The following is a 72,089-nucleotide window of genomic DNA, read 5'->3' as shown; positions in this document are numbered from 1 at the left end:
GAGAAGAACTCTCTGACAAACCTGGAAAGGGAAAGATCCAACATCACTGGATAAAAGACTACCTGGCAGAGTACGCAGAGAGCTTTCCACAAGTCTCAATTGTCCTGGAGGCCAATGTCCACCAATGCATCTATGGACAGAAAGGGTTCAAGTTCCATACCTTTCAGGAGATGTGGGAGCTCTACAGCCAGTATTCTGCCCAGAAGGACAGGCCAGAGGATTTTAGTATGATCCAAAAAGCATACAGCTCTGTAAGCCAGTGGCTCCACACGCCTGTGACCCATATTGCCTGCGTGCAGATGAAAAGGTTTAGGAAGTACATTTATGACAAGAAAGATGAAGTGAGTTGTGTGACCCACAAACCATCTTACCACAACTTTAATTGAATGTTTACAAGTTATTACCATTTCAGCATATTCTTTCTTTCATGATAAAAAAAAAATGTTAATCAGAATGTTATAAATTATGTTTGTTACAAAGATATCAAGCTCTTCCATCAGTGACCCCTCATGGCTGGATGACACTCACTTATTAGAAGGGATCAAAGCAGAGTCCAAAGCTTTCACAGCATCATCCACAGCCATCAACACACCAGCATCCTCATCCACGGCCATCTACACGCAAGCATCCTCATCCGCGGCCATCGACATGCCAGCATCCTCATCCACGGCCATCGACACGCCAGCATCCTCATCCGCGGCCATCGACACGCCAGCATCCTCATCTGCGGCCATCGACACGCCAGCATCCTCATCTACGGCCATCGACACGCCAGCATCCTCATCTACGGCCATCGACACGCCAGCATCCTCATCTGCGGCCATCGACACGCCAGCATCCTCATCTGTGGCCATCGACACGCCAGCATCCTCATCCACGGCCATCTACACGCCAGCATCCTCATCTGTGGCCATCGACACGCCAGCATCCTCATCCCCGGCCATCGACACGCCAGCATCCTCATGTACGGCCATCGACACGCCAGCATCCTCATCTGTGGCCATCGACACACCATCATCTTCATCCACGGCCATCGACATGCCAGCATCCTCATCCACGGCCATCGACACGCCAGCATCCTCATCCACGGCCATCGACACGCCAGCATCCTCATCCACGGCCATCTACACACAAGCATCCTCATCCACGGCCATCGACACGCCAGCATCCTCATCTTCGGCCATCGACACGCCAGCATCCTCATCTACGGCCATCTACACACAAGCATCCTCATCCACAGCCATCGACACGCCAGCATCCTCATCCACAGCCATCGACACGCCAGCATCCTCATCCACGGCCATCTACACGCCAGCATCCTCATCCACGGCAGCATCCTCATCCACGGCCATCGACACGCCAGCATCCTCATCCACAGCAGCATTCTTATCCACGACCATCGACACGCCAGCATCCTCATCCACAGCAGCATCCTCATCCACGGCCATCGACACGATAGCAGCCTCAACCATGCCAGCATCCTCATGTACGGCCATCGACACGCCAGCATCCTCAACTACGGCCATCTACACACCAGCATCCTCAACTACAGCCATCTACACACCAGCATCCACAACTACAGCCATCTACACACCAGCATCTTCATCCACAGCCATCTACACGCCAGCATCTTCATCCACAGCCATCTACACGCCAGCATCCTCATCCACGGCCATCGACACGCCAGCATCATCAACTATGGCCATCTACACGCCAGAGTCCTCATCGACGGCCATCGACACGCAAGCATCCTCATCCACGGCCATCTACACGCCAGCATCATCAACTATGGCCATCTACTCGCCAGAGTCCTCATCCTCGGCCATCGACACGCAAGCATTTTCATCCACGGCCATCTACACACAAGCATCCTCATCCACGGCCATCTACACGCAAGCATCCTCATCCACGGCCAACTACACGCAAGCATCCTCATCCATGGCCATCTACACGCCAACGTCCTCATCCTCGGCCATCGACACACAAGCATCCTCATCCTCGGCCATCGACACGCAAGCATTTTCATCCACGGCCATCTACACGCAAGCATCCTCATCCATGGCCATCTACACGCCAACATCCTTATCCACGGCCATCTACACGCCAGCATCCTCATCCACGGCCATCTACACACCACCGTCCTCATCCACGGCCATATACACACCACCGTCCTCATCCACGGCCATATACACACCAGTGTCCTCATCCACGGCCATCTACACGCCAGCGTCCTCATCCACGGCCATCTACACACCATCGTCCTCATCCACGGCCATATACACGCCAACATCTTCATCCACAGCCATCTACACGCCAGCAGCATCAGCCACATACACACAGGCATCAAAGAAGTCCTCATCCACAGCCATAAGTCACTATTCCTCTGCAGAACCATGTGACTCCCCAGTGAGTAATATTTACATATGCAAATGTATTAACCATAAGTTATTATAATTGGAATTAAATTATGCTTATGTATTATTTTGTAATTACGTTTTCTGTTTTGACATGTTTCAGGTCGAGCTGGAGGGTTGGGTGCAACTGTGGGAAAATTCCAACGGTATCCCACCAGCTGACCTCTCCTGGTTGAAGGACGACACCGAGCGAGGACTCTTTGGCCCCACTCAGGTGTATCGTGACAACACCGGTGTACTGAAGAGGAGTAGAGTACTAAAATCTGACCGGATGTGGTTTTACCCTCCAGAACCTCCAGGCTACATTAGTGGTCCTCTGCCAACTCCACATCTCTTTTTTCGAAGTCGCGTCTTTGTGTGGCAGCCTGTTGGAGTATGGAAATACTTACTGAAGTGTCCTCGGGATGCAGAATGTGTGGGTCAAGGAAAGGCTGTGTACCTCTACAAGTCGGGCTACCACACCAGGGTATTTTATATTTTTAATTAAATTTGTTAATAGTAAGTTTCCTTGCAACATAACAATTTAATGATTTGTTTTTATGCAAATACACCTGCAGATTAAATCAAACAATGCACTGCTGCTTTTAGATACCATATTAAACTTTTTTGTTTTTTAATATTGCAGGTTTGTCATATTTGTGATGTATCCAGCTGGTATTGTATGCTGACGGAGGTCCTGTGCTGTGGCCATTGCAGCAAAGCAGGTCGTGGCAGTGGCAACGTGGGGCATTGGTTGGCATGGGATCCTGCTATCCTGTGCCAACTCAGTGAGGCTCACCAAGCCATGTTCCCTGCTGTCCTCACAGACACGTGAGTACACTGAACATTGGTGTAAAACTAACATGCCTTGATTTAGTTGCATTAGCCACCATCGTACGGTGGCCGAGAGAGCTCAATGTGCTGCAAAAAAAAAAAAAAAAAAAACACAATTAAGAAAACATCTTCATCAAATTGACAATACGTGCTGCAAATACTCAAAACGGGAAAAAGTACAGAAATGTGCTGCAAATACTCAAAACAATACAAAATACAGAAATGCGCTTCAAATACTGACAATGCGACAAAATACAGAAACACACTGCAAATTTTTTTTGTAAATACAAAACAATTAAATACAGAAACAAGCTGCAAATACTCACAACCAAATACAGAACGCGGTGGAAATACACAACGAAACAACGAAACACAGAGACACACTGCAAATACTCACGACACAACCAGACACAGAGACACGCTGCAAATACTCACGACACAGACAAACACAAAAACACGCTGCAAATACTCACGACACAACCAAACACAGAGACACGCTGCAAATACTCACGACACAGACAAAAACACGCTGCAAATACTCACGACACAACCAAACACAGAGACACAGAGACACGCAGCAAATACTCACGACACAACCAAACACAGAGACACGCTGCAAATACTCACGACACAACCAAACACAGAGACACGCTGCAAATACTCACGACACAACCAAACACAGACACGCTGCAAATACTCACGACACAACCAAACACAGAGACACGTTGCAAATACTCACGACACAGACAAAAACACGCTGCAAATACTCACGACACAACCAGACACAGAGACACGCAGCAAATACTCACGACACAACCAAACACAGAGACACAGATACACGCTGCAAATACTCACGACACAACTAAACACAGAGACACAGAGACACGCAGCAAATACTCACGACACAACCAAACACAGAGACACAGATACACGCTGCAAATACTCACGACACAACCAAACACAGAGACATGCTGCAAATACTCATGACACAACCAAACACAGAGACACGCTGCAAATACTCACGACACAACCAAACACAGAGACACGCAGCAAATACTCACGACACAACCAAACACAGACACGCTACAAATACTCACGACACAGACAAACACAGAGACACGCTGCAAATACTCACGACACAGACAAAAACATGCTGCAAAAACTCAAGACACAAATAAACACAGAAATGTGCTGCAAATACTTACGACACAACCAAATACAGAAAATGCTGCAAATACTCACAATACAACCAAATACATAAACACGCTGCAAATACTTGCGACACAACCAAACACAGAGACATGTTGCAAATATGCACAACACGAACAAATATAGAAATACTGCAAATACTCACAGACCACATCGTAAATGTTTAAGGGAACTGCAACAAGTGATGAACCTGGGACATGCTTATCAATGTCTACTCTAAAAGGTGAGATTTTTTTGCTTATTTTAATATTCTGATTGTATGATTCCTTAGCTTTTTTGGATATTATTAGCCTAAATAAGCTTACAATATACACAATTACTGTAACTATGAAACATTTTGTAAACTTTATGTAACTTGGCTAACTTACATTTACAACTTCCCTTAAAAAAAGTAACCATGGTTTTACTATAAAAATATTTATTTATTTTATTTGCCTATTTTCTACTATTTGTATAACCACAGTTTTACTACAAATTAATTTGTGGTTACTATGCTATTGTGCTACTATGCTACTATGTGGTTACTATACTGTGCGTATTTGCAGCGCATTCCTGTATTTGGTTGTGTTGCAAGTATTTGCAGCGCGTTTCTGTTTTTGCAACACATTTCTATATTTGGTTGTATTTTGAGTATTTGTTGCACATTTCTCTTTTTGATGTACATTTTTGTATTCGGTTGTGTTGCGAGTATTTGCAGCAAGTTTTTTTTTTTTTTTGTATTTGGTTGTGTTGCGAGTATTTGCAGCATGATTTCGTATTTGGTTGTGTTGTATTTGTAGCGTGTTTCTGTTTTTGCTGCGTGTTTTTCTATTTGCTTTCCTCGGCCACCATACTGCCAGCTTATTAATCATAACACTTTACAGGCGTGGTGTGGACAAAAACGTGGTGTGCCTTCTGCGGGACTGGACTGAAGGGAACACCATGGTGAAGGTGTGGCAACAAATCCAGGAGAATCACTTTGAGGAGTATCTCCACAGGAAAGACCTGTACACCACACTCCTCATGACTATTACGAAGCCTGGGGGGATTGTGTCAGCCTTAGGACACAAGTTTGAGGCTCCACCCCCTCCAAGAGAACTGCCCTCTGCTCGTCTTCTTCGTCATGCCTCCCTGCTGGCAGAGGCCAACAACGTACAGGACTACAGGAACCAGATTCTCTCCACTTTTGGCACAGTGCTAAAAATGGACTCCACTAAAAAGGTATGTACAAAACAGCATAATGCATGCCCGATAAATACCATTTATCTTTATACTTGTATGTTATTTCAGACCTGTATTACTTTGTTTTTATCAGCTGAATACAAAAGAAGTGCATAGAGTGTATTAGTAGTACTCTGTAATAAATTGGGTAAATACCCAGTAACATGAACACTGTGGGGAAAAAATAGAGACCAGAAAGTCATACAAGTTTGAAGTTATATTAGGTAATATTAAGTTTGGGGTGTCTTTTTAATATAAGTTTAATCGACATGGCCATCCCCAATCTAAATCTCAGTCTGGAAATATCCGAGTCTCAGACTTGTTCCATTTTGCAGGTGGTGAAGAAGCTGTCTGGGGAGGGTAAAGGCTCAGCTGAGTGGTTTACCAGTATAGGCAATGAGAATTCCCATATTGTCTCGTTTGTTCTCACGTGTGAGGAGTCCATCGAGTGCCTGGAGCCCATGTGTCGTGGAGTAATGGACAGGTTCCAGCAGGCCAATCAACCTGTGCCTAAAATCCTGTACGTTGACCGTGGGTGTTGCTGTGCACAAGGCCGAGCTGCCATGGAGACCTTGTTCCTAGATTGGGTAGATAATGGTATGGTCGTGCGTCTGGACATATCTCATTGGATCCATCGTTTTGATGAGGCCATTTGCACTGACAGCCATTCTAAGTATGCGGTGTTCAAGTCTGCCCTAGCAGGAGCGGTGCTGGCATACAATCGCACTGACTTAGAGCTGCTCACCAAAGCTATCAAAGCAAAGGACCCAGGAACTTTTAACTCTGTCACTGATGAAGATATGGTGCGACTCTATGTGACAAAAGAACAACTGAAGCACCACGTCCGCAGAGTTACACTTGGGGCTCAGGAGACCTTTCGGCTAGTCCAGATAGCCATTGATGAGCTCAAAGGTCCTGCTGGGCTAGACGAAAGTGGAGTCAGCCTCTTCAAGTCACCAGGTATATAATTTGATGTAAACATAGAAAATGTTATACACTGCCGTTCAAAAGTTTGGAATCCGTAAGATTTTTTTATGTTTTTTAATGAGTCTCTTATGCTCATTAAGGCTGACTTTTTTTTTTTTTTGACGTGACATACAGCCAAGTATGGTGACCCATACTCAGAATTCGTGCTCTGCATTTAACCCATCCAAAGTGCACACACACAGCAGTGAACACACACACACCGTGAACACACACCCCGGAGCAGTGGGCAGCCATTTATGCTGCAGCGCCCGGGGAGCAGTTGGGGGTTCGGTACCTTGCTCAAGGGCACCTCAGTCGTGGTATTGCCGGCCCGAGACCCGAACCCACAACCTTAGGGTTAGGAGACAAACTCTCTAACCACTAGGCCATGACTTCCCCCCAGGCTGTATTTATTGGATCAAAAATACAGAAAAAAAAAAAAAACACTAATATTGTGAAATAGGCTTTTATTGCAATTTCTAATATCGGTTTCCCACTTTAATGTACTTTAAAATATAATTTATTTCTGACGCAGTGCTGCATTTTCATCAGCCATTACTCCAGTCTTCAGTGTCACATGATCCTTCAGAAATCATTCTAATATGCTGATTTATAATCAGTTCAGTAAACAAACTTTCTTCATAATAAATATTTTTACCAACCATAAATACTTCATTTCTTTAATTCTTTGATGAATAAAACATTAAAAAGAACAGCATTTATTCAAAAGAGAAATCTTAAGAAGTTCTTACTTTCACTCACTTTTTATCCATTTAACACATCCTTGCTGAATAAAAGTATTAATTTCTTTAAAAAAAAGATTGAAAAAATTTACTGACCCCAAACGTTTGAATAGAAATTTATATGGTAACACAAAATTTTGAATAAACAGTGTTCTTTTTAACTTTTTATTTATCAAAGAATCCTGAAAGAAGTATCACAGGTCCCAAAAAATATTAAGCAGCACAACTGTTTCCAACACTGATAATAAATCAGCATATTAGAATGATTTCATCAGGGTTGATGTGCATAAGAAACTTTAAAAAACATTAAAGATCTTACTGATCCCAAACTTTTAAGGCAGCGTATATATATATATATATATATATATATATATATTAGGGCTGCACGATTATGAAAAAAAATCATGTTTATACCATTGTTTAAAGAAATGGCATGCAAAATGTTTATATGAAAATAAACAAGTGAAAAAAGTGTTGGGTTAAACATGTAACCATGAATCCCCGAGAGGGAACGAGAGGCTGCGCCCCCTAGGGGGGCATATTGGGGAATGCAGCCTGCATGACCGGTGTCTGAAGCAAGTGTGAAACAATGCTAATCTATTGGTCCACAAGCAGGGTGCCTGGAAGTATAAATGGACACCTGTTGAATACGTCATCCACATCGCTGTCTGAAGGAGACGTAAACAGGCATGCTGAAAGCATGGCAAGGGGGCACAGCGTCTCGTTCCCTCTCGGGGAACCATGGTTACATGTGTAACCGGAGACGTTCCCCTTCTAGGGAACTCCATGCTGCGCCCCCTAGGGGGGCACATGTGAGAACAAAATCCAACCAAGCCGTGCCGGGAGTATGCCTGTCCACCTGGTGGGTGAGCACCAAGGAAGCAACCTACATACACCAAGCCTTTCCTCAGAAAGGGGCCATGCCATTGATGCCACGGGCTGCTCATGCAACTTGGAAGGAATGGGGGGAACCCAAATTAATCAAGGGGAACATCCCACCCAAGTAGGAACACAGCTATCCTCAGATCGATATGCTATGTAAGCAAAACTAGCCTGGATACACAAGACCACTGAAAAGGCTAACCAGAAAGCCTCTAGAGGGGCTCAAGAGCTCGCCACTTAAATCCCAAGTAATGAGAGTAGCTGCTGAGCTAGAACACAGCTATCCTCAGATAGCTATGTCCTAAAGGTCGTATGAAGGCTTGTAGACCAGAGTAACATACACAGCTAGCCTAGATAGCCTTTCTGCAGACCTGCCCAGACCACAGAGAGTGGGCTATCTACTTACATCCCTAACAGTGGAGATAGCACTGTCTAGGCAAGGGCTCAAGGAGACCGCTACTTAAAACCCTAAGCAGGGGAGCAATCACTGAGCTAGCACACAGCTATTCTCTGATAGCTAGGCTCTAGGAAAGGGGGCCACTCCAGGGGACATGACGGATAGATCGTGTGTGTTCTCAAGTGTCAGAAACTTCAGACACACTTTCCTTTTATACTTCCAGGCACCCTGCTTATGACGTCATGGGCCATGTGGACCAATAGATTGGCGTTGTTTCGCACGTGGTTCAGACACCGGTCATGCAAACTGCATTCACCAATGTGCCCCCTAGAGGGTGCAGCATGGAGTTCCCTAGAAGGGGAACACTCTAACTTAAAAGCTTGTATTGGTTTTCTATTGGATTAAGCTTCAAATGTCAATTATACATTGGATTGGTTTCTTCTTTAAAGCTGCAGTCCGTAAATTTTGCTTCTGGATTGCCTGGAATTGCAGCTGTGTGCGGAATTATCTAGCTTGCGTGGGTTGTGAGTCGGCACGGCTCCAGCGCGGATGAATCTAATGTTCTGAAGAGTATGTTTGGCAGTCAGTCACTGCACCGGTGTGGATATTTTTATTATTATTGTTATACTTTATTCTCAAATGATTAATGTTAACAACATCAGCACTATGAGTATAGTGTGTATTATCATGTAGATTTAAATTTCTGCACAGTCTAATCTAATTGTCATACTCTTCGAATTTCATACCAAGAAATTATTTTAACCCAAAAAGCAAATTATGTTCCCTTCAAACTGGTTTTCTTTAAAATACAAATCTTTGTAATCCCAAGCCATCAGTAATCAGAAGCACATTTATAACTGGAATATAATTTAATTTCATTCACATGTGTTTCATAAACTCATAATCCTTTATGGATTACAATCCGCCATCAAAATGATACATTTAATTATTCTTGCTGCTAAACGATAATAAACGATCCGCCACCTGCAGGTTCCTCACATGCGATAGCCTACTAGCCGGGACAATTTCTTTATGCTTACAGACGTGACGTAATGATGCAGTGCCATGCTCGAATTTCCCCCAAAAACCTACCCTTACCACTCAAATTAGAAAACATTATTATAAGATAACCATTGTGAATTGGGCTAAAGTAAGGCGACAGTTTTGAACACTGGCTGGTTATGTACTTGCTCAAATACTGATTTCTGATCATTTTTAACCAAAAAAAGTTACAGACTGCAGCTTTAAATAAAAAAAGTTAAAATATGCATGGTATTATAATGTTATACTAAAACTTATCAAACCTGTTAAGGGTTTTTCCATTGTGTTCTTTTAGTTATATATGTTATATATATATAATTGTGAACAATGAACAATATATATATATATATATATATATATATATATATATATATATATAGAATATATATATATATATATATATGTATATATATATGTATATAATATAAAATACAGTACAGGTCAAAAGTTTGGAAACATTACTATTTTTAATGTTTTTGAAAGCAGCCTCTCTTCTGCTCATCAAGCCTGCATTTATTTGATGCAAAGCTGTTATGCAAAGCTGAATTTTCAGCATCATTACTCCAGCCTTCAGTGTCACATGTAACATCCAGTCTATCACATGATCATTTAGAAATCATTCTAATATTCTGATTTATTATGAGTGTTGGAAACAGTTCTGCTGTCTAATATATTTGATGAATAAAAGGTTAAAAAGAACTGCATTTATTCAAAATAAAAAAAAAATTCTAATAATATATATTCTAATAATATATTTTCTTTACTATCACTTTTTATCAATGTAACCACATCCTTGCTGAATAAAAGTATTGATTTTATTTAAAAAAAAGAAAGAAAAAAAAAATTACTGACCCCAAATTACTGACCAGTAGTATATATATATATAAAAAAATATACATATTTTAAAAACATAGCTTTTTTTTTTTTTTTTTTTTTTTTTTTTACTTTTTATTCATCAAATTATCCTAAAAAAGTATCACATGTTCTGAAAAAATATTAAGCAGCAGAACTGTTTCCAACTTTGATAATGAATCATCATATTAGAATGATTTCTAAAGGATCATGTGATAATGATCCTAAAAATTCAGCTTTGCATCACAGAAATAAATGATAATTTAAAGTATAATAAATTTAAAAACAATTATTTTAAATTGTAATAATATATCACATTATTACATTTTTTTTTCTGTATTTTTGATCAAATAAATGCAGGCTTGATGAGCAGAAGAAACTTCTTTCAAAAACATTAAAAATAGTAATGTTTCCAAACTTTTGACCTGTACTGTATATATATATATATAAATATATAAAAATGTGTTCATTGTTCATTATGGTTTATTTACAGAGGCCATAGACAATGTGTGGAAAAGCCAGCAGCGACACTTAGAGTGCATTCAGGATCCTCCGGACGTGAATATGTACAGATTGGCTCGAACCACTACCATCAATGGCATCGACGTCCCTTATTACAAATGTCTCCGTGGAAGCAACATCCTGGAGGGATTCCACAAGGCTTTGCCCAACATGATTCCAGGTACAAGTTGAATTTGCAGCAAGTTAATAAATGAGTTTCCATCATCTGCATATTGCTCATAAATGCTACATCTGTGATCGCACTTACTTTAGATATTATTATTTTGTATATCATTGTTATCTTTACTATATGGGTGAATTCAGATATTTGTAATCATGATTTTAATGTAATTGCATTTATTTATTTAGTTACAGGGTTAGTTCACCCAAAAAATAAAAATTCTGTCATTAATTACTCACCCTCATGTCATTCCAAACCTGTAAGACCTTCGATAGATATTTTTGATGGAATCTGAGACCTCTCTGACTTCTCTGGGAAGCAGTTCTTCTCCCCGTGTTACCGTCTTTTGGAGAGTACCCCAAAATGGAATCAGCATTGTTTAGGTTCAGCATGCACTCACTGTCTACTAAGCGTAAATAACGCTGATTGCGTTGATTACCTTTTGGCATTGTCTCCAAAAGACGGTAACTCGAGGAGAAGAATTGCTGAATAAATTAAGTTATTATTGTTTTCTTTGCGCACAAAAAGTATTCTCGTAGCTTCGTAAATTGTCACATGACCTATTTTACAGATGTACTTGCTACGTTTCTGTGCGTTGATTGTGGTAGTTCCCTTGTTGTCTATGGAGGGTCAGAGAGCTCTTGGATTTCATCAAAAATACAAAAAAAATATGTGTTCAGAAGATAAACATAGGTCTCACGAGTTTGGAACGACATGAGAGTGAAAAAAATTTATTTTCTTTTTGGGGTGAACTAACTCTTTAATTAATTTTTTTTAAAGGTTCCCACTGTGCAGCACGTCCATGTCAGGTTTACCTGATTAGCGGAATCGCTCGCTGGAATTCAGGTTGCAGTTCTGATTCTGTGTTTGGTGGCAAAGGTCGACGCCACAGAGCGTACTCGGCCCCTCTGATTGAGCGCCTCAAGACCCGATGTCAGCAGCTGTTTGGAGAGACTGTAGAGGAGAATATCCACACACCTGCTAATGTGACGTCCAATGAGTTGCTTGGTTTGGAATACCTCTTCAGCCAAAGAACAGGAGAATCTGGCCCTTTCTCCCTCAGGGATCTCTGCAAGGATGGACCCAGTCCAGAGGAAGAGGTGATCCAGCCTGGCCAGTCTGACCCAGATGAAGACGATGAGGTGTACCAGAGTGACCCAGAGGCGGATAACGACATAGTGTCTGTCATCCCAGCCCACATCAACCTTACTGCTGACGAGACCACTACAGCTCACTCTCCAGCCTTTGTAAGTAACAAGTGTTTACTAGGGGTGTAACTTAAGGAACTTAGATCTGACACTGCATCTGTAATATGGTTTGTTAAAAATAACAACACGTAAAATAGATTTCGGCTAATGTACAGTACAGACCAAAAGTTTGGAAACATTACTATTTTTAATGTTTTTGAAAGAAGTCTCTTCTGCTCATCAAGCCTGCATTTATTTGATCAAAAATACAGAAAAAACAGTAATATTGTGAAATATTATTACAACTTAAAATAATAGTTTTTCTATTTGAATATACTTTTAAAAAAAATAATGTATTCCTGTGATGCAAAGCTGAATTTTCAGCATCATTACTCCAGCCTTCAGTGTCACATAACATCCAGTCTATCACATGATCATTTAGAAATCATTCTAATATTCTGATTTATTATGAGTGTTGGAAAACAGTTCTGCTGTCTAATATATTTGATGAATAAAAGGTTCAAAAAGAACTGCATTTATTCATTAAAAAAAAAAAAAAAAAGTCTAATAATATATATTCTAATAATATATTTTCTTTACTATCATTTTTTATCAATTTAACACATCCTTGCTGAATAAAAGTATTGATTTTATTTAAAAAAAAGAAAGGAAAAAAAAATACCCCAAATTACTGACCAGTAGTGTATATTGTTATTACAAAATATTTTTTTTTTTAAAAAACATAGCTTCTTTTTTTTTATTTTATTTTTTACTTTTTATTCATCAGAGTATCTTAAAAAAGTATCACGTTCTGAAAAAATATTAAGCAGCAGAACTGTTTCCAACTTTGATAATGAATCATCATATTAGAATGATTTCTAAAGGATCATGTGTGATAATGATCCTAAAAATTCAGCTTTGCATCACAGAAATAAATGATAATTTAAAGTATAATACATTTAAAAACAATTATTTTATAATTTGTAATAATATCTCACAATATTACATTTTTTTCCTGTATTTTTGATCAAATAAATGCAGTCTTGATGAGCAGAAGAAACTTCTTTCAAAAACATTAAAAATAGTAATGTTTCCAAACTTTTGGTCTGTACTGTATGTTTTTGTTGATGGATATTCATTCTGGCTTCCCAATACATTAACATAAAACAAAAAACGTGGACAAACCAGTCACTCTTTGTTCAACGCGAGTGCCATGTGCTGGAATATGATTTATGCCGTCATCATCCAGGTGTTGATAGCATGCGTGCACAAGTGAGACCTGAACAGCACATGTTGCTATCTGTGTTTAAACTAAACTCATGTAATCCTTGCCACTTTAAACATTCAAGAGCAAGAAGACGTGACTGAGAACTTGTGTGCACAGTGAGAAGATTTCTGTGTGCGCTCATCTGAAGAGGGAAACCCGTGTCTCAGAACGTGTGCAGATATTGAGTCAGTTTTCAAGTCTTGAGCTTGAATGGACAAATTCACACAAAAATTATGTAAAAATGTCTGTCTTGGTGAGTGTCCTAGCAGACATAGTTGCTTGAACGCACAGTATCAGAGCATTATCTTAAAGTGACAGCACTTTTTTAATCTTAATAAAACAACAGAAGACAAGGAAATCATTCACTGCTCTTGAGTGAATAGCTTTAGTTACTTTAATAAGGAAATAACCTTTAATTCATAACTAAATATGCAATGTTATTTGACATTTGATTACTTAATTCAATTTCTGTAACTAAAAACTAATGTTAGTGGTGTAGCTTGTAGTTAGATTATTTGTTCTTATTTTTATAAGAAAAACACAGAACACGGAACATACCGAAACCATTATGAAACTTGAGCATCCCTAGTGTTTACTTCTACTAGAATGAACACGGAACATACCGAAACCATTATGAAACAGTGACTCTAAAACAATGATACAAAATAAACCGAGATAAATTATAAAAAATCCATACATATAGTATATACTTACAATAGAAATAGTATGAGGCAACACCGTTTATATTGATATACAGTATTTTGACACGAGTGCATAATATATATATATATATCTAATATATAATATATAGGCAACACCGTTTATATTGATATACAGTATTTTGACACGAGTGCATAAAAAAAATAAACCAATTTTTACAAGTGATATGGTATGAGGCAACACCGTTTATATTGATATACAGTATTTTGACACGAGTGCATCTGAAAAATGAAGCAGAGGACACAGTGAGCTGCAGGATAGAAAATGCATAACCCAATTTGTTCTAAACGTGACAAACTTTATAAGAAGGGCTTTAAAAACTTGTAAGATATAGTATAGTTTATCCACATTTTTCCTAAGCAACATGACGCTTTGTGCAAATTATAGGAGTAAGTTCCATTTACACTGTAAACAATCAGCAAAAGGTTCGCTCTATGAACGCAATAAGCATTTTCAAAAACTGGGTACCGAAGTTATTATAGTTTTGCATTTTTTAACATTTGTTTTACTTTAATATCGTTTTAAAATTTGCAATAAAATTCAGTTTAGTTTTTGGTAGTTTCATTAATAATTTTGTTAGTTTTAGTTTAGTTTTGTTTTTTGTGAACACATTTCTGTTTAGTTTTTATATAGTTTAGTTTGAGTTTTAGATTTAGTTTTGATTAAAATTTAGCAGAATTAACAGAATATTATTATCAGAAAGACTCTTCAGCAATTGGGGCAGTAGAAAGTCAATTACTGTTAAATTTTAAATAAATAAAACCGTTACATCTGATTTCATTTGTAGACAGGGCTTTCCTGATAAGTTTCCGTGATGCCGCCATCTTTATTGTACCAACTTACTGCAGGCTTAAGGTGACCCAGCTGACTTCGCCAGAAAAAAACTCAACAGCTCCATCTAGTGGATTGTAAAGAAATGTATTTTATTATTCTACCAAATAGAAGAATAAAAAGTCGATATTTGGCGTCCGTGTATCGATACAGTATTGCTGCGGAAAATATCGTGATACTATGCGGTATCGATTTTTAAACTGCTTAGCGTCTCTTCGTCAGATAACTTCTCGTGCATTATTCACCATTTACAGGTTTTTCGACCACACAGCTCAAATATTTTTTCCGCCATGGGGAAACGATTTTTTATTTTTGATAACTATTATTTTATGTCAGTTAGCTCTTCATATAACCGTTATTAGTTTCGTTTCGTTTTTAATTTTCAGTTTACGAAAATGTTTTTTGATCAATCGTTTTCGTCTCAGTTTTAGTTTTCGTTTACGAAAATAACCTTGCTGGGTACAATGAGATGACCTTATTTTACTCGTCCTTAGTCGATCATTAAAAGTAGTGATGCATGATAATAATAATTATCGGAACGGTGTATCAGAAATGAGAACAATATGTAGAAATGACTAAGATACATACTAGATACCAATAAAAAAAAAAATGGCAAACTTGCACAGCCCTAGAAGAAAATATGATCATTTTTATTTTCTTTTTAAGTAAGCATTTTAGCTTAATATACAATTTTTTGTATATACTTTTCAACAGGAGGATGGTTGTAGTTCCAACCCCCTTCCTGGCTTCCGACAGCTGGAAGACTTCTGTTCCCTGCTGGTGGAGGTTGGTCTGACTGAGGACAAGCCGAGCCTAACTACAGAACAGAGGAACAGGCTCATCGAAGCATGGAGTGCTGTAGAGGAACACGACAAACAACCTCCGAAGTTTCACCAGCTCTACAAAACACACTGGGGTAATGCGCTTTATTGTCGCACAAAGAGAGACGATCTTGCACTGGCCCAGCAAGACATCAGTTCTCAGCACGGCAGGCTGATGTACACACTAGTGAAACTTCTCTGGTTGGGGTCACTGCACAGTACTCCGGCAAGCCCTGTGAAAACAACCATCGCGAAAGCATATGAGAGACTTCAGCATCGCGTATTAGTAGAGGACCCAGTTCTGAGCAAACTGGGAATACCTTTGCCAAAAATCGACACCAAGACAGTCTGTGATTTTATCCGGCGTCAAGAGAGACTCGTCAACCTACGGTCGACTAAACTGCCATCTGCTACCGTGCTGAAGACCATGTTACTCTCTTCAAAAGAGCTGCCTCTAGCTCCATGCCAGCCGTCCGTTCTCCCTCCACCTGACCTCCCACAGATAAAGTTTGAACACAAAGCAGGGACCAAGGTTTTAAAAGAAAGGACAGACACTGCGATGCCAGTTCCAAGGGCTCTGCTGCCATTACAACACAGTGAGTCTGTGCCAATTCCCCACTTACTACTGCCGGTCAGAGTATCTCGTGTGGCTGAAAGGAAAACGCCAGTCACTTCCAAAATCGTCAGACCTCTAGCTAAAATCGCTTCATCTGCCACACGAGTGATCCCAGCTACTTCAACCCACACAACACCAGTGACCGTGTCCACCAGCCAAACCGACACATCACAGAGTATTGACAGCCGTTCAGCCTGGGCCAGGGCTACATGGTATAAACGGAAACATACAGACAATCTTACAAATGTTGAAATCAAGAAGTCACGTGTGCAAAAATTGCCTGTTTGCACTCTATGCAGCCAACCGACTCAGGGACACAAAAAATACAAGAAGAAGACTTTTTGCCCTGTGAAAATGATGTCGACCTCAAAAGGACTTTGCAGCAGAGTGTACTCCAGTTTCGAACATTTTACCTCAGTTGTAGACTCACGCCAGAAAACTTAAGTATTTTATTTTATTTTTTAAAAAAAGGAAGTTACAGTGTTTACACTGAAAATAGTTTTTTTTATTGATTACTGCATTTATACTCTTATCTGATATGTTCCATTTTTGGTAACTACATAGTGATCTGTTGTAGTGACATACAGTACATTTAAAACTATTTCTGTTTTAACAAATGACTGTGATTTGGTCCACACTCACCAGCGCTGAGAAAAGTAACTTGTGCCATGTGACATCCCGCTATATCTTCAAAAACTTTGAATTGCTGATGAACTATTTCTAACTGTGCTGAGTTCTTATTTAACTATTAAAGGGGTCAAGAACTGAGAAACCAAAGAGAAACCAAAGTCAGACCATCGAGAGAGCAACAGTACACAAGTGCTGTGATAAGTCTCAGTTAGTCTCACACAGGACAGAAAATAGCTTATTACTTCTAAATTGTTTTTTTGCTATAAAAACATTAAAACATTTTAGTAAACAACTATTTTAGATGATTAAATGGATTCTAAATAATATGGTCTATGAAGAAAAATTTGTACTAAATTATGACAAAATTACGAAAATATATAATGCATGAATATTTTGGACCGTACACCACTGGGTGGTGCTATAGAATGAGTCCACTTCTGTGAAGTAGTAGGTGAAGTTTGGGAAATTAGTATTGGGTTGGTGTCTTTTTCAAAATTACTTGGGCTTTGTATATTAAAGACACATTTCTGCATTTTAGTTTTACAAAGATGTCTTTTATTTAGAGACAGGACTAGATATACATGTCAAACATTTAAGCCAAAGTACAGCAATAACACCACCACTGAGGCTTTTTTGCAGCAGTATATTAATAGTCAGCTAGTATAAAGTCACAGATCTGTATCAACCAGCTTCTTAAAATCAAGCTTTTATTAGAAATGATGCTGTCAGAGGCAGAACAGTACTTGACTTTACTGTGACCTGAGCTATAGGGACTAACTGGGAAGACCGAGACAATTCCCTGATATCACATGGTTAAAAAACCCCCTATATAAAAAAACCAACAACCACACCAATTAAAAAAAAAAATCCTCACAAAAAAAAACATCAATTTAAACCTAAAAAAACAAACAACAACAACAAAAACCAATACTTTATGCATACATTTGCTCAATCAGCAAATATTACAGGACAAAAAAAAAAAGAAATCTTGGGAACACTGTGAACTTGACTATGGATTATAATGACACTTGATTTTTACTCTGAAGTGAATTTCATTCATCCATGCCATAACACTTCATACAGTTTCTTACAATTTGGATCTAAGGCACTAGAAGAGACAAATCAGAATAGCATACTACGTATTGTATACTGCAGAAATAGTATCCATATGACCACTACATTTGCGATTTACACCAGCACACTGTGTTTCCAGTGTGACTACAGTAGGATTCGTTATGTAGTAAGCTACTGAACTCAAGTGTACTAACAAGTGACCGAGACAGAGGATGAATTCAGTACAAAGTACAGCAAAAACAAATTTTTTGCTACATATTTACACATCAAACCACATTAATGTAAGCATCTGAACTTGTGAAAATAATAGTTGGAAACACAAAACAAGAATGTAAATTGCAGCATGCAAATGTATTTACTAATTTCTGAAAATGACAGTATGAAACAGGGAGTGCATTTTACAACAGCAATGGAGAGAGAAAATCTCGCTGGTTTTACAAACCATTTGGCTTGACTTGTGTCACAGACAGTTGTCGATGATCGATATCATCAGTACCTCTATTCTTTACCTGAGACCTCATGGAGCACAGTACAGTAAGCAGGAGAGGATCCCAAACACCCCGAGACGAGACGGTGATCAAAAACTGATTTTATGGCAAAAATATGAAATCTTGTTTCAACCATGAAAAAAAAAAAAAAAAAAAAAAGATAATTGCATTTTTTTTTCTCACAATTTTGACTATTTTTTTCAGATTCAGATTTTTAGGTCTTTTATTTTTTTAACGAGCTTGTCATAATTATGACATCCTTTTGCCTTTACATCTAGTAATTTTGACTTTTTGTCTCAGAATTCTGAGTATATATCTTGCAACGTTTGAAGACCAAAGGTTGGTGGTCTGTTAAGAACATGTACTGTACTTAAAAAAATATTTCCCCAATATTTTGAAATCTAAAATTGCTATAACGTCAAAGACATATGTCTTTCTATGTTATGTTCCAAATTTTAAGTTGATATCACAAAAATCAAGATTCCTGTGAGATTTTGAGCATCATACCAAAAATAGCCACTGGGTGACACTCAAATACTTCACTTTACTTTTTGATGCAGTTTCCGGTTTTTAATGGGGGGAAAAAGGCAGTAAAAAAAAATAAAAAATAGCATGCCAAGTGTCCCACTAATTCTTTAGAATTGTTGCAATTAGCCTTTTTTTATACCATGACAGAAACAAACTTCAATAAAAAAATGATCACTTATGTCATACGAGGGTCAAGAGAAAACAGTCGGGATGAAGTAAAAAATGACGAATCACACGTTAGTAAACTCATACGACATGATGAAATCTTCAGGATTACAAGCACCGGTCATTGCAAACGACATTCACAATGTGCCCCCTAGAGGTCAGCGGGTGGAGGTTCACTAGAAGGGGAACCTCGAACTTAAAGCTGTATTCTTGTGTATTGGATTAGCTTACAAATGTCAGTTTACATTGGAGTGTGTTTCTTCTTTAAAGATGCAGTCCGTAATTTTAGCCTCTTGTCGCATTATTGTTTGAAAACCTGGAATTTGCAGTGGTGTGTGGAATGTATCTAGCTTGCGTCGGTTGTGAGTCGGCATCGGCTCCAGCGCCGGATGAATCTAATGTTCTGAAGAGTTATGTTTGGCAGTCAGTCACTGTCAACGGTGGTGTATATTTTCTCATTATTCATTGTTATACTTTTATTCTTAAGTGCTTAATGTTAACAACCATCAGCACATGATGTATAGTGTGTATAGTAGCGTTGTAGATTTAAATTTCTGCACACAGTCTCAATCTAATTGTCATACTCTTTCTCTCGAATTTCATACCAAGAAATTCTTTGAACCCAAAAAAGCAAAATTATGGTTACCTTTCTAAACTGGTTTTCTTTAAAATACAAATCTTTGTAATCCCAAGCCATCAGTAATCAGAAGCAACATTTATAACTGGAATATAATTTAATTTCATCTCACATGTAAGCCATATAAACTCATAATCCTTTATGGATTACAATCCGCCATCAAAATGATATACATTTAATTATTCTTGCTGCTAAACGATAAAAAACGATCCGCCACTGCAGGTTCTCCATGCGTAGCACTTACTAGCCGGGACAATTTCTTATGCGTACAGACGTGAAGTACTGATGCCGGCCATGCTCGAATTTCCTAGAAAAAACTACCTGTAACATCTCAAATTAGAAAAATTATTATAAGGAACCATTGGAATGGGCTAAAGTAAGGCGACAGTTTTGAACACTGGCTGGTTTGGTTATTTTTCGTCCCCCCCCTTTTTTTTTTGTTTGTGGCCTTCTGGCCCCTGCTCATTGGGGGGGGGGGGGGTCATTTTTACCAAAAAAGTTACAGACTGCAGCTTTAAATAAAAACAGTTAAATATTGCATGGTATGATAATGTTATACTAAAACTTATCAAACTGGTGAAGGGTGTGTGACCATGTTGTCTTTTAGTTATATATGTTTATATAATTTAATTGTGAACAATGAACAAATATATATATATATATATCTATATATTATATATAGAATGATATATAATATATATATATATTTTATATATATAAAACAGTACAGGTCAAAAGTTTGGAAAAACATTACTATTTTAATGTTGGAAAAGAAGTCCTCTGAAGCATCAAGCCTGCATTTATTTGATGCAAAGCTGTTATAGCAAAGCTGAATTTTCAGCATCATACATCCACCTTCAGTGAAAAATGTAAACATCAGTCTATCACATGCTCATTTAGAAATCATTCTAAATAATTCTGATTATATGAGTGTTGGAAAACAGTTCTGCTGTTCTAATATATTTTGATGAATAAAAGGTTAAAAAGAACTGCATTTATTTCAAAAGGAAATAAAATAAAAAAATTCTAATAATAATATAATTTCTAATAATATAATTTTTCTTTACTATCACTTTTTATCAGAGTTTAACACATCCTTGACTGAATAAGAGTATTGATTTTATTTAAAAAAGAAAGAAAAAAAATTATGCCCCAATTACTGCCCAGTAGTGTATATTGTTATTACAAACTATTATATTTTAAAAACAGAGCTTTGTTTTTTTTTTTTTTTTTACATTTTTATTCATCAAAGTATCCTCTAAAAAAAGTATTCACATGTTCTGAAAAAATATTAAGCAGCAGAACCCGGGGTGTTTCCAACTTTGATAATGAATCATCATATTAGTTCAAAAACATTAAAAATAGTAATGTTTCCAAACTTTTGACCTGTACTGGAATCACAGAAATAAACTGATAATGTAACGAAGTATAATAATATTTAAAAACAATTATTTTTAATGGTGTAACAATATATCATCATTATTACATTTTTTTTTTTCTGTATTTTGATCAAATAAATGCAGGCTTGATGTGGGAGCAGAAGAAATCTTTCAAAAAACACTAAAAAATACAGTAAATGTTTCCAAACTTCTTGGACCTTATACTGTGTGTATATATATATATATAAATATATATAAAAAATGTCTACTGTTCATTATGGTTTATTTACCAGAGGCCATAGACAATGTGTGTGGGAAAAAGCCAGCATGCGACATACTCGAGTGCATCTGCAGGGATCCTCCGGAAGTGAATATGTAGATTTTGGCTCGAACCACTACCATCAATGGCATCGACGTCCCTTATTACAAATAATCTCCGTGGGAAGCAACATCCTGGAGGGATTCCGCAAGGCTTTGCCTTAACATGATTCCCCCAGGTACAAGTTCGCAATTTGCAGCAAGTTAATAAATGAGTTTCCATCATCTGCATATTGCTCATAAATGCTTACATCTGGGATCGCACTTACGTTAGATATTATTATTTTGTATATCATTGTTATCTTTACTATATGTGTGGAATTCGAGTATATTTGTAATCAAGGATTTTACTGTAATTGCATTTATTTGTTTAGTTACAGGTTAGTTCACCCAAAAAATAAAAATTTGTCATTTAATTACTCCACCCTCATGTCATTTCAAACCTGTAAGACCTTCGCTAGATATTTTGATGGAATCTGAGACCTCTCTGACTTCTCTGGGAAGCAGTTCTTCTCCCCGTGTTATCAGTTACGTCTTTAGTCTTTTGAAGAGTACACCCGAAAAAGGAATCAGCATTGTTTACGTTCGGCATGGCGTCACTGTCTACTAAAAAGGCGTAAATACTTTGACTGCGTTGATTACATTTGAGCATTACTCTCAAAAGACGGTAACTTCGGGGGAGAAGAATTGCTGAATAAATTAAGGTTATTATTGTTTTCTTTGCTGCATTAAAAAAGTATTCTCGTAGGGCTTCAGAATTGTCACATGACCTATTTTACAGGATGTACTTGCTACGTTTCTGTGCGCTTGATGTGTGGTAGTTCCCTTGTTGTCTATGGAGGGGTCCAGAGAGCTCTTGGATTCTCATCAAAAAATACAAAAAAAAAAAATATGTGTTCAGAAGATAAACATAGGTCTCACGAAGTTTGGAACGGACATGAGAGTGAAAAAAAAAAATTTTCTTTTGGGGTGAACTAACTCTTTAATTAATTTTTTTTAAAGGTTCCCCACTGTGCAGCTGCGTCCATGTAAGGTTTACCTTGATTAGCGAGAATCGCTAAGCTGGAATTCAGGTTGCAGTTCTGATTCTGTGTTTGGTGGCAAAGGTCGACGCCACACAGAGCGTATCTCTGGGCCCCTCTGATTGAGCGTCTCAAGACTCCATGTCTGTCGCAGCAGCTGTTGGAGAGACTATAGAGGAGAATATCCACACACCTGCTAATGTGACGTCCGAGCTGAAAGTTGCTTGGCTTTGGAATTACCTCTTCAGCCAAAGCACAGGGAGAATCTGGTCCTTTCTCCCGAGGGACCTCTCCAAAGGATGGACCCAGTCCAGAGGAAGAGGGTGATCCAGCCTGGCCAGTCTGACCCAGATGAAGACGATGAGGTGTACCAGAGTGACCCAGAGGCGGGTAACGGCGACATAGTGTCTGTCATCCCAGTTCACATTGTCAACCTTACTACTGACGAGACCACTCACAGCTCACTCTCCAGCCTTTGTCAAGTTAACAAGTGTTTACTAGGGGTGTAACTTAAGGAACTTAGTTCTGACACTGCATCTGTCAACTATGGTTTGTAAAAAATAACAACACGTAAAATAGATTTCGGCTAATCACAGTACAGACCAAAAGTTTGGAAACATTACTTTTTTAATGTTTTGAAAGAAGTCTCTTCTGCTCATCAAGCCCTGCATTTATTTGATCAAAAAAATAGAGAAAAAACAGTAATATTGTGAAATATTATTACAACTAAAAATAATAGTTTTCTATTCTGAAATATACTTTTAAAAAAAATAATGTATTCCTGTGATGCAAAGCTGAATTTTCAAAGCATCATTACTCCAGTCTTCAGTGTCACATGTAACATCCAGTCTATCACATGATCATTTAGAAATCATTCTAATATTCTGATTTTACATATGAGTGCTGGAAACAGTTCTGCTGTCTAATATATTTGATGAATAAAAAGGTTAAAAAGAACTGCATTTATTCAAAAAAAAAAAAAAAAATCTAATAATATATATTCTAATAATATATTTTCTTTACTATCACTTTTTATCAAATTAACACATCCTTGCTGGAATAAAAGTATTGCTTTTATTTAAAAAAAAAGAAAAAAAAAAAAAATTACTGACCCCAAATTACTGACCAGTAGTGTATATTGTTATTACAAAAATATTTATATTTTTAAAAAACATAGCTTCTTCTTTTTTTATTTTATTTTTTTTTTTACTTTTTATTCATCAAAGTATCCTAAAAAAGTATCACATGTTCTGAAAAATATTAAGCAGCAGAACTGTTTCCAACTTTGATAATGAATCATCATATTAGAATGATTTCTAAAGGATCATGTGATAATGATCCTAAAAATTCACCTTTGCATCACAGAAATAAATGATAATTTAAAGTATAATAAATTTAAAAACAATTATTTTAAATTGTAATAATATATCACAATATTACATTTTTTTTTTCCTGTATTTTTGATCAAATAAATGCAGGCTCGATGAGCAGAAGAAACTTCTTTCAAAAAAATTAAAAAATAGTAATGTTTCCAAAACTTTTGGTCTGTACTGTATGTTTTTGTTGATGTATATTCATTCTGGCTTCCCAATACATTAACATAAAACAAAAAACGTGGAACAAAACGTGGGACAAACCAGTCACTCTTTGTTCAACGCGAGTGCCATGTGCTGGAATATGATTTATGCCGTCATCATCCAGGTGTTGATAGCATGCGTGCACAAGTGAGACCCTGAACAGCACATGTTGCTATCTCGTGTTTAAACTAAAACTCATGTAATCCTTGGCCATTTTGAACATTCAAGAGCAAGGAGAGACGTGACTGAGAACTTGTGATAGCGCAGTGAGAAGATTTCAGTGCACGCTCATCTGAAGAGGGAAACCTGTGTCTCCAGAACGTGGTGCAGATATTGAGTCAGTTTTTCAAGTTCTTGAGCTTGCATGGGGACAAATTCACACTAAAAATTGCTGTAAAAAATGTCTGTCTGTAGGTGAGGCCATCCTAGCAGACATAGTGGTTTTGAAATCTACTAGTATCAGAGCATTATCTTAAAGTCAACAGCACTTTTTAAATCTTAATAAAAGAACAGGAAGACCGGAAATCATTTCACTGCTCTTGATCGAATAGCTTAGTTACTTAATAAGGAAATAACCTTTAATTCATAACTAAATATGCAATGTTAATTTTGACATTTGATTGATTTAATTCAATTTCTCGTGAACCTAAAAACTAATGTTAGACCATGTTTTTTTTGTCCTTTACTCACTGTGTGTGTTTGTGGTGTAGTTGTAACTTAGATTAGTTTGGTCTTATTTTTTCATTTGACAGGTGTTATAGTTTTTTCCCAGAAATACAGGAACATACCGAAACCATTATGAAACAGTGACTCTAAAACAATGATACAAAATGAACTGTGAGAAATTTGAACCATTGCATCCCTAGTGTTTACTTCTACTAGAATGAAATTGGGCTGGGCGGTATATCGAGTTTGTATGAAATTAGAAATTGTATTATATAAAGCTAGGTAATATTTACAAAATCAATATTTTATATATATATATATATAGATATTTTTTTTTTTTTTTTAATATATATATATATATAGATATTTTTTTTTTTTTTTTATGCTTATATGGTAAGTGAGGCAATCGCTTATACTAGATATACAGTAGAAGTTTGAGGACGAAAGTGCATCTTTGGAAAATGCAGTAGATGGAAGCAGTGAGCTGCAGCAGGATAGAAAATGCATAACGCCAGTTTGTTCTAAACGCGTGAGAAACTTTATAAGAAGGGCTTTAAAAAACTTGTGAAGTATATAGTATAGTTTATCCACATTTTCCTAAGCACCATGACGATTTTGTGCCAAATTATAGGAGTAAGTTCCAATTTACACTGTAAACCAATCAGCAAAAGGTTCGGCTCTATGAACGCAATAAGCATTTTCAAAAAACTGGTACCGAGGTTATTATAGTTTGCATTTTTTTAACATTGTTTTACTTTAATATCGCTTTTAAAAATTTGCAATAAAATTCAGTTTAGTTTCTTTTTTAGTAGTTTCCATTAATAATTTTGTGAAGTTTTTAGTTTAGTTTTGTTCCTTTGTGAACACATTTCTGTTAGTTTTTATATAGTTTAGTTTCAGTTTTAGGATTTAGTTTTGATTAAAATTTAGCAGAATTAACAGAATATTATTCATCAGAAAGACTCTTCAGCAATTGGGGCAGTGTTGAAAGTCAATTACATTGTTAAATTTTAAATAAATAAACCAAGCATCGTTGATTTGATTTTGTAGAACGGGCTTTTCTTGATAAGTTTCCGCTGATGCCGCCATCTTTATTGTACTAACTTACCGCAGGCTTAAGGTGACTCCAGCTGATTCGCCATCATAAAAAAAACTCAACACCTCCATCTAGTGGATCTGTAAAGACAAGAAATGTATTTTATTATTCTACCAAATAGAAGATATAAAAAGATCGAGCATTTGGCGCCCAGATATCGATACATTTATTGCTGCGGAAAATATCGCGGGATACTATTGTATCGAGTTTTTTAAACTGCTTAGCGTCTCTTAGCGATCAGATATCGCTTCCTCGTGCATTATTAGCCATTTACAGGGTTTTCGACCACACAGCTCAAAATATTTTTTCCGCCATGGGGAACAATTATTTATTTTTGATAACTATTATTTTATGTCAGTTAGCTCTTCCTTATAAACCATTATTAGTTTTGTTTGGTTTTAATTTTCTAGCTTTACAAAAATGTTTTGTTTGATCAAAGTTTTCGTTAAGTTTTTCAGTTTTCGGTTACGAAAATAAAAAGTAATGATGCATGATAATATCTGAACGTTATCGGAATTGGACAATAAGAAAAAATTAAAAGTAGTGATGCATGATAATATCGGAACGTTAGCGGAATTGGACGATATGTAGAAATGAGTCAGATACATGACTAGATATCCAATAAAAAAAAAAATGGCAAACTGACACAGACCCTAGAGAGAATATGACATTTTTCTTTTCTTTTTAAGTAACATTTTTGTTAATTATACAATTTTTTTGTAATACTTTTCACACAGGAGGATGTTCGTAGTTCAAAACCGCTTTCCTGGCTTCGACAGCTGGAAGACTTCTGGTTCCTGCTGGTGGAGGGTGGTATGACTGAGGACAAGCTGAGCTAACTACAGAACAGAGGAACAGGCATCATCCGAACGATGGAGTGTCTCTAGAGGAAAAAAACGACAAACAACTGCCGAAGTTTCACCAGCTGTACAAAACACAATCTGGGTAATTGCAGACGATTTATTGGTACGACACAAGAGAGAGCGATCTTGCACAAAGGCCCAGCAAGGACATCAGTTCTCAGCACAGGCAGGCTGATGTACAACACTAGTGAAACTTCTACTGGGTTGGGAGTCCCCCACCGCACAATACTTCGGCCAAGGGGGGGGGCCGGTAACAACCACAATCGCCGAAAGCATATGAGAGAGCGTGGTCAGCAACGCGTCATTAGTGATGGACCCAGTTCTGAGGCAAACTGGGAATACCTTTGCCAAAAATCGTACACACAAGACAGTCTGTGATTTTATCCGGCCGTCAATGAGAGGGACTCGTAAAGAACCTACGGTCGACTAAACTGCCATCTGCTACCGCTGCCTGAAGAAAAGACCATGTTAATTCTCTTCAAAAGAGCTGCCTCTAGCTCCATGAACAGCCGTCACGTTCTCTCTCACAACCTGACCTCCCACAGATATAAGTCTTGAGACACAAAGCAGGGACCAAGTGGTTGTTTAAAACGGAAAGGACAGACAATTGCAGTATGCCAGTTCCAAAGGGCTCTGCTGCCATTACAACAACACGTGAGTCTGTGCCAATCCCCCACTTACTACTGGCCGGGTCGTAGTATCTCGTGTGGCTGAAAGCAAAACGCCGTCACTTCCAAAATCGTCAGACCTCTAGCTAAAATCGCTTCATCTGGCCACACGAGTGATCCCAGCTACTTCAACCCCACACAAACACCAGTGGACCGGGTCCACCAGCCAAACCGACACTCAAGACGTAGTGGACAGCCATTCAGCCTGGGCCAGGGTTACATGGTTATAAAACGGACCACATACAGACAATCTTACAAATGTTGAAATCAAGAAGTCACGTGTGCCAAAAATTGCCTGTTTGCACTCTATGCAGCCCACCGACCTCAGGGACACAAAAGATATACAAGAAGAAGGACTTTTTGGCCCTTGTGAAAATGATGTGTCGTGTCGACCTCAAAGGCGCTTTGCAAGCAGAGTGTACTCACCACACGTTTCGAACATTTTACCTCCGTTGTAGGACTCACGCACATGAGATACCAGACTTAATGAGTCCCCCCCAATCCATGTGTGATTTATTTAACAAAAGGGTGACGCTCGTCTGTCTTCTACCAAAGTGAAGCTTCGACATCTGTTTACACTTGAAAATAGTTTTTTGATTGATTTACATGCATTTATATACTTTATCTGATATGTTCCTTGGTTTCGGTAACTACATAGTGAATCTGTATGTAAAGTGACACTCAAGTTACCATTTAAAAACTTATTATCTGTTTGAACAAATGACTGTTTGTAATTTGGTCCACAATCACCGAGTGCGCTCGGAAAGAAAGAGAAGTAAACTTCTTGTGCCATGTGACACATCCCGCTGTATACCTCTTCGCAAAAACTTTGAAGATGCTTGATGAACTAGGGTTCCTCTTACACTGGCATGACAGTTCTTATTTAACTATTAAAGGGGTACAAGAATACTGAGGAAAACCAAAGAGGAAAACCAAAGTCAGACCAATCGAGAGAGCAACAGTACACAAAGTGCTGTGATAAGTCTCAGTTAGTCTCACACAGGAACAGGCAGAAAATAGCTTTATTACTTCTAAATTGAGATTTTTTGCTATAAAAACATTAAAACATTGTTAGGTAAACAACTATTTTTAGATGATTAACTGGATTCTAAATAATATGGTCTATGAAGAAAAAATTTGTCACTAAATTATGACAAAATTACGGAAAATATATATGCTTGAATTATTTTGGGGACGTTACACCACTGGGTGGTGCTATAGAATGAGTCCACTTCTGTGAAAAGTAGTAGGTGAAGTTTGGGAAATTAGTATGGGTTGGTTTGTCTTTTTCAAAAATTACTTGGGCTTTGTATATTAAAGACACATTTCTGATTTTAGGTTTTACAAAGATGTCTTTTATTAGAGTACAGGACTAGAAGTATACCATGTCACAAATTTAGAGCCAGAAAAAGTACATGCAATAACACCACCACTGAGGCTTTTTGTTGCAGCAGTATATTAATGAGTTCAGATAGCTAATAAAGTCACAGATCTGTATCACATCAACCAGCTTCTTAAAATCAAGCATTTACATTAGAAATGATGCTGTCAGAGGCCAGAAACAGTACTTGACTTTACTGTGACCTGAGCTATAGGGACTAACTGGGAAGACCGAGACAATTCCCTGATATCACATGGTTAAAATCCCTTCTATATAAAAACACCAAGCACTCCAGTTAGAAAAGCAAAGCTGCTGACAATCAAACATTTCATTTTAATCTGAAAAAACAAACAACAACAACAAAAACCAATACTTTATGCATACATTTGCTCAATCAGCAAATATTACAGGACAAAAAAAAAAAGAAATCTTGGGAACACTGTGAACTTCTGACTATGGATTATAATGACACTTGATTTTTACTTCTGAAGTGAATTTCATTCATCCATTCCATAAACACTTCATACAGTTTCTTTACAATTGGATCTAAGGGACACTAGAAGAGACGAAATCAGAATAGCATACTACGTACTGTATACTGCATGAAAAATAGTATCCATAGACCACTACATTTGCGATTTACACCAGCACACTGTGTTTCCAGTGTGAATACAGTAGGATTCGTTATGTAGTAAGCTACTGAACTCAAGTGTACTAACAAGGTGACCGAGACAGAGGATGAATTCAGTACAAAAGTACAGCAAAAACAAATTTTTTTTGCTACATATTTACACTCATCAAACCACATTAATGTAAGCATCTGAACTTGTGAAAATAATAGTTGGAAACACAAAACAAGAATGTAAAACTTGCAGCAGCAAAAAGGTATTTACTAATTTCTGAAAATGACAGTATGAAACAGGGAGTGCATTTTACAACAGCAATGGAGAGAGAAAATCTCGCTGGTTTTACAAAACCATTTGGCTTGACTTGTGTCACAGACAGTTGTCGATGATCGATATCATCAGTACCTCTATTCTTTACCTGAGACCTCATGGAGCACAGTACAGTAAGCAGGAGAGGATCCCCAAACACCCCGAGACGAGACGGTGATCAAAAAACTGATTTTATGGCAAAAAATATGAAATCTTGTTTCAACCATGAAAAAAAAAAAAAAAAAAAAAGATAATTGCAATTTTTTTTTTCTCACAATTTTGACTATTTTTTTCAGATTCAGATTTTTAGGTCTTTTATTTTTTTAACGAGCTTGTCATAATTATGACATCCTTTTGCCTTTACAATCTAGTAATTTTGACTTTTTTGTCTCAGGAATTCTGAGTATATATCTTGCAACGTTTGAAGACCAAAGGTTGGTGGTCTGTTAAGAACATGTACTGTACTTAAAAAAATATTTCCCCAATATTTTGAAATCTAAAATTGCTATAAAACGTCAAAGACATATGTCTTTCTATGTTATGTTCCAAATTTTAAGTTGATATCACAAAAAATCAAGATTCCTGTGAAATTTTGAGCATCATACCAAAAATAGCCAGTGGGTGACACTCAAATACTTCACTTTACTTTTTGATGCAGTTTCCGGTTTTTAATGGGGGAAAAAAGGCAGTAAAAAAAAATAAAAAATAGCATGCCAAGTGTCCCACTAATTCTTTAGAATTGTTGCAATTAGCCTTTTTTATACCATGACAGAAACAAGCTTCAATAAAAATGATCACTTATGTCATACAAGTCAAGAGAAAACAGTCGGGATGAAGTAAAAATGGACGAATCACCGTTAGTAAAACTCATACGACATGATGAAATCTTCAGGATTACAAGCCACTCCATTTATCTTTCCAATCAAGGTGGAAATGCGCAGGTCCTCACGCTGAATTAAAAAGGAATGTGGAATTTACAACATTAATTCCTATGTAAATGTCGTTCCATGACAAATCTTCCCCCATATTTACATTGCAATGGATAAAACTTTCATTTCACAACATCTGCTATATATATACCGATATATATATATATATATATATATATATATATATAATATTAATAAAGATACCTTTGTTTTAGTAGAAAAAAGACTACATTTCAATCAACAATGTCATAATCTCGGTAGTGCATAGTAGCTAGATGCATACAATGTCTTAGCCGTTAAAATGCATTTATCAAAAAAAAGCAAACCGATGTCTTGATCAAGCGTCTGCTATTTACAGGGTTGCAAAGCTTCAGCATTTCCAGTTACAAACATAACCTTATTGTTTAAGTGCATCCGTTTACAGGAAAGTGGGTTCATGTGTACAGCTGTTTGCATCGTATAAATGTGACACGGGATGTTCAGGTTTGCAACAATTTGCAGCGACAATACGACCTAAAGTTATTTGTTTTGAATATGTCGTAATTTTTTGGTGACTGTCGATGAGCAGCTTTCAATTTTATGCAAATGAGACGCAACAAGCTGTGGAACGAATAGCAGCCAAGAGACTCGATGACCTCCAGCAGTTTAATCAGTCTGTGTAAACGCAATTTTAAAATGAATCACTTGCGTTACAAGGTTGCAATCCAAGATGTGTTTTCCAAGTACTTACTATAAATCATTAAAAAAAAAATTCTCATGCAACAAAAATAGATGTTTTGAAGTGACAATAGACAATAAGTTATTGCTAGTAATTGTTCATAACTTCGGAACAGTAAAGCTGGTGACATGGGAAAAAAAATATTCACATTGACAAGAAATTAACTGAGGGTGTTGGTTTACAAAGCCCTGAAGGGAACATGGTGATGGGGAAAAACGAGATAGGATGACAAATGCTTTTGCTTTTTCTCGCAAAAATATTGTTCCCCCAAGAAACTTTGCGGTCACTCGCAAAACATAAGTGTTCCCCTGAGAAACATTCTTGTGAACATTCTTTCGCAAAACATTTGCGTTCTCTTGAAAAAGTGATGCATTTCCCCGATGAACTTTGCGTTTGCTTGTAAAACATTTGCATAAAACATTTACTTTCACCCACAAAACATTTGCGTTCTCTCAGGAAACTTTGCAGTCGCTCAAGTCATTTGCATTCATTTGCAGAAGTATTGTGTGCCCCCCCCAAAAAAACTTTTTGTTCACTTGCAAAAAAATTGTTGCCCCAAAAGACTTTGCATTCACCCGCAAAACATTTGCATTCTCTTGCAAAAGTACTGCGTTCCCCAGAGAAACTTTGCGTTTGCTCACAAAACATTTGCGTTCGCTAAAAAAGTATTGCATTCACTCAACAAACTTTGCGTTTGCTCTCAAAACATACTGTATGCGTTCTCTTGCAAAAGTATTGCATTCACAATCTAAAATATAATATTTCCTTTAACTCATAAAACATTTGCATTCTCACTAAATATTTGCATTTCCCTTTGCAACGTTTTGCAAAAGAAAATAATACTCTAGTGAGCATACTCAAATGTTTTTTGAAGTTAAGGGAACTCAATACTATAGTGAGCAAACGCAAATGTTTTGTGAGCATATGCAAAGTTTTTGGGGGCAATTCAATATTTTTAAGAGTGATCGCAAAGGTTTTTAGTTGGAACGCAATATTTTTGTGAGCGAACAATAATGTTTCACAAGTGAATGCTACATTTCTTGGAGGAACGCAAAAGTTTTGTAATCAAACTAAAAATTTCTGAGGTTAACTAATAATTAACAAACAAAAAAATTGTTTTACAAACAAATATTTTTTCTCTCCTATCCCATGTTACTTAGCATCGCCATGTCCCTTTAGAGGCTTCATATTATTTCTAGGAATCCAATTTTTAGCTTCATTTTATAATGGCTCTTTACACAATCTCAAAATTACATAGAACAATCTCATTGTTCACATAGAAAAATAACGTAAAAGCATCACAGTATAATGCAAAAATGCATTTAGTGTGAACGGCCCCTTACGCGACAACTTTTTAACGTAGATAACTGTACATAGAGTTTACATTTACTTTTTTAACTAGCTTCTGTTCCTGGTTTATATAGGGAAGTAAAAAACAATGAGACGTTTTTCACCGCTAGGCACTGTGTTTCTGAGAAAACGTCAAGAACGGAGAGGAGGGACAGACTGCTGGAGGGACAGACAGACAAACGGTGTGAAACCTTTCCTTCAGACAGGAAGGAAATTAAAGCAAGCTAGGCTTTGCATCTGCAGCATGTGAGCAGCAGCAGCAGCACATCGCTGCAGTGCAAATACAACTCCTTGCAGATGGGTCACTGCACTGAATGTTTCCTTTAAAAATGGCTATATAGTATAAAATGGTTCTCTCTGAGAACTGTTATTGTCATTGAACCAAATTGAACTCAAACCTCAAGATTCAGTACAAATCTGTGTTTAACTTGCATCAATGGTGTGTGGTTCACTCAAATATTGAATGTTGCTTCAAAAAACCAACATTGCAACAGTGCATTTCACTGTACTTTTCGTGCAGTGCCACGCTTGCAGTATAAATGCTGTAACAGGCCTCACTTGTCGTTTCCTCCCTCCTTTAGCCCTTTAAACAGTAGATTACTGTAAAACTGCACAACCTGGAGCGCTTGTGCTCTGTCAGAAGGCATCGGCTGTGAGGTATTGATCTGCTTTGTATTTGAGCACTGCATTTTATAACTAGAAAACTGCAATTACGGACTGAGACCGTAATATTGGGAGTGAGCCGATAAAACTGTAAATAATTAATGTTTTTCACAATAATGGGAAAAAGAAACCACTAAACATCTGCAAATGTTGAAATGTGACAGCTGGAAACTGATTAAGATGAAGAATTCTGTGTCGTTTTTATGTTTTCCCATGGAAAAAAAAATGAATTCTATGATCGTAACAACGTTAACCATGAAGCAAAATCCCTATAGCTTTACAAAACGGTCAGTTGCGCTAGTTACGGCAGATCTACGTGGAAGTCACTTGGGTGGAAACTGCGTGTTTAAAGCATACACTATCAAAGTTACCGTGTCAATATAAAAAAATCATATTGCTGTATGAATAAGTTGGATTTTAGGGTTTCTATTCACAGTTTCTGGCTCAAAGGACCAGTTAGCATTTATAAAATATCCAAAAAATCCTAAACCCATAGGATGCATTTTTATCTCCATTGTCTTATTTTGTTCTCTTTAAACCAATAACGGCAGAAAGCATTGTTTAACTCAACAGTAATGAAGAGCCCTGATGTTCCTGCCGTTTTCATCCAGATTTCCCAAAAATAGTGGTTCATTTGACGCCCCTTAAAAAAAGATCACAGTGTAGCTGTTGGAAGGGACTTGTTTTGAGGGCCCCTGAGAGAAACGGCCCTCTCCGAGCATGTCGTCTTCTAGAAATCATCCAGAAGAATGAGCCAAAGGCGACTCAGTACATGTCTCTGTAAATCTCCTGCAGTAAGGGATGCAGCGAAGTGTCTTCTGTCTTTTTGATTTCCTGCACTAACTGAGCGTGCTCCGTCACCAGCTGCCGCAGGTCCACCAGTTTCTGCAGGAGTTTAGGGAAGAGGAATCCGTTGTCGGGATGGTTGCTCTTGAGGTGCAGATGAAGCACGTTTACGATGCTCTCCTGCATTCGCTCGATGTGCGGGACGTTCACCAGGCCTGGCCGATCTGGAAGAAGAGACAGAGAAGAGCATGAGTCTAAAAAAAAACAAAACACTGGCATGCAAAAGCTGATCTGCTCTTGTTAATACATGTCTATTAGAATTAAAAAAAAAAAAAGTTTTATGACACAGCACAGATTTCATCTAGCGGTTGCGCTTTTGAAGCCTATACTAAATAATTATTGCAAAAAGTAAAAAAAGAAATAATAAAATAAAAATATACAAATTTAATCATACAAATGAGATTATATTTTAATTTTTAAATAAAAAAAAAAAATAAAAAAAATTACACAAATACAAAAATAAATAAGGAATAAAACATCAAAAAGTCAATATTTTACTTTAATAAAATAAAAATCTAATTGAAAAACATATTTCATAAAAATAAAATCTTAAAATTCTATCTATATCTATCTTTTATGTTAATAACTAGAAATAAATATATAGAAATCTATCTATCTATCTATCTATCTATCTATCTATCTATCTATCTATCTATCTATAAAATGTGTAAATGAATTAATTAAATATAATATATATCACAGCTGAAAAACATTTCAGAAAATATCTTATATATAAAATATTTTCATTTAAAAATATAAATGATAATAATAATCATATATATATATATATATATATATATATATATGTGTAAATAAATATATATGTGTGTGTATATATATAGCTATACATACAGTATATAAAACTTTCAAAATCATACAATATAATAAGCACCTAAAAATAATAATTTAATGAAAAAATATATATTAGTAAAAGTATCTATTTATGAATAATACATAAATAATGAATGACTGAAGAGCTTGCGAGATATATATATATATATATATATATATATATATATATATATATATATATATATATATATATGATAAATGGATAAAAAAATAAAAAATAAAATAAAGATATGTTGGATAAAAGCATCTGCTCAATGACTAAATGTAAATGTAAAATAAATAGAATTGAAAAACATTTCTTAAAAATATCTTAGTATTATATTAATAATAATATAATAATACTATTTATAATAGTATAATAATAATTTTGTTATTATTTAATAATATAATCTAATACAATATATCCCCAATTTATTTAAATAAAATATTAAACCAATATACCTCCACAGCAGATGATGGCAGCAACAAACAGTGCGAGGTCACTATCGTCCAGCTCGAGGGAGTTAAACTTCATTGCAAACTGAAACTTGGGCTCCATCATTTCACTGAACGGCCGTCGCAAGCTCTTCAGGAACTCTCTGGTGATGAAGCCGCTGCCGTGCGCGACCAGCAGACCGTCTTTATTCATGCATGATGCCAACATGGCGAAGAGCGCCTCATGGACGCCGTACTTTAATAATGTCACCTGTCGGAGAAAACATGATGTTTATGCAATATGTGCTTATCTGAAGATTTTCACCTTCATGAAGCTTGAAGTGTTTACAGGACGACACGGTGCTCGTTTTTGGCACTAACCTGGTCATTTAAATCCAGGTTTGAGAAGCCTGGCACGGACTTGGCGAATTCAGTCAGTTCAGTCACCGTCTCGACCGAAGTGCACTGACAGCAGTGGAATATTCGAACTTCCGCGTCTTTATTCAGCAGAGCCCCAGAAGAGCCCACCATCTTAGCCACAAGAGTCTGTTCGGCCAACTGCAGCGTCTCCATGTCGTGGATGACAAAAGGCTACAATACAATGAGAACGAAGCATGAAGATCAAATTAAGAATAAACTGCTGTGTAGTGGTTGGTAGGTTTTTCAATGGCAGGTGACAATATCTAGAGTAAAGGGAGACAGGTGGGCAAAAAATAACAATTTATTTAATTTATTTATTTAAAAAATTAAATTAAATTAAATTAAATTAAATTAAATTAAATTAAATTAAATTAAATTAAATTAAATTAAATTAAATTAAAGAAGACAAGCCCTTAGACAGTTCTCCCAACATCCTATTTAAATAATCAGAATAATTTAAAATAAGTAAATAAAATATAAGCATGTATTTGTAACAGATTAATATACTGTCTATACTGTACAGAGAGAGAACAAGTTCAAGCCTATTTTCAAGAATTAGCTGCGTTAAAATATTTTTATTGTGTTATTTTTTCATTCCTAATTAATTAACGCATTAAACTGACAGACCTAATATATTTATATATATATGTATGTGTGTGTGTGTGTGTGTGTGTAAAAGAATAGAAAGTAAGAATATATGCATATGTAACAGCCCCAGTTTCCTGTTTCAATACTTTCTTGAACTTATCAAGACAATTAAATGGTTCAAAAGGACGATACGATACAAAATCCTCAACCTGAAAGCGTTCAGATGACGGCATTTGTTTCAAACAGGACTAAAACTGGAGACTCTCCCCGCCTCTGTAAGAGAGGTCAACGCGACACCCCGAGAGGCTGGTCTGCGGGCCGTGAGAGAACAGCGTACTGTGAGAGATGAAAGCCTCGTCTTAATTCAGCTGCTCTCACTCCCAACAGCTGGGCCGTGTCCTGCGGAGCTCAGGCCCAAGAGCACAGCCAACAATCAAGCTAGTGTTACAGATGCGTGAGGGGAAACACGTCTGAGATGGAAGCCATCCACACCCAAACTCCAGAGCCCCGTCCCATGAGCCCTGTCTCATATCAAGCTTCTTTAATAGAGTTCTGCTTTATCGATGGGCATGAACATGAACATGATGGAGAAGACAGAAAAGCGTAATCTGATTATGCAGATAGTAACAGATTAGAATAATCTGGATTACGTAATCAGATTCCAAAAATGAAGTACTTGTAATTAGAGTACATTTCAAAATACTTGCAATCAGACTACAGTTACTTTTTATGTATTACATGATTACATATTTACACAAAAGCAATAAATTATTCGAAATTTATTGATTCTTCCTAAATCATCTTTTAAATTTCCTTTCTAAAATAGTCTACATTCAGAAAGTCTTCCAGTTTTGTAGACATTCACACAAAGACCAGTCAGTTTTAAGTGTTTTCTCAACATTTCAACAGTGCACCGATTAACTTTTTCTTTTATTTGAATTAACACATTAAAAAGCACAAATAAACGTTATTTCTTTACACTTTGCATGTTGCACACATTTGCATGTTCACGGTTCTCTGATGTTAGTTAATGGTCACATGACATGCAGATAAACAAATAAAATATTTAATCTTTTTAAGTAAGTGTTTTGTTTTGATTGCTGTTTTTTTTATTTCTTTTAATTTTAAATGTGTACGATTTCATTAATCATTAGCTTTTCATTTAACTCACAAACCCCCTGCAGTTCATTTTATTGCTGTCAAATGATTAATCGCGATTAATTGCATGCATAATATATGTACTGTGTATATTTATTATGTGTATATAAATACACACGCATGCATGTAAATATTTAAATAAAATGTCGTTGATATATTAAATATATTTATATATACAGTTGCATCTCAATAAATTAGAATGTCGTGGAAAAGTTCATTAATTTCAGTAATTCAACTCAAATTGTGAAACTCGTGTATTAAATAAATTCAATGCACACAGAATGAGGTAGTTTTAGTCTTTGGTTCTTTTAATTGTGATGATTTTGGCTCACATTTAACAAAAACCCACCAATTCACTATCTCAACAAATTAGAATACTTCATAAGACCAATAAAAAAAATAATTTTTAGTGAATTGTTGGCCTTCTGGAAAGTATTTTCATTTATTGTACATGTACTCATAAACTTGGTAGGGGCTCCTTTTGCTTTAATTACTGCCTCAGTTCGGCGTGGCATGGAGGAGATCAGTTTGTGGCACTGCTGAGGTGGTACGGGAGCCCGGGTTTCTTTGACAGTGGCCTTCAGCTCATCTGCATTGTTTGGTCTCTTGTTTCTCATTTTCCTCCCGACAATACTCCATAGAGTCTCTCTGGTGTTCAGGTCTGGTGAGTTTGCTGGCCAGTCAAGCACACCAACACCACGGTCAATTAACCAACTTTTGGTGCTTTTGGCAGTGTGGGCAGGTGCCAAATCCTGCTGGAAAATGAAATACGCATCTTCAAAAAAATGCTGGTCAGCAGAAGGAAGCATGAAGTGCTCCAAAATTTCTTAGTAAACGTGTGCAGTGACTTTGGTTTTCAAAAAAACACAATGAACCAACACCAGCAGATGACATTGCACCCCAAATCATCACAGACTGTGGAAACTTAACACTGGACTTCAAGCAACTTGGGCTATGAGCTTCTCCCTTCCTCCAGACTCTAGGCCCTTTGTTTCCAAATGAAATACAAAACTTGCTCTCATCTGAAAAGAGGACTTTGGACCATTGGGCAACAGTCCAGTTCTTCTTCTCCTTAGTCCAGGTAAGACGCCTCTGACGTTGTCTGTGGTTCAGGAGTGGCTTAACAAGAGGAATATGAAAACTGTAGCCAAATTCCTTGACACGTCTGTGTGTGGTGGCTCTTGATGCCTTGACCCCAGCCTCAGTCCATTCCTTGAGAAGTTCACTCAAGTTCTTGAATCGATTTTGCTTGACAATCCTCATAAGGCTGCGGTTTTCTCTGTTGGTTGTGCATCTTTTTCTTCCACACTTTTTCCTTCCACTCAACTTTCTGTTAACATGCTTGGATACAGCACTCTGTGAACAGCCAGCTTCTTTGGCAATGAATGTTTTTGGCTTACCCTCCTTGTGAAGGGTGTCAATGATTGTCTTCTGGACAACTGTCAGATCAGCAGTCTTCCCCATGATTGTGTAGCCTAGTGAACCAAACTGAGAGACCATGTTGAAGACTCAGGAAACTTTTCCAGGTGTTTTGAGTTGATTCGCTGATTGGCTTGTCACCATATTCTAATTTGTTGAGATTAAATGTGAGCCAAAATCATCACAATTAAAAGAACCAAAGACTTAAACTACTTCAGTCTGTGTGCACTGAATTCATTTAATACAATTTTAGTTGAATTACTGAAATTAATGGACCTTTCCACCACATTTTAATTTATTGAGATGGACCTTTAATATAAATTATATGAATTTAAATATATACATATAAATACATGTAAATATTTTCAAAATATATATGCCATGTGTGGGTTTTTATACATAATAAATATACACAGTAGACATACATATATTATGTGAACAAAAACTTGCGATTAATCGTTTGACAGCACTAGTTCATTTACAAATCCCAGTTTGGGAAACCTTGATGTAATATAATGTTTAATGCACTTCATGTGGTTAATTACAAGGAATGGAATATGTTTTCTTTCTCTTGGTATATTTTTAGTTTATCCTATTTAAATCAATGTGATGAACAAGTTAGGTCAAAAGTAATCTAAAAGTAATCCAAAAGTAGTCTGATCATATTACCTAAAATGTGTAATGTAATGGATTATGTTACAAACTAACATTTTTGTCATGTAATCTAGAATCAGTAAAGAGACTACAATTTGTAAGAAATCTACCCAGCACTGAGTCGGGTTGGATTCAAACCTGTGTCCTCAATCTAAAAAGAAACAAGTCATTTTTAAAATAAAATTCATCAAAACAAACTGATCTTGGCTTGACATGCTGCCTGAAAACTTAAAAGAAATTCAAAATGTTCTAGATTCAAAATGCTGCTAAGATGTTCTGAGTGGTTGCTAGGGCTTTACTAAGGTGTTCCTGGTTGTAGCTAGGGTGTTGCTAAATTGATGCAAGTATGTTGCTACAATTATAGACAAAATAGATCCAGAAAAAGATGCCCATCAGCTCTAATACATGAAGCACATGGCTGGATGCTCTTACCGGCATGCTTGTCTTGCCTGTCAGGATGGTCCGTGCTTTGGATTTGTTCATGTTGAAGTTCTTCAGGTAGGCCTCGTAGATCTGCTTGGCCAGGGTTTTCTGATCGGCCAGCTGAGGGTCCGTGACCTCTTGTTCCCCCGTTAGGATCTCCGCCTTCAACCTCAGCTTCTCCGACTGTGGCATTCGCCCAAAGCGGATGGCTGTTGACAGGATACAAACAAGAACATCAACTTAGAGAATACAACCAAACGAATGTCCCATGTAAGACTTATAATTATGGCTGCTCACCTAATAGTCGAAAAAACAAAAGACAATTACACAAAAAATAAAAAATTAGTTCAAACAAAAACTCAAAATCATGTCATTAATTACTCACCCTCATGTCGGTGAGACCTTCGTTCAGCTTCCGAACACAAATTAAGATATTTTTTAATGAAATCCGAAAGCTTTCTGACCCTCCACAGACAGCGACACAACTACCACATTCATTCATGTTCCAATCATGGTACTCTTGGATAATGGCGGCGGACTGAACCACAAAAGAAAAAATAACTATATTGTCAAATATACCATTCAGTCCACTAAACCATTAATTGCATTGAAGGAGTAGTTGCATTGCTGTCTAAAGAGGGTCATTTTGTCGACGATACCCTTCAGGGCCTTGAACGTGGTAGTTGCATTGCTGTCTAAAGAGGGTCAGAAAGCTCTTGGATTTCGTCAAAAATACATTAATTTGTGTTCCGATGAATGAATGTCTTTTTTAGTTATTTTTATGGGCTTTTTATTCTTTTTTTTTTTGTTTGAAATACGAAGGTAGAGAGACGACAGGAAAGCAGGATCGGCAATGGTACTCGAGATGGGAATCGAACTCGGGTCGCCGTGAGTGCAGTTACGCTTTGTGTCGACACACCACAAGGCTATTGGCGCTGACAATGAACGAATGTCTTACGGGTTTGGAACGACAGCGTGAGCAATTAATGACAGAATTTAAATTTTTGGGTGACCTATCGTATTAAGACCTGGCTATACTTCACGTTTCATGTTCTGTTCCACCTCGTGCACACCGCATTCAAAATATACTCAACCGCGGATGAGCGTGGATAGATGAGTTTGACACATGCGCAGTACCAGCTTATAGACTCATTCTGTCTCAACATCTGCCTGCACTATTGTACACGGCTTTAGTCGACTGAAATTTTAGTAGTCGATGAGTCGCAGAAATAAAAAGGTCTGTGTTCATGCTGGACAGATCATTAACAGCCGGTCTTTGAGGTAATTACTTTATATCGGGCAGGAAATCAAAACCCTCGCCTGTCATTCATCGACGTAAAATATTGCTTGTCATTTGATTGTGAAACATAAGCAGTAGCAGCTTTACACAGCTGCTCACTCTAACATTAATCTAGATATATGTGCACTATTAAACGCATGTTCGAGTGTGGAAGCTATTAGCGTGCTTACTGCAGGACATAGAGGTGCCGGCGCAATTACTGGCATTTTTTTCCTGATAACAGCGGAAACAACTTAAAATACAACGTCATTTTTTTCTCATACAGATAAGAGTAATACATCATTCGAAACTGTAAACGGTCTACTTTTATTTGTGTACACTCACAATAACAACAAAACGTGCTTTTGTAAAATACAGAAAACAAACAGGATGTTTTTTGTGCCGTGAACTGGAGCGCGTTACAAAAATGATCAGAAATTCAGTGCATTGTGGAATCTCTTCAACCACCACCAGTGTGCAGCATCCACCTGGATGATGCGACGGCAGCCATTATTGCAACAGAACACCCACCGTTCACCAGCTTATTGGTGGAGAGGAGACAGAGTGAAGAAGCCAATCAGTATATGAGGATGACTAGGAGGCCATGAAGATGGACAGAAGCCAATGGGTACATTTAAGCCAGGACGCCGGGGTTACAGCCCTACTCTTATTTGAAGGACATCCTGGGATTTTTAATGACCACAGAGAGTCAGGACCTTGGTTTAACGTCTCATCTGAAGGACGGTGCTTTTTACAGTATAGTGTCCCCATCACTACACTGGGGCGTTAGGACCCACACAGACCACAGGGTGAGCACCCCCCTGCTGGCCTCACTAACATATCTTCCAGCAGCAACCTAGTTTTCACCGGAGGTCTCCCATCCAGGTACTGACCAGGCTCAACCCTGCTTAGCTTCAGTGAGCAACCAGTCTTGGGCTACAGGGTGATATGGCTGCCAAAAAGGTGGATAGCCTACAGTAAACGCCCCACAAATACACATTTAAGTAATTAAATTAATATAAACATGCAATTAGTCGACTAATGGCTTCAATGAGCGACTATTAGTCAACTAGAAGAATCTTTATTCGGGGGTTGCCCCACTTATAATGCTTCGGCCTCTGTTGGAAGCTCTCTATATTTTGGAACGAAACCGATATCTGAAGTTTGTCCAGTTATATGCTGATGAAATTCGACGTGATCATTTGTTGTTAGTTCTTGACAGCCTTCCAAGATTTCAAATCACATAAAAGTTGCACATCTGCCTCACTACTAACAACCTGCTGTGTGATTTACTTGGCATGACGTTCAACGTGCTGTTGTTCAATATCCCTGTTGTTAGTTTGATGCAAGTGTGGATAACATAAAAGTGGACTGTAAGCTGTGTCTGTAAACCTTCACTCTGCGGATTCTCTTGCAAAACAACCACACGCGCTGCTGATCATGGATGATTAATATTTGCTGAAATCCAAGGCCACTATTTACAGATTTTGTCAGATCAGGATGTCTGGTGCCTTAGGAACTCGCCCAGAGGAATTGAGTAACATGAGTTTCAATCTGGACCGTGTTCAAATGCAGTTTCATGGTGTCATTGGACAGGCAGAGCAGCGGTATTATGGTGTCGAACATCGTTTCAGCATTTCAGAAACTAGACTTATTTAAAACAAAACCAGCAACACTTGTGAAGTGGAGACATCAAACTATTCAGAGAATGGAATTGAAAGAAAAAAAATACTATTTATTTCGCCAATACAAAGAAACTTTTTTTTTTTCATTTCATTCTCTGAATAGTTTGATTTTTTCCACTTAACAAGTGTTGCTGGTTTTGTTTTAAATAAATACTTTTGATTTCTCCTTCCATGCACACTGCTGATTGTGTGAAGCTGCACCAGAATAAATACACAACATATCAGAAACTGGATTTACCCAGTGGTGCCAATGCAAAACTAACTATTATGATGCTGAAGAGTTGCTCCTAATGATTTTATATGGTTGCTAGTGTGTTTTGAATAGTTGCTTAGCTCTCTACTGTAAGTAGTATATGATGCATGCAAATGCAGACATCTTTAAAACCTGAATACAATCCTAATGCAGACGCCATAATCTCCAACAGCTAATAAGATTAAAGTCCCAGCCTGCAAACCTCCACTGCATGACACACAAATGCATGTTTCGGGGGGGAAAAAAAAACATTTGCATGCACACGCATACATGTTGAAACTAATCTCCACGAATATGTATTGTTATGCACATTAAGATCACAGTTCAAAACTTTTCCACATTAGATGATCAGGTCAGAACAGGCCTTTGTTTTTTTTTTGTTTTTTGCAATCATCAATATGTCGCATACCATGTCTTTTATGAGATTTTTTGACATTGTGAAGAACATTTAGAGATTAAAAAAAAAAGGATTGTTGTTATGTTGAACATGAACACAAAAACCACACAGAACAAAGCAAAATAGAAAAAAAGCCAATTTTGGGGGGCTTGCAAGGTGTAAAACAGGTCAAAAGGTAGAATGAAGTCTCTTCTGCTTACCAAAACTGCATTTATTTGATTAAAAATACAGTACAAACAATATTATTAACATTTAAAATAACTGTTTTCTACTTGAATATATTGTAAAATCTTATTTATTTATGTGATGCGCAGCTGTATTTCCAGCATCATTACTCCAGTCTTCAGTCACATGATCTTCAGAAATCATTCTGTTTTACTGATTTAAAGCTTAAGAAACATTTCTGATTATTATATGTTGAAAACAGTTGTGTACAAAAAAAAATTCAGGATTCTTTGATGAATATAAAGTTCAAGCACAGAATTTATTTGAAATAGAAATCTTATGTAACATTTTATATGTCCTTACTGCCAATTTTGATCAATTTAATGCAAAAAAAAAATAAGTTTATGCAACAGGTTGAAGGGAGTGGCGAGGATCGCTGGTTTTAACTTTCACTGGGATGAGCAAGTCTGAAGCAGACGCCTATTCTATGTGTTTATATCATCTTACGATGTGTGTCAACCTGAAAAATAAACCGCTTCTAATAAAGAAAAGAATGGAACAACCAATCTGTTTGTTTAGTAGCACAAGTCTCTTTTCCAACACAATTTATAGTGACTACTTCTATCAGAACGACCAAAGACACCATAAAACTTGCTAGCTGTAGCAGCTAACCTACATTGCTTTGAGGAATGTGTTCAAGTGTCCACAGATCAGATTACAGACTTCGACCATAGCGTGATTTCAGCACATGCCTTCGCTTGTCACAAAGCCTGCATAAGATGAGTGCTTCAGCAGGGCCCTAAATAAATGATGACCTTTGACTCCAGACTGAAAACAATGAAGAGGTCATCGCGGGAAGTCAATGCACTGATATCTCAAGGACAAAACAACCAAACGCTCTCACGTTCGCTCATTTAGTCAAAGATTATCCAGAACGTTGCTGCAACAACAACCCATACATACGCTGTTATATTTTCAGTGGAAAATGAAAAATATCTGTATTTAGGTGTATCTTTATGTCTCTGCATTAAGCTTTAATAAGCAAATAATGGTCACGTGTTGTCAAAATACAAACTTGACAAATCACCATAAAAGTAGCTCATACTACAAATGTGCTATTTTTTAATCTAACCCCAAACAACAGTTTTTGTGAGGAACGGACTGAAATTATAATTTTGCAATTCCTCAAAAAGATGTTCAGATGGACATGATTTATTTTGGAAGAATTTAGCCCTATTTGGAATGTAATTTCTCATAGAGAGTAAACTAAATTTCTGTTATTGCTTAAACAAATAATAAGTTCATATTAAATGTAATAATAGGAAATACCATCCTAATTATTATTTAATTATTTAAATATCCTATTTATAGTTTAAATGGCTTTCTTACTTGCATTTTATCTTTTAAAACGTCATTTACATAAAGTAAACTCATGACTCGACTACTAATCAGGGTTATTGTTGTTAACTAAAACCATAAAAAACATTTTCACTACTTAAAACAAAATAAATGTTAACTGAAATAAAATGTACAATAACTTATTCTATTATTATTTCACATTTTCTTTTGAACTTCAAGTACTACATTACTAAACATTACTAAAATAAATTTAATAAAAATGTAGACAAAAATAATAGACAAAAGCACAAAACAAATTGACTAAAATTTCAACTAAAATTAAAGTGAAGACAGAAAATATAAAAATAAAATTTTATTACAAATACCAATAACATTATAATAGTATCTCAGTGATACTAAAACAACACTGAATTAGTTGGGCAAACCCTAATATAAAATGTAAACAGAAAAATATTATTAATACCATAAATAAATAAATAAATACATAATTGCAAAAAAAGTACAAAAAAATAAATACAACAGTTGTTAAAACTATAATAATGTACCACTTCGCATGATTTTGTTCTCTTTAATTCTTCTTAACGACTTGCTTATTAATATCGTAATATTATTCTTGTAAACAGTTTCCAGCATTTCACTATTAAAAGTGTCCATATTTAAAATATGTGCACATTATCATGAAATGCAACTGTTATCGTACAGTTCGAATGACTTTAGATATATAGATATAGATCCGTTCACATAAACTGAGAGAAGTGGATTCGCACAGTTATTAAATTACCAAATGACCTTAGCGTTTGTCAAAATAAATAAATGAAATCACTGACTAGCCTCTGCAAATGTTGAAATTAGACGAAAGACAATGAAATGAGCATCAGAAGTGGTTTTTGTTGGTCTCACTCACCATTGTGGGACATGCCCACAGACAGGCACTTCTGAAAGCGACAGTATTGGCACTTGTTTCGGTTCTTCTTTTGGATCTTACAGCGTCGTTCACATTTATCGTACTCCAGCTTGAGGCGAATGGTCCGGCGGAAGAAACCCTACAAGACGGAGAAACAGAACTCTGTTTGAGTTCATTCTGAAAAACCAGAATAGCACACATTCCTACAAGCATTTCCAGAACAACCAGATCAACGTATGCTTTAAATATCAGTTTCGTTCTGTACTGTACCCCATAAAGACATCTCCTTCTATTTTAAGTTCATATCTCGTTATTAAACGGGCCAGAAATTTATGTACACTATCTAAAGCAGGCGCTTCTGGAAATAGCTTGGCAGCACATTCGTAGGCTGTGTTTGTCCTCATTTGTCCTTGGATCCGTCGGGGTTTCCTCACACAGCTTCTTGTGACAGCGATTCAAAATAGAAACTAGGCTGACAACCTGAGCCATGCTTAACATTAGGAGTGAACCGCATGATCAAAATCTTATATAATAGAAAATAACAGGCATGAAAGTACAGTCATTATACCTATTTTTACATAATGCAGTTAATTTAATATTTTACAAACAGAAAGTACTAAAATTATTATTGCTTTAATAGAATTTAAATGTTTATTTAAATTAATTTAAAGTTAAATGGATGCAAATTATTATTTTAAAATAAAATGAATGCAAATTAAATTAAATTAAATTACATTTTAATTTAAATTAATTTTTTCTTTACTTGATTTTGGACAAGCCTTGCTTTGTATTTTTGTTTTCTGATGCTCTTACATGTAAATATAGTAAATATATCAACACAAAATATGCTTTTAAATTAAACAACATTTATGTTATATTTATATTATATTATATTATATTATATTATATTATATTATATTATATTATACAAGAATGCTGAAAGATGTTTAAAATGTTACAAAATTTCAAATAAATGCTGTTCTTTTGAACTTTCTATTCATCAAAGAATCCTGAAAAATAAAATGTATCATGGTAATAAAATGCATTCAGAAAAATATGAAGCAGCATATAAAAAATGTTTCTTGAGCAGCAAATCAGCATATTAGAATGATTTCTGAAGGATCATGTAACATTAAAGACATTAAAGGAGTAATGATGCTGAAAATGCAGCTTTGCATTTCAGGAAGAATTTATATTAATTATATATTTTAACATATTCAAATAGAATATTCATTTTAATTCGAATAATGGCCCGGTTTCACAGACAGGGCTCAGACTAAGCCAGGATTAGGTCATAGTTCAATTAGAGAAATTTTTATTAACATGCCCTAGAAATTTTTTTTTACTGATGTGCATCTTGAGACCAAACAAAGACACTGATGTTTTAAGATCAAGTTTCTTTCAGTTGAAACAGCTCAGAATTACACTTTAGACTTGGAACTAGGCTTTAAGCCTTGTCTGTGAAACCTGGGGAATTTTTCATAATGTCACTTTTTTTTTTAATAGTATTTTTGATCTATTGAATGCAGCCTCTGTGAACAAAAACACAAAAATATATCATTAAAAAAAAAAAAAAACACAACATTTATATTCAAACTTATTTTAAGATGAACCGCTGCTTAAAGCCATTTGAAGCCCTAAACTCCAGCTTAATATCACAGCGTTATTCCCTGGAAAGAATAAACAGTTCCTGAGGTCATAAATGCATCCAAAGCATGAAATCGAGCGTCTTGCACAATCTGGCGAAGTGCTGAAGATGAACAGCGGCCTGCCAGCAGAACAGAGGTTTAAGTGCAGGCTGGCAAGAAGGGAATCGCTCTTGCTTCACTCATATTGAGCCATTTTGTCCCTAGAAACACTGCGGTTTCGAAACGGAGATTAGATGCGGAGATACAGAGGGAGATGGAGAGGCACCAGGGACAGGAGGAAGAGGAGGAGAGGTCGAGCCGAGGACAGATGCGCCGCGAGTGTCCTGAACATGACTGAGCAGATGGAGACGCACACGAGTCAGGTATTAGGAAATGGACAGTCAGGGCTCACGATTCTGATTCCAAAAGCTATTTCTGATGTAAAGCACATCAGTTGAATTCTACATTAATATTAAGGACGGGAATCTTTAGGCTCCTGATTCTGGAGTCACGATCCGATTCCCAAACGATTCTTGATTTAAACTACTTTAAATATGTAATTTAAACAATTTTATTAAATTACTTAGTCAATTATAAGCACTTAAAAAAAAATCTGATTAATAATAATTACTGTAATTGTTTTAAAATAGCAATGTTCGAAATAGCTTTAAAACATAGGCTAAGTAATTAAATATTTAATAAAATATTATTTGATTTATACCATTTTTGTTTAATAACTTATTTAATTATAGGTACTTTAAAAAATAATTACAAATTAATAATAATTACTGTAATTGTTTTGATTATAACATTTTCTAAATACAGCTACAAAACACAGGCTACAAGCAAAAAGTAAATAATAAAGAAAAACAAAGCGCAATTACAAGCACAAGAAATACATTTTTAGGGCGCTTTAAGTATCTGAAAGTTTCTAGTACTCATTTAATTATAAGTAATTTATAAAATAATTACAAACTTATAAAAATTACTGTAATTGTTTTAGGTAATTTTCTAAATATAGGCCAAATATTTAACTAAATGTTTAATTTATACCATTTTTTCTTTAATTACAAGTACATTTTAGCAAAAACAATTACAGTAATTATTATTAATTTGAAATTAAGTCATTTTCAAATACAGTTTCAATACATTTCAATATTTAATATATACCATTTTTGTTTAAATGACTGATTTAATTCTAAGCACTTTTCTTTTTTCTTTATATTACATATAATGTTTTAATTGATGTAGTCTAATGATTATTTAACACAAAACAAATAAATCAAAACTAAAACATCAGTTCTGCATCAGGTTAATATTCTGCCAATGTCTCAAAACTGATTTTTAATAATAATAATAACTTTTATTTTTATTATTACTGTGCATATTAAATATAAAAATAACTAATGATTATTAATATTTTAATTATTATATAATTATAATTACATATAGTTATATAACTGTTTAATTGATGTAGTCTAATTATTATTTATTAAACTAAATTACTAAAACATTAGCTCTGCACATTGGTTTAAAAAAAAAAAAAAAAAAAAAAAAAAAAAAAAAAAAAGTTTACTAAATTACTAAAATAATTGGCTTTGGCATCCATAATAAAATAAAAATACCCACCTTTAAAAATCACTTTAAAATACTTCAAAATGCATGAATTCTCCCAGACAATATAATGGTCTGTCTGGCCTTTAAGTTCATAAAGCACATAGACATTAAAGCAAAAGCAAACACACTGTGGTAAGAACGCAGCCAGTGTTTTTGTTGCTCATCTAATAACAATATTATGACTAATGTGCAGTCAACAGATGTTCCTTTAGACGCAGATATGAGGGCAAAACGTCCTCAGTGACCTCAGTGAGGCCAGTGTGTGTGTCCTGGGGCTTTGACAGGCCAGCCGTGTGTGTGAGAGATAATATACAGAAACTCTTCAGTCTAATGCCTCTATTCTTCTTACATTACACACGTATTTTACATGTTATCTTCTACTGTAAACCTCAAAAAGTAGGCAAACTGCTGCCATTTCAGCGCTCATTCATTGTCTTTGTGAAGGCAATTATCTGCAGGACTCACCTTGCAGCCCTCACAGGCGTGAACCCCGTAGTGGTATCCCGAGGCGCGGTCCGAACACACGCGGCACTCCAGGTTCAGAGAGGTGCAGGTGAACTCGTCCTGTCCCGCCGGGCCACCGTACACACCTGACGCCGGGCTGGACGCGGGAGTCAGCGCATCTGACCGAGAGAGCAAACAACACCAAACAAATAGAATGCCAATGTCCTTCAAGAAAACAAAACAAAAAGAATTCTATAATCAAATAAATGTTCATACAGTAATGATCTAGAACACAATTAGAAAATCACTATAATAAAATGAAATAATTTTTGTTACAACAACACTGATAAGTATTATTATTAGTGTACATATTAAGTTTTAATTTATGTAGTCTAATGGTTATTTAAAATAAAAAAACATTAAAACATCAGTTCTGCATCTAAGTTATCATAAACATATATCATATATGTGACCCTGGACCTCGAAACCAGTCATAAGAGTACATTTTTCGAAATGGTGATTTATACATCATCGAAAAGTTGAATAAATAAGCTTTTTTATTGACGTATGGTTTATCAGGAGGACAATATTTGTCTGAGATACAACTATTTGAAAATCTGGAATCTGAGGGTGCAAAAAAATTTCATTTTGAGAAAATCATCTTTAAAGTTGTCCAAACCAAGTTAGAAATGTATATTACTAATCAAAAATTAAGTTTTGATATATTTATGGTAGGAAATTTACAATATATCTTCATGGAACATGATCTTTACTTAATATCCTAATGATTTTTGGCATAAAAGAAAGATAGATAATTTTGATCCATACAATGCTTCAGGGTCACAAATCCTAGATTCCATAATCTGATAAAACAGTATATGGAAACAATTTGCTCTCGTTGATTTTCAATAAATAAATTAATATCATGTTTACCTGATGAAGTCTAATGATTATTAAAAATATCTAATACATAATTTGAATAAAAAATAACAAAATAAATAATAACTGTTATTATTGTTATAATAAATAATAATAATAATAATAATAATAATGTACATATTACATTGGAATATCTATCTATCTGTCTATCTGTCTATCTATCTGTCTGTCTGTCTATCTGTCTATCTGTCTATCTATCTATCTGTCTGTCTGTCTGTCTGTCTGTCTGTCTGTCTGTCTATCTGTCTGTCTGTCTGTCTGTCTGTCTATCTATCTATCTATCTATCTATCTGTCTGTCTGTCTGTCTGTCTGTCTATCTGTCTATCTGTCTGTCTCTGTCTATCTATCTATCTCTCTGTCTATCTGTCTGTCTGTCTGTCTGTCTATCTCTCTATCTATCTATCTATCTATCTGTCTGTCTTACACCATTTATATAGTGTAAATAAAATTGAAGCTCGTAAAACATTCACACTATTCTTATACCATTCAAACTGTCTGTCTATCTGTCTGTCTATCTGTCTGTCTATCTGTCTGTCTGTCTGTCTGTCTATCTGTCTATCTGTCTGTCTATCTGTCTGTCTATCTGTCTGTCTGTCTGTCTGTCTGTCTATCTATCTGTCTATCTATCTTACCTACCTTATAACATTCTGTCTGTCTGTCTGTCTATCTGTCTATCTGTCTGTCTATCTGTCTGTCTGCCTTTCTATCTATCATCTATCTATCTGTCTGTCTGTCTATCTGTCTGTCTGTCTGTCTGTCATCTTTCTGAATATCTGTCTATCTAGCTGTCTGTCTGTCTGTCTGTCTGTCTGTCTGTCTGTCTATCTATCTATCTGTCTATCTGTCTGTCTGTCTGTCTGTCTGTCTGTGTCTGTTTGTCTGTCTATCTATCTATCTATCTATCTATCTATCTATCTATCTATCTATCTATCTACAAATACATAAACATCTGCATAGTGCATACATACATATGTATATATTACAAGTGTAATACCAGAGAGTCTTTGGTGTGAAGTTCCTTTGAAGTCTTCTAATAATTACTAAAATACTTCAAAGTCTTGGCATTTCTGCCAAATTATTAAGCCTAAGCTTCTTTAGAAACCTGTTTACTTCAATTCCAGTCCACTGCTCTGAGTTTCTGCCACCTCAGAAACCTTCCATGATGTCACATCCTCATTTCTCAGGTACTTTAACCTCAACAATCATTTTCTGTCTTTGGCTGCCTGATATCTTATTATTACTCAGCAGCACTGTTATGTGTGTTGTGTGACTGTTATAAGGTGAAACAGCAGGTTGAGATTCTAAAACTAATCACGTTTAGGAATAAATATGTTTGTAAACAGAATTAATATGGATTCAACTGAGCTTCTAGAAGTAACAACTAGGTCAGACATCCCAGAACCACAAGCCACCGATGACTAATCGAAAACAACCGAAAGGTCTAAAAAGTCAAACAAGTCAAATGAATACTCCACAATCTGCACGTACATCATCTTGTGAATGAAGAAACATTTACATTTCCTGCCTGACAGTAAATAAAAATGAAATTATTATGCAGCATAAAATGTAATTGTCCACAACATTTTTCTATGCAATTACATGAATGCAAAAAAAAAGTTATATATTATAATATTAAAAATTATTTTTAATCAGCATTCATACATCAACATCCATAAAAGACGATACATTTTAAGACATATAAAACAACACTAAAATAACATTTCTTAATTTTATCATCAGATAAATTAAATTATCAGATAAACATTCTGGTAAAATATGAAAACATCCCATTTGCCAATATTGATTATAATTTAATAATAATAATAATAATAACAAGGAAGTGTAAATAAATAAATATAAATATAATAATTATTATTTTTATTGTACATACTAATTTGATTGATGTACTAAAGATAAAAAAAAACAACAAAAAACAACGACACAAAAACATCAGTTCTGCAAATTAGTTATAAGGTAAATATTCCGGTAATATATGAAAACATCTCACTTTGCAATCATCTCAATAGTATTATTAATAATAATAATAACTATTATTATTATTAATTTTTTATTTTGTTATAATAAATTAATAATAATAGCAACTCTTATTATTATTATTATTACTACTACTATTGTACATATTACATTTTGATTGACATAGTCTAATGATTATTTAAAATAATAATAATAATAATAATAATAATAATAAAAACAAACAGTTTTCAATATTGAAGAAAAAGTAACTTTTTTTTGGATATTTCTTGCATACTTTTTGTGTTTTTATCCTATTGGCAAAATCTTTATTTTCTTTTTTTCATAAGCATAAATCTAACAAAATCACACTGCTTTCAACATGTCAGCAAAGCCTTCACAGCTGCATTTGCTCACGTCTGTAGAGTGTGTTTTAGGCTTTATACTGAAAAATGCAAACTATGTAATGTATGGTTTGCATGTTGTGGAACCAGTGTGTCTCGGGTTCTTAATTCTCATAATGCACAGAGGAAAGGTGTCTTTTCTTTAAAGGTCTGCATGTATTTGAGTGGCAGTGTTTGTGTACCTAACGCAGTGGAGCTCTCGGATCCGGATCCCAGACCTGAAGACTGGTTCTGGTCACCTCGAAGCTGCTGAGAGCGTCCTCTTCGATGGACTGAGTGATGTCCTGAAGGTCTTCCATTCCCCCGATGAAGTCCCGGCACAGAGGACTGTCCACCACGGAGTCGTCCAGCGGCGATGGGGGGCTGTAGTGCTTCTCCATGTCTACCATGCTGGCGGACAGTAGCAGAGCGCCAATCACACATCGGCCTGTGAAGCAGAGGACAGCAACCACATGCAGATATTAACAATCTTTATTGTATATATGTACTGTAAATGTTGCATATGGTCATTGGCACATTGGCCATTAAAGGGTCATGAAACCCTGTTTCAGAGCTGGTTAGTTCTCACTACAATAAGGATCTTTTTTTTTTTTTTAATTTAGATTCATGTATCATCCTAATATTACTAAACCTAATTTCTATTTCGCTATCTCACTTTATTATTACATATTTAGCATGTAGTTTGAGTAATTTTAGTATCTCAGCTTAAACTTATTCATTTCATTTGGTTGCCAAGTTTTTAATATAATATTTATAATTATTTCAGCTTCAGTTAATACAATTATGTTTACAATGTAACAATGACAGCATTATCATAAAACATCTTCGAAACCACTTAACATAAATCACAGTATTGTCTCATTTAATTGAGGCACAATAAATAACAGCTTGTCAGATACTAGCACTGCTAAAAGTTTGTGTTGTCTGCCAGCCATAGCGATTTTTTTTTTATCAGCAGTAATTATGGTTAAGTTCACTCAAAATAGCCTTATCTTGACGTCTGTGTTGCGTCTGTGTGACACAGAGAGAAAATCAGTGAGCAAAACAAGGCTGCAGGAGCTGCGAGCTAAAGAGAGAGATTTTGCGGACAATTAGTCAATATCTACGTAGTTAAGCTTTTACTCATAAACCACTATAGGTGTTTTGAGGTCATTTGAGGTTTCCTGAACTCATGACACGATACAAGTGTAAACAGTTCATCTGAAGGTTACATCACTTCAGAGCGAGTTTAGAAATAACACACAAACAAAAAAGCAAAGCGGTACAGTGATGGTTTCTATAATACAATGAACTGACTAAAGCAAACTTGTTACTATAAACTTGAAGATGTAAGTTCATAAGAAGGCCTGTAAAACATATGCTGCAGTACTACCTCAAAAAAGACAATATTTGGGTAAAGAATTTCATAGGCAACTCTATTAAAAGAGTAAACAAAATTACATTACATTAAGTGCATTAAGTGCATCTCAATCAAAAGAGTACAAGTTGACCAAATAGGCCTATACCTGTTAAACTTGTTGTCAGTATACAGACCAAGCATTCTTAGAATACTTAATATTTTTCTTAAGTATATCTCAATCAAAAGATTAAGTACAAGTACAGGCGAAATTTACTTAATCTTTTCTTCATATTTGTCAGTATTAACCAAGTATAGTTAGAATACTTAATAATACATTTCTTTATACTTGTCAGTATTAACCAAGTATACTTAGAATTCCTAATAATACTAGAGTATCTTGATCAAAAGAATAAGTACAAGTACAGGTCAAATATACTTGTACTTTTCTGTATAATTGTCAATACCAACCATGTATACTTATAATACTTAATAATACTTTTCTTAAGTATACTTTTCTTTATACTTGTCAGTATTAACCAAGTATACTTAGAATACCTAATAATACAAGTGTATCTGGTTCAAAAGGTTAAGTACAAGTACAGGTCAAATATACTTGGACTTTTCTGTATAATTGTCAATACAAACCATGTATACTTAGAATACTTCTCTTAAGTATACTTTTCTTTATAATTGTCAGTATTAACCAAGTATACTTAGAATACCTAATAATACTAGTGTATCTTGATCAAAAGAATAAGTACAAGTACAGGTCAAATATACTTGGACTTTTCTGTATAATTGTCAATACAAACCATGTATACTTAGAATACTTAATACTTTTCTTAAGTATACTTTTCTTTATACTTGTCAGTATTAACCAAGTATACTTAGAATACCTAATAATACTAGTGTATCTTGATCAAAAGAATAAGTACAAGTACAGGTCCAATATACTTGGACTTTTCTGTGTAACTGTCAATACAAACCATGTATACTTAGAATACTTAATAATACCTTTCTTTATACTTGTCAGTATTAACCAAGTATACTTAGAATACCTAATAATACTAGTGTATCTTGATCAAAAGATTAAGTACAAGTACAGGTCCAATATACTTGGACTTTTCTGTATAATTGTCAATACAAACCATGTATACTTAGAATACTTCTCTTAAGTATACTTTTCTTTATAATTGTCAGTATTAACCAAGTATACTTAGAATACCTAATAATACTAGTGTATCTTGATCAAAAGAATAAGTACAAGTACATGTCCAATATATTTGGACTTTTCTGTGTAACTGTCAATACAAACCATGTATACTTAGAATACTTAATAATACTTTTCTTAAGTATACTTTTCTTTATACTTGTCAGTATTAACCAAGTATACTTAGAATACCTAAGTAATATACTAGTGTATCTTGATCAAAATACTAGGTGTAATAAGTACAAGTACAGGTCCAATATACTTGGACTTTTCTGTGTAATTATCATTACAAACCATGTATACTTAGAATAGAATACTTACTTAAGGTATATACTTTTTCTTTAAGGATACTTTAGAATCTTACAATACTTGTCAGTATTAACCAAGTATACTTAGAATACCTAATAATACTGGTGTATCAAAATATTAAGAACAAGTATAAGCCAAATATACTAAGACTTTTCTTTATACTTGTCAGTATAAATATATTATACTTAGAGTACTTAAAAGTATATCTCAATCAAAAGCTTTAGTACTTGTCCTTATAAATAGGGGTGCACCAAAATGAAAATTCTTGTCCGAAGCCAAAGCCGAACAAAATGAAACACTGGGCCGAAGTTTCTGAAGAGATCTCAATGTTTTAAACTGTGCTCAGAGTTGCTCAAGATGCCAAAGTCTGGAATCATGTCAGAGATCTCAATATGAACCCAAACATTTCTCATCAAAAGATCTGAGCTGCTCTAGATATTCATTTTACAGCTCTAGACTATGACAACTAGTGACTCATTTGGGTCTGTTTTTATCTTTCCTGAGGAATCTTAGGAAACATCTGAGATGAAGTTAATACTGAAAGTAAATTGTCTTCTACTATAGTACAGGTCCAAGAATAAATGGTATTTCCATGGTATTTTTGGAATCTAAATACAGAGATTTAGACTAAAGGAAAATCTAAGACTGAAGGATCTGGAAGCGACAATCATGTTTGACTGATATGTGACGATGACAAAGACAGAAACAGACAGACAGAAACTCATTCACTCAATGTCACTGAAGAGTGACCGCAAGAAAGAGGGAAAAACACTCTGAAGATGGGAAACAATGAGCCAGAGGAGAAGGAGGACAAATACAGCAGATCTTTGTGTCTGTCAGGGGTCAAAGAGGGACACGGCACTCTCATTCAGAGACATTCAAGGTCATCGATCTACAATGAGGTCAGACATGGACCGAAGTGTTACAAAAATACCAAACTCATACCAACTCAGAAGAAGTAAAGGGCAAAATGTGGACAGAATCATTTTACTGTATAATGCAGAAATTCACATGAATTTGGCAAATTTTTCATCAACTGATTAAAAGTATCATCGTTGATAATACATTTGTATTAAATCATAAATTCAGAAAATTTTAACCAAAAAAAAAGGAAAAATAAAACTGCTCATATTGTAAAAATGTTTGTTTTTAAATTATTTCCTTTTACATTTTTAAATTGTTAAAGTTTAATGAATTAAATTGTTTAGAAATGGTTTTTGATTATTCAAATGTAATTATTAAATCCGAATCCATAAAAAAGGTTAAAACACAGAATTTACCAAAAAATTAAATTGAATTTGGGAAAAAATAAAACGATTTTCAGGGCCCTAAAAATATAATATTTTTTAAACTTTGAAATTGTAAATTGTTATTTATTAGTTCAGTGATTTCAATTAATTAGACACGCTTTTTAAATAAACCATTCAATGGATGGAATTTAGAAATTTGGAAAATGGATGGAATTTTAAAAAATAAAATGAATTTCTTTGGGCCCTGAAAAAATTATTTAATTGTATCAGTTTAATAATGTCAATTAATTAGACTTACTTTTTTAATAACTACAATTTAATGTAAAGATACGGTATACTACATTTTAAAATTAAGTATGCAATATGCAATGTTAAATGTTTCAAAATGGTACTGTGCAAACTGTGCTTTCTATTAAAACTGTGCAACAACATTGTGCAGCAAGTTAAAAAGTACATATTTTTCTACAATTGAACATAGTTCTGTTCTATTTATACTCAAATACCACAGAGCGTCTGAACACCAGTTGCCTTCATGCATTAAAAAAAAAAAAATAAAAAAAATAAATTTTATCAGCCAACCAATCAGCTGCATCAGAATAAACACTTCGCCACTGCATGATTATATAAGCCTTGTGCAAATAAACAAAGGTCCTGTATGTAATGCGAGCTTGTTGAATGTGTTCCCCTCCATGTTCAGCACCTACTCGTCCCGCGATGACAAGCCCCTGAACATGCTGCATCGCCCCTAGCCAGGACACGCTGTTCCCTGCACACCCGTCTCGGCCTGAGATAGAGCGCGGCAGGAGACGGAGAGAGGGCGGCCAGTGGTCACAGACTGTGGGAGATACGCCAGGGCATTTCCAATGTGTCCTGGCAGCCATGGGAAGTACGGTGTTCAACGAGCTGGACAGTGCAATGATATGGCATGTACAGTTCTCCAGGGGCTATTCTCGGTCAGTGGATGCTCTCAGAACATGTCTCTGTCACTTATTTTCATCTAGCATTTAAGTTTATATTTTCCTAATGTCAGCTTAATCGATTATTAATTATCGAGATAAAACCTTCTCTCCTTTAAAATAAAAACAAAAGTAAAAAAAAAAAAAAAAAAATACACACACACACACACACACATTTTTAAAAAAATAAATAAAAACACACACACACACACATATATATATTATAATAGTAATATAATAGTTAATTAAAAATAGAAAATAATAATAAATTATATTTTGTTTTAATTTTTTTAAATTCGAAATATTTTTTTAAAACAGTAAATAATCAAATATTATTAAATTGTGTTCATTAAATCTACTTTTCAGTATCAGCCTCAGGCAGCCACTGTGAGAAAAATGAATAAATAATATTATATCTATAATAAAATAATAATAATTATAATATACACATGTAATCATATAGGTACAGTAGAAAACTCAACCATAAATAACAATAATAGTACTAAAATAACAATTAAACATAATAATAATAATACATATATTTGACAATGAAAAATGCAAGTTTCAGAGTTTGCACTTTCATTTTTATTTAGCTGAAATAAAATACATTTATGGGTTTTTGTTTACATTTTATTTTATTTTAACATTTTATTTTGTTTCAAGTAAGAAAATGTTTTTATGCTTGTAGTTTAAGTTAACTTTAATCCCTGCACAAGATTGTGGAAAACCTTTTTAATGACACAATCCCTCTAAATGCCATATTCAACAACAAAAGTTCAGGATGAAGTTGGCACTATGACCAACAAATATGAGGAGTTAAGGATTAGCTGTTAGCTTCAGGATTAGACATGTGCCGGTATTCGGTAATGCGATATATCACGGTAATGAATATGCACAATATTGTTATCGTGGGCACTTCTAAATACTGTGAATAATTATATATTACAAATTACTCAGAATTTGGAATGCATTTTAAGAATAATTTTCCCATCAACTGGTCAAAATGCACAACACCGCTGTATGCTGCTTGAAAGACTAGTGTGCGCCCTGATGTAAACAAGCACGCATGAGAAGCACATGGGGGAACATGTGAGAGACGTGCTGAATGAAAGCACATTCACTCTCTGACAGCAGATGGCGCTAAACTGCAGAAAATGCAGCCCTTACCCTGGAAACCCCATAAATAAAGCAGCTGCTACTTAAATACTTAAATATTTAGACTTCATAAGCTATTTATTTTCAAACTTTTTTTTTTTCCATTTTAATCTGGACTATAACATGCCCTAGATATTGTTTGAAAGTGTTTTGATTCTTTATTGTTCATTCACACTTTACATTAGGGCTTCATTTGTTAACATTAGTTAATTCATTAGTTTACATAAGCTGCCAATGAAAAATTCTTCTGAACATTCATTAATCTTAGGTATTCCAATATTTAATAACACATTGTTAAAGTCAAAAGTTGCAACTGTGATATTTAATGAGCTTACATCAACTAAGACTTGTATTTTTTTTAACAAAGATTAATAACTTCTGTAGCAAATGTAGCTATTGCTCATTGGGAATGTTAATGCATTAACTAAGGTTAACTAATGAGATCTTATTGTAAAGCGATACCTATTGGTCTTTATAGTTCTTTTGCACTTTAATCTGTGTAAAACTTTTAACTTTATATATTTTTTTGTATTGCTTTATTGTATTTAAATGTTTAGTTATTTTTGTTATAAGAAAAAAATATTTAACCTGTTATACTGTATTATGACCACTTTTTTAAAACTAAATTTCAATACCGCGACAATACCGTATACCGTGATAAAACTATCAATTAATCGCAGCATGGAAATCTGATACCGTCACATACCTATTCATATTAACTACATACTATAGTCTGTGTGAATAAAGAGAATCCTAGAAGTCATCAATGCATGAAAGTCATCACGACTTCAATTAAAGAGCTTTTGACATCACTATGTGAGTATATCAGCAAAACAATAAAAATACAAAATAAATGAGCTTCATTCCTAGTAGGATTGAAGTTGGGACAGCATGTGCAAAACCACAACAAGACCTCTCTCTTGAGTTTATACACGTGATGTTATTTAATGTTTGTGTGTCTTTATACATGAAAAGTACTAATCGTCCCGAAGGATTTAGTGGCAAATGCTTCACACGCCTGCTGTGTCTTGCTTCAAGTTGCAATTCAACACACGGCGTTGGGGGTGGACGAGGGGCCAACACAGTCAACAAAACCAGACACCAGAAGCCAGTGACATCAGGATGACACACTTCTCACGGTAAAATTATCACGGTAACATTATGAACACTGGCACATCAGAGTCATTCTTAAACAGTTTAAAAGTGCTGAAAAAATACATCACATTACAGCGTATAAAGCATTATGAATTCAGATTCATGTTGTGTTTAAAAAGAACTGACCCCTGATATTCACCTTATGCTGAAAATAAACCAAATTAATTATTTAGGCTTCAAAAAAACCTGCCAACAAATAAATAGTAAAGAATAGCAAACATAAATCTAAAGGAAAAACTATTGCAGATGTGTATTGTATATTACAAAGTCTGTTTGGATTTGGATCAGTAAGCAACCATCCAGTAACCAATACCCTAGAAACCACTCAGCAACTGCCTAGCAACCACTCATAACATCCCAGCAACCACTCAGCAAATCCCCAGCATCCACCCAGCCACTGGTCAGCAACCACTCACAACACCCCAGCAACCACCCAGCAAACGTCCAGCATCCACTAAGCCACTGGTCAGCAACCACTCATAACACCCCAGCAACCACTCATTAACACCCCAGCAACCACTCTAGCAAATGCCCAGCATCCACCCAGCCACTGGTCAGCAACCACTCAAAACACCCCAACAACCACCTAGCAATCACTCAGCAAATGACCAGCATCCACCAAGCCACTGGTCAGCAACCACTCATAACACCCCAACAACCACCTAGCAACCACTCATAACACCCCAGCAACCACCCAGCAAACGCTCAGCATCCACCCAGCCACCGGTCAGCAACCACTCATAACAACCCAGCAAATGCCCAGCATCCACCAAGCATTGGTCAGCAACCACTCATAACACCCTAACAACCACTCATTAACACCCCAGCAACCACCCAGCAAACGCCCAGCATCCACCCAGCCACTGGTCAGCAACCACTCATAACACCCCAACAACCACCTAGCAACCACTCATAACGCCCCAGCAACCACCCAGCAAACGCTCAGCATCCACCAAGCCATCGGTCAGCAACCACTCATAACACCCTAACAACCACTCATTAACACCCCAGCAACCACCCAGCAAACGCCCAGCATCCACCCAGCCACTGGTCAGCAACCACTCATAACACCCCAACAACCACCTAGCAACCACTCATAACACCCCAGCAACCACCCAGCAAACGCCCAGCATCCACCAAGCCATTGGTCAGCAACCCCTCATAACACCCTAACAACCACTCATTAACACCCCAGCAACCACCCAGCAAATGCCCAGCATCCACCCAGCCACTGGTCAAAAACCACTCATAACACCCCAACAACCACTCATAACACCCCAGCAACCACCCAGCAAACGCCCAGCATTCACCCAACCACTGGTCAGCAACCACTCATAACACCCCAACAACCACTCATAACACCCCAGCAACCACCCAAAGAAACTAAGGATGTTCATTTCAAGCAAAAATAATATTAGTAATTTGCTGGGTATTATATGATTATTTTTAGAAAATCACAGCCCTCCCCCGCATGCATACACAAACAACCATAAACAGAGAGAGAGTGAGAGAGACAGGATTCACGGTTTCAGTCTGCTTAATTCAGAAGACAGGCTGTTAGATAGATGGTTGAAATGAGATTGCGATCATTTAACGATTAATCTTGCAGCTCTACCACTAACCAGTCATAACACCCCAGCAACCATCAACCACTAATAACACCCCAGCAACCACTCATAAAATCCCAGCTACTGCATAGCAATGCCCTGGCAACCACAGTGGCATTGAGGAAAATGTTTCTGTCGGTTAAGTAAACAAGAAAACAAGGTTGTGCAGTACTCAAAACCTTTTTTACTGAGTAAAACTGAAAGTCGTTTAAGTTCCATTAACACAACAATATTGTTGTAGCAAGCTCTGCTGGGTAAAGAAATGCCTGCAGGCCTCAGCAGATACTCACTGACTCACAATCTCTCCTGAGCTGCTTACGGTTTGTCTGTCTCTGACATGGTCATTTAGTGTGATGGACATTTAGAGACGGACTTAAGCGGTGAACACAACTTCAGTATTGTCTGTCAGGACAGAAGCTGCTGAGATGAAAACTGCAGCGAGACAACAGCAGACCAGGTCAAAGCGCAGGAAGTGACATGTTTAAAACTGCCTGTGTTGGCTTAAAGTAAAATTCCCCTCAGGGATCAATTAAGAAAATCTGTCTTTCCGTCTGTTGGTGGGTTTACAGATAACAGCCTTGCCTAAGTTAACCAGAATGTGGTTTTCTATATTTTCAACAGGTCTCTTCAAACACATGTGCTGATGCTGCAATAAATGCACAAAACATATGCATGCACGGCTATGTTTATACAAAGTGATAAACTCGGTATGAAAACATTCCGAGGGAGGAAGAAGCAGTCGGTGTACTTTTTCACTGTAAACATTATGTAGAAATGTGTTCATGCATTCACAAGTGCTCAAAATGCATTGGTCAATACACAGTTTCAGGAACAAAAATTAACATTTTATCATTATCTCACCCTTATGTTGTTCCATATGACTTTTTTCTGTAAAACACAAAAGAAGATGTTTGGTAGAATGTCCAAGCTTCTGTTTTCCAAACAATGAAAGTGGATACTGATTTGTACAATACAAATCCACCCCCTACAAAATATACATAAAGTGACTCACTATATGAATTATATTCACTATAAAGACTTCTGGAGTCACATGTTCTGAGTTTTGCAAGAAACATGTCCAAATTTACATCGTTATTTGTGGAAAATCTTCCTTTCAGATCTTCTTAATCAGATCACTATACCTTTTTTTTTTGTACGAAAAAACCAAAGCTTGTACGTTCTACCTAACATCTTTTGGTTTCTGAAAACTCAGAAATCCTGATGATAATATCATGACTTCTTTTTACATAGAATATACATTACTGATTAAAGTTTGGGGTCTGTAAGATTTTTGTAATGTTTTTGAAAGAAGTCTGTTCTGCTCACCAAATAATAAGGATGCATTTATTTGATGAAAAATACAGTAACAACAGTAAAATTGTGAAATTCTATTTTGTTTTATTTTCTATTTGGATATATAGTAAAATGTAATTTATTTCTGTGATCAAAGCTGAATTTTCACAGCATCATTACTGCAGTCTTCAGTGTCAGGATCCTTCAGAAATCATTCTAATATGCTGATTTGCTGCTCAAGAAACATGTATTATTATTATCAATCTTGAAAACAGTTGTGCTGCTTCATATTTTTGTAGAAACCATGATACTTTCTTTTCAGGATTCTTTGATGAATAGAAAGTTGTTTGTCAACTTTTGCTTGTCCTTTGTAACATAATAAATGTATTTTCTGTCACTTTTGATCCATTTAATGCATCCTAACTGAACCAAACCTCTGAACGGTGGTGTACATGTTCTGCCTGAAAACCGTTGAGACATTGATGTTAACATTTAAGGAGACACAGACAAGTGGTTAGGAAAGAAAAACTGGTCAGCCCAACCTGAAAATCCTGTTTTAGGAAAACAAACAGTGGGGAAACGGACAGAGCGAGAACATTCCCATTCTCTTACTGAATAACTAAGCAAGAAGGGTCTGATTAGCAGTCTCAGATTCCAAACGAGTCAGACAAAGACCCTGAGAAAGAGAGAGACGTTAGCATTTTGCTAACACTTTTGAGAGTGAGTAAACATTGCAGAGAGGCCGACGGAAGCAGCACAACATGTTCTGACATGAGAGCAAATCTGTGATAATTCCTCAAAAGACACTCAACCTAATATGTAACGGTACTAATGAAGGCCAATTTGGCTTTCCTAGTTCCTTATTATGTGGCTTTTCTGAAATACCGTTTTCAAACATCGTGGAGTCAAATATTTTTGCATATTCATTGCTAAACTAACCTAGACAAGTGATTTCGTACATACAACATCTGTGTATTTCACACCACTTTGGATTTTCTTTCTTCTCAGATAATAAACCTAAACTCCAATCAATTGTTCACATCCATGTTTTGACTTATTTTGTAAGCAAATGTACAATAAGCATTATCATTTAGAGTCAGTTGGTCATTTTGCACAATATAAACCTCCATCATAATAACATCCCACCATTCTTTTATTAACTACTTATTAACACCGTCTTGACTGTATATTATCTCTATATATTATCAACCAGAGTTACTAATTAATCCTGGTTGGTCGGTTTTGAGTTTCACACTGCACGTTGGTAAATGCTGGGTTAACGTTGTTATTTGTATGTAGATTAAAACATCAATGGGTTATTGACGGTCTTCACACATTCAAACTAGCGCGTTGCATTGGGTTACGTCACATGCAAGAGCTTAAAAATTCCATGGAATTTTCTGAGTATTTTCTGTAAATACAGTTTGCAAAGACTTCAGTTCCAAAACACTAAAAACGTATCATGACAGATATAGCCGAAGACCTACAGCAACATGCAGGTCAACACAACTATGAAAACACAAGGTGAACTCAAGACCCTCGCAGAACATCCGGTTAGGCAACTTTATGGGGGTTGGTGCTGTGAGCAGTGAGTCTGCTTGAGTAATTTAAGCATGGGCCCCGCAGCTAGAATAGGACAGTCTGGTTTGTGTCCAGGGGCCTGTCGCATTAGCAATGCATTGCAAGTTACATCTTAACCTAGGTGTAGCAGAAATGACAAATAATGCAGCATGATGGAAATACCGCAATTATAAGCTTCCATTTTTCTCACGTCTTTGTCAAACTCAATTAGAACATTGTGACATAAAGTAAAAACAATCAAAAAGCATTGTATTAAGCAACTAAGTGATAGTTTTTAAAGAGCTTAACACATTGTTATTCACTAAGTCTTGCATAAGGGATAAACAGAGCAATCAAACTACGTACAGTTACTTAATTCTAATGTGAACCAATAAGGTATGCAAAATAAAATATAAGCTGAAAATCTTGATAAACAGCAAAAATAAAATAAAATAGTACATGATGTATAAAATAGTAAATGACCAAAATTTAAGCCATAGTTGCTGAAAAAAACAAGTTTTTCTTATTAAAATGTAATCCTCATGATGAGTAATTTTGACCTGGCTGGATTTTTTTATTTATTTTTTCTGAAAATGCTAATTTTCTGTTGCTAAACATACCAAACAAGTTTACTTTGGTGTTACACTTTCTTAAGTTCCTGGTTTCTATACCACAAATTAAAACTCCTTAGAATGCTTTATTATTACCAAATACAAGATTTAAGCTTTTTATTAACTTTCTTGCAATGAGCATGGGTTTTGCATTTCTTTTTTGGAGCTGACTGATCACAGGCCTCATTGATCTGAGCTCATGCACCTCAGTTGACAAAATTACACACATCCACAAATAATGTTTTTTCACTCAAAACCTGAGGAGAATATAGTGCATATGTTTAATAGACTACTGTTGTTGCGTCCTAATTGAATTCAAATCTAAAGAACTGGTGGTGCAACCCATCCCAGATTTCTATGATCAGAGTCATTATAAACTGAGACGGAAAAACCCCATCAACATTAATGTAGTTGGTGAATCTGAAAGATCTGGGTCAAATTACAGAGAGTCGTGGTAATGCATGCCGTGTGTGTGAGAGATCCCATGTCCAGCGATGTTGCCCTATCTGCTGATAGTACTAGTCTCACTGTCCAAACTGTTTATTACAGCTCAAGAACTTTCAAAACAGCAGATCTATTCCTGACCGCACTACTTTTGCTTGCCACAGTAGAGCTTGAAGCAATAAAAACAGGTGGACGAATAAATAAAGACGCTCTGATTTGGGCCAACACTCACTATTAGTTGAGCAATCATTACTTAATTTTGGTTAGGATCAAAAAAATCCCACTTACATTGAACAAGGGACCAAAGACTCAAATATATCATAGTGACTATTTATGATATCTAAACCTAACAAATCAATCCATGGCCATTTATTACGCAATAAACTCTCTTTTGCAGCTCTGCAAACACGTTAAAAGCATAGCAACATGTCATATAACACTGCAACCGGCTTTATCACGTTGACTATTTGAAGAAGGCACCCTTAACATTGCAGATGTGCTGTGAAAGAGTAAATTACACCAGGTCTGGGAGAAAAAACTGTGCAGTAAACACAGATTAGAGGAAACCTACGGAGCGCTGAGATGGTCTTGTATGCATGCTCAGCTGATCACAAAAATAGGATTAAATGACAAAATTAAGTACTAAATTATCACATGGTGTCTGATATGATATAACGGGACCATTATCAAAAATTACTGCGGTAGCAACATGGTACATTCATGGTATGTGATGGTAATTCCACAGGAAATTGAATCTTATTACTAGATTCATATATAACATCAATTTTGAAGTACAAAGGAGTGTAAATAAAACATTTGAAAAACATTTTGGTTTTTAGTTTTATATTTTCTGATTTGATTTTATTTGATTTTATTTCTAAATTATTTCTAAATGAGAAATGTTAGCCAAAACAAAATGAGTTTTTAAATAGGTTTTCTTATATTTTATTCTAAAGTGTAATTTATTTAAAGCAATTGAAAATGTTTTTTTTTTGTTTTAGTTTTAGTTATAGTCTGAAATCCAATAATCTTTGTGTTTTTTTTATTTACAGCTTCGAAAAAAATGATTACATAAAAGTTTGTACAAAATAAAAATAATAATATAAATAAATAAAATAATTTAATTGTAATTGTACTCAAAATAGGCTACATAGTCTTTATGAAAAAGTATAATTACTATTGATTTATTATTATTATTATTATTATTATTTTTTTTTTTTTTTTTTAAAGTGATATTATGTGACTTTTTTGTCATGAACCTACAATTAAACACAGATTAATATATTATTAATATTATTATTAATTAATATTAATAATGTCATATGAAAGTTTATAGCACTCAATAGTAGTCAAAGCCTACCATGGAATTAACATGTTAAAAATCCACAATTGCAGACACTGATTAAGACTCAAACAATGTCATACTGAGCTGCTACAGCAGTGTAATAGACACACAGTAACTACACCTGTGATATTATGTAACTCTCTTTCACCACAGGAGCAAAAATCTCTTCTTTCTCCAACACAGAAGGCAAAATTCTAACGATGTGCTCAGAAAAGCCTGGTTAGTGTTGGAAAACTGCTGTGTGATTTTAGTCAGACAGAGAAATCAAGCTCTGGTCAGTCACAGCACGTGAAGCTCTGTAAATCTATAACCACACCATCTAAAACTACATATCACAAGCAGAACACCATCAGCCATGATGAAAGACACGGGGACTAATCAAATCCTGCATGTTGTTCAGACACTAATTCTCTGTACACCTGCTCATAAATATAATATTCCATAAAAATAACTAAAGAAATAGGAAAAATAATTAAATAAATATAAATAAATATAGCATACAAATAAAATAAATTAATTTAATTTATAATATGAATAAATGTAATGTAATTTATAATATAATAAATGTATAACAATAAATATAAAAAAATCTAATAGCATCTAATAGATTAAGAACATAACATTCCACGAAAAGAACTAAAAAAACAGGAAAAATAATTAAATAAATATGTATAAGTATAGTATAAAAACAACAATATATACATATAATATATAATATGAGTAAATATAATGTAATTCATAGTATAATAAATATATAGTATAATAAATAACAATATAATAGATTAAGGACATAATATTCCACTACAATAATTAGTAAATATAAGAAACATACATCATATATATATATATATATATATATATATATATATTATATATATATATATATATATACATAATATTAATAAAATAAAGTGTAGTATATATATATTATAATATAAAAAAATTATATATATATATATATAATATATATATATATATATATAGATATATATGTATATAAATTATTGTAATACAATATATAACAATAAATAGAAGAAATCGAAAAATCTAATAGAATATATTCGATTAAGACAATATTCTACATCAAGAACTAAAGAAATAGCAAAAGAAATATACATACACTAGCCTACTAATAACGTATAATATAGCAAATATAAAAAAACATAATATTATTAAATAAAATTACATATTCTAATAAAAGAACTAAAGAAATGGTAAAACACATTATTATCATTATTATTATGTAATATTAAATTAACAAAGTAATATATAATATAAAATATACAACAATAAATATAAGAAAATGCATAGCTTACAACACAAATATAGAGTAACAGCAAATTAGAATAGGACATAAAGCAGAAAGAAGCGTAAAACTATTCAATAGAATAGAATAGAATAGAATAGAATAGAATAGAGCAACATGAGGAGTGCAGAATGTGATCTTGAGTTCACACAACAACACTGACTGACAAACACAAACACCGAGTCACCTTCAAGCGCAGCAGCCAGCGCTCGCCAAACATCGCGCGTCGAGGCGTCAGTGAGCTGGTGGCGGTGCTGTCAGCGCGATCTCTGCAGCGAAAGAGCATTTATATCATTTCTAGAAACACATAATCTCCGCCGAGACTCGACGCGTCGCGCACCTCCGCTGCTGTCAAACTGCAGCCGCAGCTCTCGCGCGCCGCCCGGAAACGGCGTCATGACGCACAGATGATCATGCGGACGCACGAACACACCCCGCCGACACACCTCAGCGCTCGGCCAATCAGAGCGCAGGACACGTCCCCTGCCCTGACGGGAACGCTCATAGACAGTACATGAAGAGGACAGATTGTCTGAATGGTTGGACTGCATTATACAGTACTATTATTCAGTGCATGCAGTGCACATACTGTACACTCATCAACATCCAGCTTAAACAATGACAGTTAGTATGCGATGCAATGCTGTACTGAAGAGAATGATAACACAAGACAGATGCGATTCAGTTATAGAACATAGACACAAATCTGAATATATCTGAAATAAGCTTTTTTTATTATTGATGTATGGTTTGTTAGGAGGACAATATTTGGCTGAGATACAACTATTTGAAAATCTGGAATCTGAGGGAGCAGAAAAATAAAAATAAAACAATATTGAGAAAATCACAATGTTGTCCAAATTAAGTCCTTAGCGATGCATATTACTAATAAAAAAAAAGTTTTGATATAGTTATGGTAGGAAATTTACAAAATATCTTCATGGAACATGATCTTTACTTAATATCCTAATGATTTTTGGCATAAATGTTGGCTATTGCTTCAAAATATACCTGTTCTACTTCTGACTGGTTTTGTGCTCCAGGGTCACACACACACATTAAAAACACATTTTAACATGTTGCATTTTAATGTTAAATTCACTATTGTTTTGTATATTCAATGTAATTATATCAGAAGTAACTAATTAAATTAAAGGAAAACATACTTTTTCAAGGGAAAAGTAATTAAATGCATTACACCCAACACTTCATTGTGTGCACGTGTTGCATGAATAAAAAAAAAAAGAATCGCATGATGAAATAAAACAATACAAAAATGTATTGTACTAGAAATAATCTACACACACACATATATATATATATATATATATATATATATATATATATATATATATGTGTGTGTGTGTGTGTGTGTGTGTGTGTGTGTATGTGTGTGTGTGTGTGTGTGTGTGTGTGTGTCCACTATTAATTATATCATGAAAGTGTTTTCTCAGACTTTTGGAAACACTGAGAAAGTCTGTTTTTGTGTTGCACTGCTTTAACATCAGTGTAGTAAAAATGTCTAAATGTGATTTTGATGCATTTCAGTGCAGATTTGAGTTGAGAAAGTGCACGCTTTTGTATTCTTACAGCAGTCCAGAGAGTCTGCAGACAGAACACGGTGTGCTTGAGCTCTAAAAGATATAAACAATAAAACATGTGCTGTGATCTGCAGCAGGACTGAATCACATCACACAGCCTCGGTCTGCCTGCGCACAGTCAGAACAGCTGCACATGTACAGGTACAAGAAACATATCCTCCATTTACCTCGAAGCAAAATCAGAAATGTTTTTGTTTTTGGGGGGGGGGGGGGGTTGGTGAAGTATTTTATTTTTCCTGATTATATACAGTTGCTGCTATTATGATAGGTCTACTAATGTCACATCTACTTGGGATTTAAAATCCGATACATACTACATCTGTAAATATATCTATAATTTTCTATACTATACTTATCCTATAATATACATCTGTAAATATATCTATCATTTTTCATATAATGTATTTTTATTTATTTTATCAGAAACAAATATATTTTAAAAAACAAAAACTTACACTTACACTTAAAAATAAAAACTTTAATCACTTAAGAGGTTTTTGTTCATTTTGTACATTATCTATCTTTATCTAAAATCCTACACATATCTGTAAGTATCTGCAATTTATATATATATATAAAATTACATGATTTTTAATGCATAAAACATTCTAGACTATGTGTAAGCTTGTCATATACGCCACGCACATTTTAACAATTACCATTTTACTTCATCTTACTATTGTATACAGTAGTCATAAAACATAACTAAATATCTAAATATATATCTGTAAATATCTGTAAATTATCTTTTTTTAAATAAATAAATTTACAGAATATATTTATAGTAGAACATTATATCCTATAACGTGTATATATATATATATCTATATATATATATATATATATATATATTATATATATATATATATATATATATATATATATATATATGTATATATATATATATATATAAACACTCCAAGACAAAAAAAATATATCTTGCAGATATATATATAATATATATATATATATATATATAATATATATATATATATATATATATAATCTATGTATGTATGTATAATTTTGTTTTCTTAATATATTTGTAGCATATGATCAGGTAAGTGTAGCCCCAAAACATAATCGTATATATACTTAAATATTATAATGTTATTATATAGACCTACTTAGGTTATAAAATCCTATTCATATCTGTGAATAGCTATGATTTTAAAAATAAATCTCTTTATAATTACATGATTTCTTTTTTTTTTCTTTTTTTTCCTTTACTGGTAAAAGATAACCAAGTAACAAGTTTTTATGATGTAATTTTTAGATTCTTTTTCTAAAAAATGAAAGTCATCTTGAGATGAGGCAAGCCGAGGCTCGTCCAAATTAAAACTCTTTCCATTGCAAAAACACTTTGAGGAAAGACACAGGACTTATGTTGTGAAATCTTC

General features: G+C 35.3%; 2 protein-coding genes across 2 annotated transcripts in view; one reads left to right on the top strand and one right to left on the bottom strand.

The window, feature by feature from the left end:
* Positions 1-18,933, top strand: part of LOC122142491 — a 22,553-nt gene extending 3,620 nt beyond the window's left edge. The window contains exons 3-11 of the mRNA XM_042753460.1: positions 1-341; positions 481-2,406; positions 2,518-2,880; positions 3,040-3,224; positions 5,300-5,636; positions 5,972-6,596; positions 11,011-11,199; positions 11,980-12,446; positions 15,919-18,933. The exon at positions 1-341 is cut by the window's left edge and continues 17 nt beyond it. Coding sequence (XP_042609394.1) covers positions 1-341; positions 481-2,406; positions 2,518-2,880; positions 3,040-3,224; positions 5,300-5,636; positions 5,972-6,596; positions 11,011-11,199; positions 11,980-12,446; positions 15,919-17,085 — 5,600 coding nt within the window. The 3' untranslated portion in view covers positions 17,086-18,933. The remainder of the gene's footprint in view (positions 342-480; positions 2,407-2,517; positions 2,881-3,039; positions 3,225-5,299; positions 5,637-5,971; positions 6,597-11,010; positions 11,200-11,979; positions 12,447-15,918) is intronic.
* A 12,695-nt stretch (positions 18,934-31,628) lies between these two features.
* Positions 31,629-69,498, bottom strand: pparab (peroxisome proliferator-activated receptor alpha b). Its single transcript, XM_042752572.1, is given in 10 exon segments — positions 31,629-34,738; positions 35,868-36,111; positions 36,222-36,431; positions 40,512-40,711; positions 46,545-46,683; positions 50,255-50,412; positions 53,731-53,784; positions 53,787-53,975; positions 63,391-63,417; positions 69,276-69,498. Coding segments are annotated over 9 exon segments (1,455 nt in total). The 5' UTR covers positions 63,407-63,417; positions 69,276-69,498; the 3' UTR covers positions 31,629-34,493.
* Positions 69,499-72,089: the final 2,591 nt, after the last annotated feature.

The sequence above is a fragment of the Cyprinus carpio genome, chromosome B25 (genome assembly GCF_018340385.1).
Source record: "Cyprinus carpio isolate SPL01 chromosome B25, ASM1834038v1, whole genome shotgun sequence".
NCBI lineage: Eukaryota > Metazoa > Chordata > Actinopteri > Cypriniformes > Cyprinidae > Cyprinus > Cyprinus carpio.
The sequence above is the reverse complement of the archived record's forward strand: the minus strand, read 5'-3'. Positions and strand labels throughout refer to the sequence as shown.